Below are 72,089 nucleotides of genomic sequence, written 5' to 3'. Positions count from 1 at the left end.
TTCCTAGTAATGAATCTTTGATGTTACAGACAGAAAAAACATTTTCCTTACATTTGGTACTTCAAATAAACGGAATTAAATGTTGTTTAAAGGAATAAAGCAAAAAGTTTTGGAGTAGTAAATAACAATGTTATTTAAAAATTATTGTTAGTGGACACCATGATTTGTTTTCCTCTTGGAATTATTTCTACTGAAACGATCAAAATTCCATTAACTAACTCATCGCTAGCCGTAGGGTACTGTTTATACACAGCATCTTGATCCATCCGCAGTATAGTTAACTGAGCAGGGTTAATCATTTTCTTCTACTAATCCATTTACCCTAAAAGTTCATCACACTGTCAAGGAATCGAAATACTGTAGCCAAGACAGAAATACGATTTGCTCCTGAAGTTTTTCAAACAAAACCAGTAAACATGAAAGTTCTTGTTGTTTAACTAAAGTAGATAAAAAATTGTGTATTTAACACAGAAATCCTAAATTGAAATATTTTCCACCTTACAACAGTAAAAATAATTTTAATCTCCAATGTAATACCACATTTCCCATTTTTATCGCATTCTTTCTTCTATCTTTCAGTAGAAGTATGAAGTCTCTCATAATGTCCTCGAAATGGGGCAGTAAGCCAACAACGCTTTCCAGAGAAAATTATTTGGCTTGAGATTAGAATTCGTTTCCTTCAGCTTCCAGCCTTTTGCAGCTACTGTAACATTTGACAGTGCGCCTTATGGTTTGCCTAAAACACAAAACTCGAAAGCTTTGACACAGTATTTTCAAAAAAGAAATGTGCTGCAGCAGATATGGACCAAACATTGTGAGGACATAGTTAGAATTATTAACCCGTTGAAGAATCAGCTAGAAGTGATTCTAGTTGATCTCTACCTATTACTCTTATTACAGACTGCAAACATAAATTGTTCAGAATCTATAGTTATCGTTGATGTCACTGAATTTGCGTTACAAAAGTAAACAAAAAATTTTTTGGTTCATACTCCAATTAAACTAGCTGCAACGACAACAGCGCTGATTTTCGTCCTTCATCATCAGAGTTTGTCAGCGAAACTTCAAGCTGAATGGTATCGCCCCAAAATGACTGAAAAGTGCTTGAGCAAACAATGTCATTATACCTAGTGCCAAATATATGCATATTTTATCCAGGACGGCTAAGCACTGGTGCGGCGGGGCTGTTGTGCATTTGCACTCTTCATAGGTCCACTGATTATTATCATAATATTGTAAATTTTGCCTTTTGTTTTACTGTTATGATGTGTTTGACATTATAGCTCACTTATTTACAGTATCATAATATCCTAGCGACTTTGCATCGCACATGTTAGTAAAATGCTAACGTTAGTGAATTTTAATTGAAGTAAACCTAGTCCCAGAGATTCAGCGAAATACGATAACAGGTGAAAAGCATTACAAAACTGTACCCTGTCTCTGCCTTGAGAACTCACTAAACTGGTAAGTCCCCACATCCTGCAGTCAGTGTCTGTTAATATCTATGACTGGCCACAACACCCGAACAGCAGCTGCTGAGGAAGGAATATGTTGCCAGTCACTCACACTGCAAAACTTCACGTGTGAGGAAATAATGAGACAAATGCACTCCTTTAACGCCCAGCCTACATTACCTCATGCAAACAGAATAGTATACAAAAAGAACAAAGGCCCTATCTGTGGTTCCTGAAGGGGGGAATTGCATAATTTGAAGAAGGCAAATGCTTATGCTGTTAATTAAAACAACATTTGAATGAACACATTAATATATTCAAACAAAGCATGAACAAGGAACAACACTGACGGTCTCACAAAAAAAACCTTGAATACTGTGAGAACTGTACTATGAACGTGGAACAATATCAGTTCTTCGGTTGTCAACATAACTTAAAAAAATTTGAAACGGGCACCTATGAAAGCAGCTCACGATCTGTAATAGCTCACGATTTCCTACTGATTAATTACAGTGATCGCTTAGCTGAGTGTTAGCCTGAAAAGGCACATGTACCTGTTAATGTACTGATGGACTCGTAACAGCTAATTGCAATGCTCGGACTGAATCTTGCTCAGAAATGTTGTAACGTGCCAGTGTTGCTATTTATGATCACCATAAACTATCAGCCTAAGACGAGCAGGCATTGCCTCCATCTCTATATTTCTGCAGCATGATGACAGACTCTTATAGCCAGAGTCATGAGCAATCAACCTCTAATCAGGGACTCCAGTACAGATTGCTTCTTCACAGATGTGCATCACGCCAATATCCACGCCGAAATCATCTTTTGTTTAGCACAAACGAGCACTTTGTTCTGTACTTCCCGCCAAGACGACATGAACACCAATCGCTTTTCAGTTACTCTCTGTCCGTATAATGCGGTAATTTCCTCTTCAGCAGACACTCCGCCAAGATACCTTGCCATGTAAAAAGTTCGAGTGGCTTCTCTGACCTCTTGCTCTTCTCTAAAAACTTCCATCTATGTACCATCACCAATCGCTGTTCTTCGCACGCTGCAAGTAGCCTTTCTTCCCAGGTACTGGAAAAGGGGAAAGACTATACCACAGCTAGTTACTGATTTTGTGGCCTCTTGATGTTGTTTCGGAAAGCTAGAGAGTCTTATCTGCTATAAGCACTATTCTGAACATGGAAGAGTGCCTGTCTCCAGTTGATATGTTTTTTCTCCCATGGTATCCCTGGTCTCCTGAACAGAGTGGAAATATGCTATATGACAGGACAAAGGGTTCTGACTGCTAGGTAGTCACAAGGTGATGCAACATCTTCCTTGACAACACGCCTCTTCCTGCCTGTCGCATAGCTCGGTCTCTCTTCCTGCCAGACCTTGCAAGCCCGTCCGGAGTCCATCATGCCTGCGATTTCTAGACTCTCTCAAAATAGCGAAGAACAGACTCATACCAGATTATACGTGAAAACGACTAAGTTATCACTAAGTCAGAACAAATAGTCAATACGGTCATGTTTAGTCTTCGAAGACATTATTCTTAGATCCTGCCTTGTCTTTATTCTATGGTTGAATTCAGTTGCTTTTGAACGAAAAGGGATAATCTAAACGGCTTGCCGTCTTTCATAACATCCAGTTTGTATCAAACCTCATAATACTGATAGGTGGATAAAAAATAGCAAAATTCACCATTAACAGTAATCCGTATACGGTGAGAATATTAAGATTATCTGAACGGCAAAGAATGTCTATAGTTGCCAACAGAGAAAAACAAAGGGTGATGCTACCAATCACGACAACTAAATAAGATTCAAGTGACGAAAGCAAACGAACATATACAATCACACGGGAACCACTCCAACACGTTCTCATCTTAATACTGGCCTGAATGCTGAAAGCAAACCCCTGATAATAAGCAAAAGTACAGAAAACCAACAAGGATTCCACTGGCAGCCGTTCCAAGGATCATTCACCTTTTTAATAATCCCACAATTGCAGGAAAGTTCCTATGAATAATTTTCGTTACTCCGGCCTTCATGAAATCATGTTTGTTGCCCATTCACTACGTGAAAGGATGCAAAATTCAGTGACTGAATGTCCACTCATGCCGGCCGGAGTGGCCGTGCGGTTCTAGGCGCTACAGTCTGGAGCCGAGCGATCGCTACGGTCGCAGGTTTGAATCCTGCCTCGGGCATGGATGTGTCTGATGTTCTTAGGTTAGTTAGGTTTAATTAGTTCTAAGTTGTAGGCTATTGATGACCTCACAAGTTAAGTCACATAGTGCTCAGAGCGATTTGAACCATTTGTCCACACATATCAAAAGGCTACCAACTGACGATACAGATGAGTCCAAGGGTCTGGAGAAAATACAGGTAACTTTCAAAGCAAATTTCTTCTTTTTTAGAAAGGAACTTATCTATGAAAAATATAGAGATACAATAAAAAAGTCCTCATAAACCGGCTCAACAACAGATATTGCTGAAAATTCCCGTAAGGGTGTACATAATTATAAAACGCAAACGCATGGAACGTAACATTAAAATCAATGGGAAACACAAGTATATTTAACGTTCATTAAACTTAAAGCCTTACTCTCTTTCGTGAGAGAACTTATGTTCATATGATATGAAACCCTAAACGTAACGCAAGGCAAAGTGTGCATCAACTAAGCCAAAGCATGGTCTGTGAAAATAATTGTGTATTATTAGCGTAAAAGCGACAACAAAGGAATGTATGTTTTAATTATGACATGGAACTGTCCAAACAGAGAACGTGGAGTAGACATGAGCATTTCAAACTTACTTCAATTATCGTATAAAGTTCAAACATAAACAAATATTAACAACTGCGCTCATTCTACTGGTATTGTTCTATGATATCATATAAATAGAATCTCTTAATTAATCGAGTATGGGGAAAATTTTGAAGTGTATATAGTACATATTAATGAGTATACTCGTACCTAGAGCAACAAAACACAGATATCAAATATCAAGCCACATGCGCGAAAACACATAATGTGAACCTGCTCCGAGGCTAGAAACACCCTACAGCGACAATAGGAATGGTGGAGTATTCATTTAGTTTCACGAGTGTGATGGAGAATTCATTGGTGGGGGCTATGGATCAGTTCGGTGCGCCTCCATCTAGTCGTGGCTCGCGGGGTGTGTGTGAGGCGTCTGGCGGATGAAGTATCGGCAGGAGACAGCGCGTGGACCATCTCCAAATTTGCGCATGGTTCGGAGATGGGTGTCAGGAATGCTAAGTAAGGCATGAGTTGATTCATGGTAAGTGAACTGTGGCTTCATTTTCCCAGAAGGACTGGATAACAGTAAATCGGTAAATCTGAAATTATTCGGGGAACGTAGCAACAAAACGACTATTGACATTGCTGCGAAGAATGTATGAGACTGACGATATACCAACAGACATTCGGAAAAACATCATCCACTCAGTTCGAAAGGAAGTAAGAACTGACAATCAGGTTCACACCTCATGGGTCCAAAGTGATGCAAAATTAATATACAGAAGAATGGAAAAGAAATTTGAGGCTTTGTTAAATGCCAATCACCTTACATTTAAGAAAGCTGAGATAATAGAGACGTAGTTTGATGTTGTCGTTGATAATGGAAGCAAGACTAAAGAAAAATTAGGACACGTTCATAGGATTTGTGAACGTGGTGTAAGAGTCCGGTGATGTAAAGATGTCCAAGATTTTTGAAATACTGACAAAAAAAGGAGTACGCTATAGCGAAAGACAGGTAATATGCAATAGATGAAAGACTGAGAACGAAGTCCTTGGAGAAAAAGGATGAAAGACAGGAATATGGCCTCTAGCCGCTGCTGTTCAATCTATTCGTCGGAGAAGCCATGACAGAAATAAAAGAAAGTTTCAGGAGTGAAACTAAAATCAAGGTGAAAGAAAATAAATGAGAAGATCGACAGATTACATTGTTATCACCAGTGAAAGTGAAACAGAACTGCAGGATCTGTTGAATGGAATAAAGAGTGCAAGGACTACAGAAGATGGATTGAAAGTAAATAGAGAAAAGGCGAAAGCTATGAGAAGTAACAGAACATCAGAAGTGGTGAACAGGACATACACGATATTAAGGAAATGTGCTGCCAAGGCAGCAAAAGAGGCCAAAAGAAATAGAGCAAGAAAGATATAAAAAGCAGACCAGCACTCGAAAAAAGGATATTTGTGTTTCAGGGGGCAGAAACTACTAATGTCACACGCACCCAGATAGGTACTTTGGAACACTAACACGTAAAAGGAGTTAAAAGCTTTTTTTTTTGTCATCGGTCTACTGACTGGTTTGATGCGGCCCGCCACGAATTCCTTTCCTGTGCTAACCTCTTCATCTCAGAGTAGCACTTGCAACCTACGTCCTCAATTATTTGCTTGACGTATTCCAATCTCTGTTTTCCTCTACAGTTTTTGCCCTCTACAGCTCCCTCTAGTACCATGCAAGTCATTCCCCCATGTCTTAGCAGATGTCCTATCATCCTGTCCCTTCTCCTTATCAGTGTTTTCCACATATTCCTTTCCTCTCCGATTCTGCGTAGAACCTCCTCAATCCTTACCTTATCAGTCCACCTAATTTTCAACATTCGTCTATAGCAACACAACTCAAATGCTTCGATTCCATTCTGTTCCGGTTTTCCCACAGTCCATGTTTCACTACCATACAATGTTGTACTCCAGACGTACATCCTCAGAAATTTCTTTCTCAATTTCAGTCCGGTATTTGATATTAGTAGACTTCTCTTGGCCAGAAATGCCTTTTTTGCCATAGCGAGTCTTCTTTTGATGTCCTCCTTGCTCCGTCCGTCATTGGATATTTTACAGCCTAGGTAGCAGAATTCATTAACTTCATTGACTTCGTGACCATCAATCCTGATGTTACGTTTCTCGCTGTTCTCATTTCTACTACTTCTCATTACCTTCGTCTTTTTCCGATTTACTCTCAAACCATACTGTGTACTCATTAGACTGTTCATTCCATTCAGCAGATCATTTAATTCTTCTTCACTTACACTCAGGATAGCAATGTCATCAGCGAATCGTATCATCGATATCCTTTCACCTTGTATTTCAATTCCACTCCTGATCCTTTCTTTTATTTCCATCATAGCTTCCTCGATGTACAGATTGAAGAGTGGGGGCGAAAGGCTACAGCCTTGTCTTACACCCTTCTTAATACGAGCACATCGTTCTTGATCGTCCACTTTTATTATTCCCTCTTGGTTGTTGTACATATAGTATATGGCCCGTCTCTCCCTATAGCTTACCCCTACTTTTTTCAGTATCTTGAACAGCTTGCGCCATTTTATATTGTCAAACGCTTTTTCCAGGTCTACAAATCCTATGAACGTGTCTTAATTTTTCTTTAGCCTTGCTTCCATTATTAGCCGTAACGTCAGAGTTGCCTCTCTCGTGCCTTTACTTTTCCTAAAGCCAAACTGATCGTCACCTAGCACATTCTCAATTTTCTTTTCCATTCTTCTGTATATTACTCTCGTAAGCAGCTTCGATGCATGAGCTGTTAAACTGATTGTACGATAATTCTCGCACTTGTCAGCTCTTTCCATCTTCGGAATTGTGTGAATGATGCTTTTCCGAAAGTCAAATAGTATGTCGCCAGACTCATATATTCTACACACCAACGTGAATAGTCGTTTTGTTGCCACATCCCCTAATGATTCTGATGGAAATGTTATCTATCTCTTCTGCCTTATTTGACCGTAAGTCCTCCAAAGTTCTTTTAAATTCCGATTCTAATACTGGATCCCCTATTTCTTCTAAATCGACTCCTGTTTCTTCTTCTATCACATCAGACAAATATTCACCATCATAGAGGCTTTCAATGTATTATCTCCGCCTATCTGCTCTCTCCTCTGCATTTAACAGTGGAATTCCAGTTGCACTCTTAATGTTACCACCGTTGCTTTTAATGTCACCAAAGGTTGTTTTGACTTTCCTGTATGCTGAGACTGTCCTTCCGACAATCATATCTTTTTCGATGTCTTCACATTTTTCCTGCAGCCATTTCGTCTTAGCTTCCCTGCTCTTCCTATTTATTTAATTCCTCAGCGACTTGTATCTTGTATTTCTGTATTCCTGATTTTCCCGGAACATGTTTGTACTTCCTCCTTTCATCAATGAACTGAAGTATTTCTTCTGTTACCCATGGTTTCTTCGCAGCTACCTTCTTTGTACCTATGTTTTCCTTCCCAACTTCTGTGATGGCCCTTTTTAGAAATGTCGATTCTTCTTCAACTGTACTACCTACTGCGCTATTCCGTATTGCTGTATCTATAGAGTTAGAGAACTTCAAACGTATCTCGTCATTCCTTAGAACCTCCGTATCCCACTTCTTTGCGTATTGATTCTTCCTGACTAATGTCTTGAACTTCAGCCTACTCTTCATCACTACTATATTGTGATCTGAGTCTATATCTGCTCCTGGGTACGCCCTACAATCCAGAATCTGATTTCGGAATCTCTGTCTGACCATGATGTAATCTAATTGAAATCTTCCCGTATCTCCCGGCCTTTTCAAAGTATACCTCCTCCTCTTGTGATTCTTGAACAGGGTATTCGCTGTTACTAGCTGAAACTTGTTACAGAACTCAATTAGTCTTTATCCTCTTTCATTCCTTGTCCCAAGCCCATATTATTCTGTAACGTTTTCTTCTACTCCTTCCCCTACAACTGCATTCCAGTCTCCCATGACTATTTGATTTCCGCCCCCCTTTACATACTGCATTTCCCTTTCAATATTCTCAAACCCTTTCTCTATCTGTTCATTTTCAGCTTGCGACGTCGGCATGTATACCTGAACTATCGTTGTCGGTGTTGGTCTGCTGTCGATTCTGATTAGAACAACCCGGTCACTGAACTGTTCACAGTAACACACCCACTGCCCTACCTTCCTATTCATAACGAATCCTACACCTGTTATACGATTTTCTGCTGCTGTTGATATTACCCGATACTCATCTGACCAGAAATCCTTGTCTTCCTTCCACTTCACTTTACTGACCCCTACTATATCTAGATCGATCCTTTGCATTTCCCTTTTCAGATTTTCTAGTTTCAATACCACGTTCTAGCTTCTGACATACCACGACCCGACTCGTAGAACGTTATCCTTTCTTTGATTATTCAATCTTTTTCTCATGGTAAACTCCCGCTTGGCAGTCTCCTCCCGGAGATCCGAATGGGGGACTATTCGGAATCTTTTGCCAATGGAGAGATCATCATGACACTTTTTCAACTACAGGCCACATGTCCTCTGGATACACGTTACGTGTCTTTAATGCAGTGGTTTCCATTGCCTTCTGTATCCTCATGTCGTTGATCATTGCTGATTCTTCCGCCTTTAGGGGCAATTTCGCACCCCTAGGACAAGAGAGTGCCCTGAAGCTCTATCCGCTCCTCCGCCCTCTTTGACAAGGCCGTTGGCAGAATGAGGCTGACTTCTTATGGCGGAAGTCTTCGGCCGCCAATGCTGATTATTTATCAAAATTTAGGCAGTGGCGGGGATCGAACACGAGACCGAAGTCGTTTTGATTATGAATCAAAGACGCTACCCCTAGACCACTTTTCTTTATTATCAGATTGACTTGGTATATTTCACGAGAATTCAGACAACCATAGTAAAATCATCATTTAATATTAGCTGCAAAAAGAAAATCAACAAATTAGTTGAAACACAAATAAAACATTTCTTCTGAAGGGGAAGACCAACCCGTTATCCCACCCGTATGAGTTTTGGGTGTATATATATACATGCAAAAGAGAAAAAAAAATTACGAAAAAATACAACAAGGGAGGGGACTCAAGCTCAGGGAAGAAACAGGAATCACAGGGGAACTTAACCAACACCTTGACGGTTAAACACAAGAAAAAGCATATTCGCAAAAAGCGTTCGGTATTGTGGTAACCGCTGCCATTTCCAATGCGCAGTTGACAAATAATGGTGAAAAACGCGGGGATCTGGGTCGTTACCGCCTTCAATGACGTAGTGGACATAGTAACCCAAGAGCCAGACAATCGAGTTCGTTTTCGTCTGAGGAAAATAAGAGATGTCCGGATGTAAGAAGAAGTCGTCTGGGAATGCGGTTTCAGGCCCTCTAGTAAGAAAAGCTAATTGACGGCGGACCCAGAGCCAATGATCCCGTCCGCAAGCAACTAGCCTGTGAAGTAAGGTGTCAGTTTGATGACATTCCTCACACTGATCAGTCGGACGAAGGCCAATACGAAAAAGACGATCACCAGTAGGTATCAGACCGTAAATGACCTTATACCACGTTGAAGCAATCTCCATCGGCAAAATGGGAAGACTAAGATGAGACCAGACCATTTTCCATGACGTTGTCGGGGAAGCAAGTTCAACAGAAGAAGGGAAACATGCTGTACCCCAACGGATTTGTAGCATGTTGGTAGTAATATGCGTCATAGAAAGTATATCAGCACCCAGAATACCGACAAGTACAAAGTATTCACGAATGTGCCGCAATTTAGGATTAATCCGTCCAACATCAACAGGAGGGGTCAGACTGGCCGGCCGGAGGCGGGAAAGTAAACGAGAGGTGACTGAATGCGGAGCCCGCGTACAGGTTAAAACATTGCGGCGGGCAAATAAGATGGACGTCTTCACTTTGATATCTGAAAGACCCAATCCTCCAAGCTTCCGAGGCCTGGCCACAACTTCATACCGGACACTGAAGACATGGCGGCGTCACAGAAATCGATTAGACAGCTGTTTCAGCCTGCGGGCCATCATCGCGGGAAGCGGGAAGACCTGCGCAACGTAGTATATTTTACTGAAGACATAGGTGTCTAAAACCCGTGCCTTGTGAAGGAGGTTAAGGGAACGGCGGTCATGTTCAAGGATCGCCCCGTGAACACGACTCGTAACCTCACGCCAATTTAGTGCCGCCATTTTGATCGGATTACGATCCACTATGATCCCCAAGGTCTTATGGCGATCGACAACAGTCGCCCAAGGAATGACGACATGATCAAAGCCTCTCAACGGCAGGAACGTGCATTTGCGATCATTAATGCGAGCACCAGCAAGACCACAAAATGAATCCAAGGTATCCTTAAGCCGCGGTATGTCCTCGGCATGTCGTACTAAAACCATGACGTCATCGGCGTATGCACGGACTGCAAAAATTTCCCCCAATATATACCAGCCACGTAATTGCATGGTGAGATGGCGAAGTAAGGGCTCTAAGGATAGAACAAAAAGTGACATGGATAAGGGGCTTCCCTGGGGTAACCCCCGTCTGATCGATATCCGGGGGGGTAGGGTGACCGTTCACAATCACCGAGACACTGATACCGGTAAAAAGATTAGTTAAGACTTGTCGAGCATCATTATTAAAGCCGACAGCGGTGAGCACTCTCGATAAAAAATCATGGCTGACGCGATCGAACGCTTTTTGGAAATCAAGAAAAAGCAAAGCCCCTGAGATATTAGCGGCAGCCGCCACCGAGATTACATCGCGACATTCGAGAACGGAAGTCAGTATCGTGCGTCCAGGTACACAGCTTTGGTGGGCGGCAATAATGGTATCGAGCAGCTTAGAGAGACGGATATTAATTGCTCGAGCGACAAGTTTATAATCAAAGTTAAGGAGAGTAATAGGACGGAGGGAATCAATTGCAGGTCGACCTGTGGATTTCGGGAGGAGGACCATTCTGCCTTCCTGAAAAGGAGCAGGAAGTGAGACTCCCCGCATCACTTCATTTACCATTGACGTTAAGGTGTCACCAATGAGCGGCCAAAATTGAACATAGAACTCCTTAGGAATACCATCTAATCCAGGCGACTTGCGGGACTGCGATCCTGCAACAACATCATATATGTCATCCTTCTGAAAGGGACGCAGAAAGGCGTCGTTTAATTTAGGAGTGACGACGCGAGGCAGCAAGGAGGTAAAGTCGTCAAGAGAGGTGTCCGCCGGGACATGAGTATCGTACAGATCAGTAAAATAGGTGTAAACGAAGTCAGAAATGTCACGGTGAGAGGTGAACACGCGGCCGTCAGCGGTTGTGAGGGAGGCAAGGCACCCACGTTTCCGGCGCGACCGTAAACGGACTAGATGTAGAGTGACGTCAGTTCCTCTTGTAGAAGGGAACGTGGTTGAGACCTCGTCCGCAGGCCCTCCATTTGAATGCGTTTGAGCTGCAGCAATTTGGCTTTGATGCGCTGTATATCAGTAACCCGTAGGGGAGCATGCGTAGCACTATCGTACAGTTGACGTAAGACAGAATAGTAAAATTCTTGCGTTCGTCGATCTTCTGCCACCTTCGCAGCCCCAAAACGCATGAGAGCCCTACGGATGTGTGGTTTTGCATACAGTGTCCACCATGCCACGATAGACGGGTACCGGTCCATAGTACGAGAACAACGAGTCCAAATGTCCTCCAGGACGATACCAAGGGAGGTATCTTGCAAATACGCGATATTGAGCATCCAAGGAGGACGAAACAATTTTACCGGTTGTCGCTCGTAATTAAACGTAACGGCTGCAGCGCAATGATCAGTAAAACAGGCTGGTATCACATCAACAGCCAGAAGTTGCCCACACAAGGAATCGGAAAGGTAAAAGCGATCGAGGCGACTGCTAGACGTGGGAGTAAAGTAGGTATGTCGCACAAGTGTAGGATAGCGAGAAACCCACACGTCACGCAGGTGCAAGGAGCGCACAAGGTCATCGAGTTCTTTACTGAAATTAAAATTAGGAGACTGATCTACCGGCCGTAGAACACAATTGAAGTCCCCACCTAAAATTATCTTTGTCGGGGATTTACGAAGCAGGTAAATGACTTCTTCTTTATAGAAACTCGAACGTGCGGTATTACAACCCGAACCAGAAGGGGCATAAAGAAGGAGTAAACTGAGATCATAAAACGTGCACCCGATCCCCCTTCCACTGTCGAGTACTTCGAAATTCATCAACGGAATGCCTTCTCTATAAAACAAGGCAGTGCCCGTAGAAAGTTCGGAAGCGACATTAAAAAACGTCGAGAACCCAGGAATGGAAAACTGGTCGAATAGGACTTCCTGTAAAAAAACAACATCTGCCCCAGACTGATAGATAAACTGTCGCAAAGCGGCGAGCCGAAGCTCAGAACATATTCTGTTAATATTCAGAGTAATAAATGTATATGCTTGCATGGAACTTCAACCCAGAAAGAAGAACAAAGATCGGTAGAGAGCCGTCAGCTGACGGAGCAACATACAAGTAATCAGACCAGAAACAAGCGCTGAACCACAGAGAGAAAAACTACGAAACAGAACCCTCTTCTTCCCACTGCTTTTTCTTCGGCCGTGACGCGGCTTTCTGTGGCTGTTTACGGATTCGACTGCGGCTCCGCGGTGCCGACGCTGCAGCGTTCGGCTGCGTGGGAGCATCATGTAGACATTCCGTGTCAGATTGCGGGAGTGAGGCCTCTACATCCCACTCGTCCGCAGACATGGGTTCACGGTGGGACAGTTGGTGAATAACAACGGGATCCACTGGCTCTGGAGAATCAATCAGTTGTTTGATGGGAGGAGGCTGTGACCCAGAGGGGGCGACAGAAATTCCAGAAGGGGGATGCGAAACAGAGTCAATAGGAGAAGTGTCAGAGAGAACCGGAGAAGACACATGGCAACCAGAAGCAGGTTCCGTCACGGGCGTCTCCGAAGAGGCTGCCGCGGCAGCAGGAACAACGTCAGATAAGGTGTCAGGGAGCTTCTGCAAAGGCGTGATAGCACCTGTGGCGTCCTCATCCACGATTTCCGACTGAGAAAGAGAGTCCTTTACCGGAGGCCCATCGGAAGGGCGAGCCAATAAGAAAGATTCATCAGCCGCATCATCCTGTGTTCGCCGACGTTTGTTGTGAGAAATCAGCGAGGGCACATCGGAATTAAGGGCAGCAACATCGCTACTCAAGGACAACGGGGGAAAATCACGGCCGTTGTCGGGCAACGGATCACTGCGTCCCTCAGTAACAGTGAGCGATTCAGTCCGAGATCCTTGCGGGAGAAGATCAGCTGAAGTCAATTTTTTACGCTGTTCGTATGTAGGTTTTAATACCACCACACGCCGCGGACAATTAGTACGGAAATGACCAGTTTCATTACAATAGTAACATGTTCCTTCCTGGCCACTGTACGTGATATGGACCCTATAACCACATACCTGTAGGTGAGAAGGAATAGGTTTTTTGACCACCATTTCCACCGACCGAATACCACTATATACCTGTAAGCGGTGCTGAGCAGACCAGCGTTCCTTTCGATTATGGCGTACGTCCCCATAAGGAAGCAAAACGGACTTCAGAAAACAGTCGTCAACCTCGGGCGGAAAGTTAAATACCCGAACATTCGTATATATCACTTCTGCATTTGCCAAGAGAACCATACTAGTGGAACCATCACGGTGCGTAAAGGGTACTTGAGAACCATGACGAGAAAGTAGCCTATCAACCTGGAGCGGGTCAAGAAACTTAACAAAAAAACACATATAATTCGCTGTCGAAATATGCGGTATGCACCTGATCAGTAGTGACCTTAACTGTATCGACTAACCAGTCATGTATCTCCAAAGAACCGGGCTGGACGTGACGCGTGGATTTGTCAAAGGTAAAGCTGACTGTACCTGTACGCGGAACTTTCGTGGGAACCATGGTGGACATCACGGCGAGAGACGACGCCGCGACAGGAAGGGCCGCACGAACACCAAACAATAGCCGACAACCAGCGATGCGACGCGCACGGAGACCAACACGGCACTAAACTGACAGGAGGAAAACACGCTGCGCTACGGTAGATGCGGAACTAAGAGCACAACCTAGTCGCCCGACGCGCGAAGCGAGAATACCACGGGTGCTATTACACAGTAAACCCAATCGATGGAAGAAAAGAGCACTAATAATAAGGACTTCGTGGTAGAGAAATATCCAAAAAATACGCAAAAGAGACAACGGACGTCCTGGAATAAGCATGAAATGTTTTACGCCATACTGCTACGACGGATAAAAAGGAAAACGCTGTCAACAGCCCTAGCGTCGTTCTCTAAAACGACCGATAGCTCAGACATCAAATATATATTGCAACGTAAGTGGTTAAAAAAAGGCATTCGATGAGGAAATGGCGAGCCGTCAAAGGTTGATGACGATGAGCACCAAATGGTGGGGGTCACAATTTAACAAATGGCGATGGCTGAAACGACAGTGCCCAATACGTAAACTAGCTAAAATGATCTCCTAGCAGCGAGAGGGCCGAGAGGACGTCGGCAAAGGCACTGGGAGAGGTTTCATTCATCGGAGCTTGTTCTGTAAGGGGTAGATCAGTGGCGGTGTCAGAGTGACACCACCTCCTAAGAGAGAGTGACACGGAGATAATCGGAAGGAATAGAAGGACTGGCGGGCCGAAGTAGGACTACAGCCTTGGCAGCAGGGCCAGCGGTCTCGTTTCCAGTCAGATCGACGTGGCAAGGATCTCACGTAAACCTTCAAAAGTGACTAAGTGGAAGCTATCTTGGACCCGCAGCACTAATGTGGAATGTGTACAGCATACAGAGGCTCTGAAGGGCACTGAGATAATTGGAGCAGGTGACACAATTGAAAAGTGTGGGTCACCGGACGCACTGCGTGACCTGATTGAGGACAAGGAGTTCTGCTGTAAATACTGAGCAGTGTTCCGGAAGCGGTTACCAAAAATCGTTGATGCTAGTGACGAATGGACACCCAACACCAAGGTCAATCCGAGAGCCGTCAGTGTACACAAAGCTACTATCGCTAAGAAACTTACAGCGATAGATCGAATAGAGAGTAGATTTCTTAGGAAGGACGAAGTTCATGTTGAACACAGGCCGCCGCATGAAGCCAAGGAGGTGAAGGGCTAACACAGATCAGGAAAGTATCAGACAGCGTAAAGTTATGCTGCCACAGCAATAGCCGAAAACTAACTCCAGGACGTAGCAGAGAAGGGGGACGCACCTGATACTGGTAGTCAAAGGAGTCATCGAAGAAGGATACCGGGTATGGCAAACTAACGGCATGGGTATCCGTTGAGGAGAACATCATGCCGGTATGTCAGTGGTAGTTCATCAGCTTCTGCACAGAGATTTTCAACTGGACTGCTCTGAAAGGCGCCAATGGCCAGACGGATTACACTATGTTGGATTGTATTTAGACGGCGTAAAATGGACTATTGTTTCGACGCATAAGCGAAACACCCACAGTGAAGTTTCGAACGGACAAGGGATCGGTACAAACGTAGGAGGATGGTGCGACCCGCTCCCCAGGAAGTTTCACCTAGGACACTTAGGACATTTTCAGTGCTCCACAACTAAAAGTGATTGAGATATCACTGAAGACGCTGCTCAAGGAGACAAGTTTCTGAAGAACAGCAATATACCACAAAATCATCGACAAAAAGATAGATATGCCCGGCAGGAAAGATACCATAAGAGGTTCAATGGCTATAGCGAAGAACACGACGCTCATGACAGGGCCTTGAGGTCCCTGCTTTACTGGATAAGACAGAATCCACACGTACCTGGAAAACTACGTCTTTTAAAAATTCCTGAATTAAATGGGGAACACGGCCTCGAAAACCCCAAGTGTAGAGTATATGGAGGGTACCAGTCTTGCTACTGTCGTGGGCTTTCTTCAAGTAAAATATCTTGGCCACCGTCTGGTATTTTCACAGAAAACTATTCGTGAGGTAAGTTCACTAAGTAATGAACGTATTCTAAATCCACATTGTGCAGTGGTTAGTAAATTGCGATACTCGACCACCACACCAGGTGGGCATTAATGACACGTTCCATCGCCTTCTAAACACACCTGGTGAGAGAAATGGGGCGGTAGTTTGGCTAGGTATGGGTATGATCATTGCTTCACGCCAACGTCCGGGAAACGTGTCATCTACCCCGATTCCATTATACATAAAGAAGGAGGAAGTGCTTTCTGCTAGAGGAAGGTGCTGCAACATCTGAATGTGAATATTGTCCATCCCTGGGGCGGAAGATTGGGATGAACTGAGAGCCATGATCTAGCTCACTCACAGCAAAGGTAGCATTGTAGCATTCACGATTCTGAGAGGAGAAAGGTATCACCTGAGACTCCTCCATTCGTGTACGATAGAGGAAGACACGGTGATTGTGGGTGGAGCTCAAAATCTCCACAAAATAGGAACCTAAGGTGTTGGAGATAACAATAGCGTCCACAATGGCATTAGCTCCTACGATGAGGCCGGAAACAAGGGAATGGACCTTGGTCCCAGAGAGCCGTCGGAGGTTGGCCGACATGACGGAAGAGGGAGTGGAGCAGTTAACGTGTACATGAAATCGAGCTAGCTTTTTTGCTAATCTGGTGAATGCGACAGCACTGCACATGCGACTGTTTGCAACGAATATAGTTCGCCATCGTAGTATGATGGTCAAAAACGCGGAGAGCACGTTTCCACGATCGAACTGCGTCGCAGCACGCCTCAGTCCAACAAGGGACCGGGACATGGCGCTGTACAGATTAAATGCAAGGTATGGAACGTTCTGCAGTGGTAAGGATAACGTTTGTAAAGTACTCTATCTCTTCATCACGTCTGGGGAAATGTTGTTCGTCAAAAGTCCCAAGGGAGGAGTAAAGCTTCTAGTTGGCTTTAGAATGCTGCCAGCTACGATTACACCAGGTGGGGTAGGAGTCAGCGATCAGATAACACATAGGAAATGGTCGCTCGAGAACTTGTCACATAGAATAGACCACTCGGTGTACAGCACTGAACGAGAGGTCCAAATGGAACTAGGTTCGTGTGGAGTCTAAAAGGGTCATGGGTGCTAAACTGTTAAGGCAGATGAGACTGAGCTGATTGAGTTCAGCAAAGAGGGCACCTACTGGACAGGTTCAGGAAGAGCACCAAAGGGGATGGTGTACATTAAAGTCAACGAGCAGCAAAAAGGGGTGAGGGAGTTGACCAGTAAGCTGGGGAAAGTCTGCCCTGGTGATACTGAATGACACACGGATTTTGACATTACAAGGAGAAAAGATTAAGCGAGGAAAGTTGCAACAGCTTTCAGCCGAATGTTCAGTGACTTTGTTTGACTATGAATATTATCCAGGATGAGAAACATGACCCTCATGAGTTGAAATATGGTCTTTGGAGAGGAGGGTCAAAGCGGACCAGAAGGAAATGTTAGAGATCACAGTGGCCGTGAGGATATTATATTGTTTCCTGAAGGCAGAAAACAAGGGGAAACTACGATTCCAAGAGCAGCCATAATTCCTCCTTGTAGGATCAAATGCCACAAACATTTGTTCGAAGGAGAATCATGATGGGGAAAAGGGAGAAGGGAAAAATAAGGGTAGTTACCTCAGCAGCTCCTGAGTGCCTGCCTTCGAAGACACTGTTAACAGGGCGGAGAGGCTGGAGATTCCTATTCCATGAGACCTACAGAGGTGTCGGCATCTCTCTGGGTGGGACTGCGGATTCCGGGGCAGAAAGGCACATGAAGACCAGGATGTTTGTTGGCTTCACTTGGATCTCCTCATAGAGGTACAGGGGACATTCTGGGAATGAATCTGCATGGTCACCATTGCAATCGATACAGCCGGAAAAAGGAAGTGGGGAAATCATCACTGCGACCACATACCACAAGTTACACATTTCGACATGTTTCGACAGGATATTCGAGTATGGTTGTAGCGTTGATATTGGTAACAGTGCATTTGGTTTGGAATGTACTGTCGTACTGTGATGATTTCATGCCTGCTTTGATGTTTGATGGAAGCACTACTTTATCAAATGCGAAGAAAAGCGTGCCCATAGGCTGTAAGCCTGCATCAACCTTCTTCATTAGCTGATGGACTATATTGACGCCTTAATCAGAGATGTAAGTTTGGATCTCGCCCTCAGTCAGACCATCGAGCAGCCAATCGTAAATAACATCACTTGAAGAATTTAACATTCGATGGGTTTCGACACAAACAAGATAGCCACTGAGGAGCGAAGTTGCAAGCAGTTTTTGGGCTTGAATATCACAATTGCTCTTCAAATGTAAAGTGCAGTTATGTAAACGAGAGCAGGATTTTACAGGGTTTGGAACTGAACTAACAATTTTTTGAATAATACACGGATTAACGGCAGAAAAGGACAGAGCTTCTTCAGTGCATGATACCACGAATAACCAGAATGTAACTGGGAGATTCTTGGAAACTTAAGCCTCATTCCATTTAATGGTTTTACCTTTGTTTGTAATCAAGTCATATGAAACTTTCTGAAAGACATAACCGCCATCTGAATGTACAGAAGGCTTTATTTCACAACCTAGATTTCGGTCTTAGACCATTATCAAGTGTTACGAGTATTATAAATCATAAGACTTGAGTAGAATACAAGCCATCGTCAAAACATGTATCTTCGGGTATATAAACCAATTTGGTTGAAATAAATGTCAGAACATTTGTGTAATATGGTAATTTACTGGCCATTAGCATGACTCAGTTGATATCGATGTGGAAAAAATAGATGAAAAAATCACAGGTTTTAAAATTTGATACATTATGTCTAAGCAGACACTGATATAAACATAGGTGAAACGATTTAGTAGATGTAGTCTTAGATGGTAATGACTCATTGAGAGAAAATCCCCCATGATTGCCAGAGTCGCCGATGGTACGCTCCTTCCAGCTGGAAGCCCCCTCAGAGGAAGACTCACCTGCCTTAGGTGATTGTTCACAACTCATGTCACACCTCTTGAACTCCTTACAGAGTGACTAGTTGGCAATTTGGGAAGGTAACACGTCAGGCAATCACCTCTGAGCGCGCCAGGCCTTCGACTGGGGATACATGCGAATCCTACCTGTTGACCCTGTGCTGGGAATTACTGATTACCCAGTCACCTGTTACGCGTCAGACATGCGGGCTGGCCTTCAGAAGCGCACATGATGGGAGAACGAACAAAGAGAGACCTCGAAAGCCAAATTGGAGGATACATATGCACCATGGAAAGGGAAAAGGTGTTGCAAAGGCCGGGGCCCCATGGTAGCCAAAGGACGGTGAGCCCCCTGAGAGGATTGTGCGGTAGTGAAAGATGGACTGCGGGAAAATCCGAAAAGAAGGGAATCGAAGAACTGGTGGTGTGGTGGTTCAGATGAAAGTCCTAAATTACGTGGAATCTGCGAACAAAGGTATTTAGAGAAGACGATGAAATGAATAAGAGACGGGATTTTGAGGCATCCGTTAAGACCTCAGGGAATAACTTCCTCAGTGCTAGAGGGATCAGCGCAGAGTAAAAACTGTAAAGAAAGGCTAATGTTCCATCCAGTAATAGTCGAGGATGGAAGTGCTGACCTGAGGTGAGAAGTTTGGTTCAGGAGAGGAGTTCCTCGAGAGTAGCATCAAACCACCTCTTGAAAATGGGAAGAAATTGTTAAAATACTCACAAAATCGCAGATAGCGTCATACATTGGTGTCCTCACAGGACATGCTCTGTGGTGTTAATAGTTAAACACAAAGAGCTCCATATTTATTTACGTGTGTGTTCTTCAAAATAACACCAGAACTGTAAACAGCGTCATACATTAGTATGACTGCAGGGCATGCATGGTCGTGTTGGTGTTGGTAGTGGTCATAGATTGCAGAAAATAACACTAGATAGTATCCTGGCAATTGTGTGAACAAAATCCCAAAACAATAAAGGGCAATATACATCCGGTCGCTTGCAGAAAACACCAGTGGGTGAGATACTCTGCTGGAAATTGCGAATATCATCTAAATTTTCTAACTATTCATGGAATTGTTGCTGAAGCAAGGTACAGAGCATGAATGCCAAGTTGTCTCTCAGGATGCTGTGTACACGAAGATTGATGGCAGTAGGAGGGCCGGTGGTAGTGTTCCGATGGTGGAGACCAACATATTTGAGTCATAAAATATTATCATTAGTGTTAGGCTAAAAGCAATTGGACAACTGGCTAAAAAAATACTGTTGTTGTTGTTGTCTTCAGTCCTGAGACTGGCTTGATGCAGCTCTCCATGCTACTCTATCCTGTGCAAGCTGCTTCATCTCCCAGTACCTACTGCAACCTACATCCTTCTGAATCTGCTTAGTGTACTCATCTCTCGGTCTCCCTCTACGATTTTTACCCTCCACGCTGCCCTCCAATGCTAAATTTGTGATCCCTTGATGCCTCAAAACATGTCCTACCAACCGATCCCTTCTTCTAGTCAAGTTGTGCCACAAACTTCTCTTCTCCCCAATCCTATTCAATACCTCCTCATTAGTTACGTGATCTATCCACCTTATCTTCAGTATTCTTCTGTAGCACCACATTTCGAAAGCTTCTATTCTCTTCTTGTCCAAACTAGTTATCGTCCATGTTTCACTTCCATACATGGCTACACTCCAAACAAATACTTTCAGAAACGACTTCCTGATACATAAATCTATATTCGATGTTAACAAATTTCTCTTCTTCAGAAATGCTTTCCTTGCCATTGCCAGTCTACATTTTATATCCTCTCTACTTCGACCATCATCAGTTATTTTACTTCCTAAATAGCAAAACTCCTTTACTACTTTAAGTGTCTCATTTCCTAATCTAATTCCCTCAGCATCACCCGATTTAATTTGACTACATTCCATTATCCTCGTTTTGCTTTTGTTAATGTTCATCTTATATCCTCCTTTCAAGACACTGTCCATTCCGTTCAACTGCTCTTCCAAGTCCTTTGCTGTCTCTGACAGAATTACAATGTCGTCGGCGAACCTCAAAGTTTTTACTTCGTCTCCATGAATTTTAATACCTACTCCAAATTTTTCTTTTGTTTCCTTTACTGCTTGCTCAATATACAGATTGAATAACATCGGGGAGAGGCTACAACCCTGTCTCACTCCTTTCCCAACCACTACTTCCCTTTCATGCCCCTCGACTCTTATAACTGCAATCTGGTTTCTGTACAAATTATAAATAGCCTTTCGCTCCCTGTATTTTACCCCTGCCACCTTTAGAATTTGAAAAAGAGTATTCCAGACAACATTGTCAAAAGCTTTCTCTAAGTCTACAAATGCTAGAAACGTAGGTTTGCCTTTTCTTAATCTTTCTTCTAAGATAAGTCGTAAGGTCAGTATTGCCTCACGTGTTCCAACATTTCGACGGAATCCAAACTGATCCTCCCCGAGGTCTGCATCTACCAGTTTTTCCATTCGTCTGTAAAGAATTCGCGTTAGTATTTTGCAGCCGTGGCTTATTAAACTGATAGTTCGGTAATTTTCACATCTGTCAGCACCTGCTTTCTTTGGGATTGGAATTATTATATTCTTCTTGAAGTCTGAGGGTATTTCGCCAGTCTCATACATCTTGCTCACCAGCTGGTAGAGTTTTGTCATGACTGGCTCTCCCAAGGCCGTCAGTAGTTCTAATGGAATGTTGTCTACTCCGGGGGCCTTGTTTCGACTCAGGTCTTTCAGTGCTCTGTCAAACTCTTCACGCAGTATCGTATCTCCCATTTCGTCTTCATCTACATCCTCTTCTATTTCCATAATATTGTCCTCAAGTACATCGCCCTTGTATAAACCTTCTATATACTCCTTCCACCTTTCTGCCTTCCCTTCTTTGCTTAGAACTGGGCTGCCACCTGAGCTCTTGATATTCATACACGTGGTTCTCTTCTCTCCAAAGGTCTCTTTAATTTTCCTGTAGGCAGTATCTATCTTACCCCTAGTGAGATAAGCTTCTACATCCTTACATTTGTCCTCTAGCCATCCCTGTTTAGCCATTTTGCACTTCCTGTCGATCTCATTTTTGAGACGTTTGTATTCCTTTTTGCCTGCTTCATTTACTGCATTTTTATATTTTCTCCTTTCATCAATTAAATTCAATATTTCTTCTGTTACCCAAGGATTTCTAGCAGCCCTCGTCTTTGTACCTACTTTATCCTCTGCTGCCTTCACTACTACATCCCTCAGAGCTACCCATTCTTCTTCTACTGTATTTCTTTCCCCTATTCCTGTCAATTGTTCCCTTATGCTCTCTCTGAAACTCTGTACAACCTCTGGTTCTTTCAGTTTATCCAGGTCCCATCTCCTTAATTTCCCACATTTTTGCAGTTTCTTCAGTTTTAATCTACAGGTCATAACCAATAGATTGTGGTCAGAGTCCACATCTGCCCCTGGAAATGTCTTACAACTTAAAACCTGGTTCCTAAATCTCTGTCTTACCAATATATAATCTATCTGATACCTTTTAGTATCTCCAGGGTTCTTCCACGTATACAACCTTCTTTCATGATTCTTAAACCAAGTGTTAGCTATGATTAAGTTGTGCTCTGTGCAAAATTCTACTAGGCGGCTTCCTCTTTCATTTCTTAGCCCCAATCCATATTCACCTACTATGTTTCCTTCTCTCCCTTTTCCTACACTCGAATTCCAGTCACCCATTACTATTAAATTTTCGTCTCCCTTCACTATCTGAATAATTTCTTTCATTTCATCGTACATTTCTTCAATTTCTTCATCATCTGCAGAGCTAGTTGGCATATAAACTTGTACTACTGTAGTAGGTGTGGGCTTCGTATCTATCTTGACCACAATAATGCGTTCACTATGCTGTTTGTAGTAGCTTACCCGCATTCCTATTTTCCTATTCATTATTAAACCTACTCCTGCATTACCCCTATTTGATTTTGTGTTTATGACCCTGTAGTCACCTGACCAGAAGTCTTGTTCCTCCTGCCACCGAACTTCACTAATTCCCACTATATCTAACTTTAACCTATCCATTTCCCTTTTTAAATTTTCTAACCTACCTGCCCGATTAAGGGATCTGACATTCCACGCTCCGATCCGTAGAACGCCAGTTTTGTTTCTCCTGATAACGACATCCTCCTGAGTAGTCCTCGCCCGGAGATCCGAATGGGGGACTATTTTACCTCCGGAATATTTTACCCAAGAGGATGCCATCATCATTTAATCATACAGTAAAGGTGCATGTCCTCGGGAAAAATTACGGCTGTAGTTTCCCCTTGCTTTCAGCCGTTCGCAGTACCAGCACAGCAACGCCGTTTTGGTTAATGTTGCAAGGCCAGATCAGTCAATCATCCAGACTGTTGCCCCTGCAACTACTGAAAAGGCTGCTGCCCCTCTTCAGGAACCACACGTTTGTCTGGCCTCTCAACAGATACCCCTCCGTTGTGGTTGCACCTACGGTACGGCCATCTGTATCGCTGAGGCACGCAAGCCTCCCCACCAGCGGCAAGGTCCATGGTTCATGGGGCGTGGAAAAAAAAATACTAGGTATCCATTTTGGATCACACTAGTAAATTATAATAATTACATTGTTAAAATGCATACCTCTCCAATCGTTATTCCGCTCTCATACAGAGAAGACGAGGGCAAGTTGCCGTAGGCTATCCACATGGAAGAGCGAACAACAGTAGTACTTCACTGATTGGCAGCAAGCCTGTTCCACATGAATCACGTTAAGTACTTAAATAAACTACAGGCCCCCTAAAATACATTTAAAATGACAATGAGAACTGAACTCAAATTTGTTGTAAAGAAATCAAATACATAGATGACACCCCCTCCAGGGTCTCACAGTAACAAAAATACTGAATCAATTACTTTTTAATCTGGCGACACGCTCGCCGTGGCACGATAGCAAAAGAATAACAACAAACTACTCAACTTGGGGCTGTAACGGGAGATCCTCAGAATACCCTTTGACCTGCCAACACTTACGCCTCGTGCGATGACGGGAAGGTCACAGAAGCAGAAGGAAAACGCATTCCTACCGAGGCCAGCAAAACAGTGACGCGTCAGCGGCTGGCGACAGAAGTCTGTCAATATATACCAAACAACAAAAAGCAAAACAAGTTTGATTACCATCAATATACAGAGTAATACTTAAACAGACAATACAGGTTCAACTACCAAAACTACAGTACGGGAACGACCCTCTCATAACGTTGCAAGTTAACCTACACAGCAATAAAAAGAAGTCATTTACAATGTCGCTTAAAACAGTAATTACATAATAATTCAAACAAGATTTAAAAGATATAGGTACACCTTTACTGGGACATCTTAGGGGCTAACAAACACATAAACACTGTAGCAGAGATACACACATCAAATGGCAGATGGCCGGTTGAACTACACACCTACAACCCGAAAGGCTTCTCGACACGGAGTAAGAGAGTGTGCAAATACCCGAAAGCACAGACACACAATCCACACGTCCGTACCTTTAGGCGGAGCGCACACAACTTCAGTTACGGGCCAAATGCACTATCTCGCCCCAGGAAGGTCCATGAGATCTACAACAAAGAGAAATTAAAATCGCTAGTCTCAACTACTCAATAATAGCAATCCATGATTTCAAGTACAGATTAAAATTACAAATACTAGCCTGGCACATCCAGACACCTACAGATTAAGACACGCAGTCCCAAAGGGATAAATGAAAGCCATTAACAATTAACAATATTTAAGTACACTACTTAATAAACAGTCTTCATACATAATTTCAAATAACCGTCAAGGAGGCCAATAGCTTCATGACTCCAGGTAGGCAACACGTAATACTACCTCGCTGCTCATGGCTGCTAAGAAGTCGTTCAGTACAAATGGCTCTGAGCACTGTGGGACTTAACATCGATGGTCATCAGTCCCCTATAACTTAGAACTACTTAAACATAACAAACCTAAGGACAGCACACAACACCGAGGTATCACGAGGCAGAGAAAATCCCTGACCCCGCCGGGAATCGAACCCGGGAACCCGGGCGTGGTAAGCGAGAACGCTACCGCACGACCACGTTCAGTACATATCGGCGTATTTAGCACATCGCAAAGGACCGATAGACGTCGTAACCCGGTTGCAAGCGGTGAGAACCGCTTCTTGCCCTCTAAACTAGCCGGTAGCAACGGTCAACGCTGCAGGAAAACAATTGTCCCCATAGCCCAATGGTCTACATCTACATCCATACTCCGCAAGCCACCTGACGGTGTGTGGCGGAGGGTACCTTGATTATCTCTATCGGTTCTCCCTTTCTATTCCAGTCTCGTATTGTTCGTGGAAAGAAGGATTGTCGGTATGATACTGTGTGGGCTCTAATATCTCTGATTTTGTCCTCATGGATTCTTCGCGAGATATACGTTGGAGGGAGCAATATACTGCTTGACTCTTCGGTGAAGGTATGATCTCCAACCTTTAACAAAAGCCTGTACCGAGCTACTGGGCGTCTCTCCTGCAGAGTCTTCCACTGGAGTTAGTCTATCATCTCCGTAACGCTTTCGCGATTACTAAATGATCTTGTAACGAAGCGCGCTGCTCTCCGTTGGATCTTCTCTATCTCTTCTATCAACATTATCTGGTACGGATCCCACACTGCTGAGCAGTATTCAAGCAGTGGGCGAACATGGGTACTGTAACCTACTTCCTTTGTTTCCGGATTGCGTTTCCTTAGGATTCTTCCAATGAATCTCAGTCTGGCACCCACTTTACCAACGATCAACTTTATATGATAATTCCATTTTAAATCACTCCTAATGCGTACTCCCAGATAATTTATGGAATTAACTGCTTCCAGTTGCTGACCTGCTATTTTGTAGCTAAATGATAAGGGATCTATTTTTCTATGTATTCGCAGCACATTACACTTGTCTACATTGAGATTCAATTGCCATTCCCTCCACCATGCGTTAATTCGCTGCAGATCCTCCCGCATTTCAGTACAATTTTCCATTGTACAACCTCTCGATACACCACAGCATCATCTGCAAAAAGACTCGGTGAACTTCCGATGTCATCCACAAGGTCATTTATGTATTGTGAATAGCAACGCTCCTATGACACTCCCCTGAGGCACACCTGAAATCACTCTTACTTCGGAAGACTTCTCTCCATTGACAATGACATTCAGCGTTCTGTTATCTAGAAACTCTTCAATCCAATCACACAATTGGTCTGATAGTCCATATGCTCTTACTTTCTTCATTTAACGACTGTGGGGAACGGTATCGAACGCCTTGCGGAAGTCAAGAAACACGGCATCTACCTGTGAACCCGTGTCTATGGCCCTCTGAGGCCCGTGGACGAATAGCGCGAGCTGGGTTTCACACGACCGTCTTTTTCGAAACCCATGCTGATTCCTACAGAGTAGATTTTTAGTCTCCAGAGAAGTCATTATACTCGAACATAACACGTGTTCCAAAATTCTACAACTCATCGACGTTAGAGATATAGGTCTATAGTTCTGCACGTCTGTTCGACGTCCCTTCTTGAAAACGGGGATGACCTGTGCCCTTTTCTAATCCCTTGGAACGCTACGCACTTCTAGAGACCTACGGTACACCTCTGCAAGAAGCGGGGCAAGGTCCTTCGCGTACTCCGTGTAAAATCGAACTGGTATACCATCAGGTCCAGAGGCCTTTCCTATTTTGAGCGATTTTGTTTTTCCATCCCTCTGTCATCTATTTGGATGTCTACCTTTTTGTCATCTGTGCGACAATCTAGAAAAGGAACTACAGTGCAGACTTCCTCTGTGAAACAGCTGTGGAAGATGACATTTAGTATTTCGGCCTTTAGTCCGTCATCCTCTGTTTCAGTACCATTTTGGTCACAGAGTGTCTGGACATTTTGTTTTGATCCACCTACCGCTTTGACATAGGACCAAAATTTCTTAGGATTTTCTACCAAGTCAGTACATAGAACTTTACTTTCGAATTCATTGAAAGCCTCTCGCATAGCCCTCCTCACACTACATTTCGCTTCGCTTAATTTTTGTTTGTCTGCAAGGTTTTGGCTATGTTTATGTTTGCTGTGAAGTTCCCTTTGCTTCCGCAGCAGTTTTCTAACTCGGTTGTTGTACCACGGTGACTCTTTCCCATCTCTTACGATCTTGCTTGGCACATACTCATCTAACGCATATTGTACGATGGTTTTGTACTTCGTACTTTTGTGTTGAGCCGTCAGGTACTCTATAATCTGTTTTTTGTCACTTTTGCTAAACAGAAAAATCTTACTACCTTTTTTAATATTTCTATTTACGGCTGAAATCATCGATGCAGTAACCGCTTTATGATCGCTGATTCCCTGTTCTGCATTAACTGATTCAAATAGTTCGGGTCTGTTTGTCACCAGAAGGTCTAATATGTTATCGCCACGAGTCGGTTCTCTGTTTAACTGCTCAAGGTAATTTTCAGATAAAGCACTTAAAAAATTTTACTGGATTCTTTCTCCCTGCCACCCGTTATGAACGTTTGAGTCACCCAGTCTATAACCGGCAAATTAAAATCTCCACCCAGAACAATAACATGGTGGGGAAATCTACTAGAAATATTTTGCAAATCATCCTTCAGGTGCTCAGCCACAGCAGCTGCTGAGTCAGAGGGCCTATAGAGACATCCAACTACCATCTCTGAGCCTGCTTTAACCGTGACCTTCACTCAAATTATTTCACTTTTTGATCTACGTCAATTGCCTTCTATACTATTCCACTTTTTATCGCTATAAACACGCCTCCCCCTTCACTGTCCAGCCTGTCTCAACAGGCAAATGTCGGAATAATTGCTTTGGAAGGGCACAGCCGATTTCTATATCGTGCAAATAGTAAATATTCGCCAATCGACGGCTTCTCAATACAACACTAATAGGAACGGTAAGACTAGAATCGTTGGATCAAGCGAATGTGAATCACGTATTCCTTCGAATAAAAAGTCGATATTCTTCTCATTTACAGAGAGTGCCAATGAAATTCAGCAATGCTAGAGACTCCTATGCTGAAACATATCCTCAATGTACTCACCCTACAAGTCGTATTTTTAAATACATGTATGATAAACCGAGAACAACTGGATCTTTTATGCATCAGAAACATATCCGGAAAAGGAAAGTAACTAACGAGGAAACGGAAATTGCTACTCTTGCCACTAGGGTTCGAGGTCCTTGTGTTAGTTCGCGTCAAATCGCAAGGGAATCAGGCATGAGATCGAGTAGCTTTTTCCTGTTCTGCATCGCCATAAATATCATCCTTACCATATTAGTCTCCACCATGAATTAACTGGTACGCATTGTATGCGTCGCATTGAATTCTGCCGATGGTCTCAACTTCAGATTCACGGGGTTGACGCACTTATTAATTTGATTTTATCTACTGACGAGGCTACATTCAAGATCAACAGAAACGTTAATTTTCATAATAAGCGTTATTGGGAAACTTAAAATCCATCTTGGCTCCTGCAAGCTGCACAGCAAAAACCGTATTCGGTGAATGTACGCTGTGGGATTCTGGAGGACAGAATTATAGACCCCTATTTCATCGAAGGAAATCTTAATGGTAGGAAGTACACCACGTTGTTGCAAGAAACATTAGGTTAGTTAGTGCAAGAAATACCTTTAGGAACAAGGAACAGAATGTGGCAGCTGCACGATTGGTGTCCTACACATTTTTCGGTGATGGCTAGAAATGAGTTGCAGATACTATTTCCATATATTTGGATTAGACGAGAAGGAGATGTGTCATGACCGGTTCGTTCACCAGACTTGATGCCTCTGGATTTCTTTCTTGTAGGGATTCGTACAAGACATTGTTTATAAAGACGTTCCATCTACACCTGAAGATATGCGAGAGACAATTGTCACAGCATGTGCTTCGATAAGGGCTAATGTGATAAGGAATACCACTCAATTCATGATAAATCATGCAGCACTGCACTGATACTAATGGTCATCACTTCGAACACCTTCTGTAAATGGACGTTCACACCACATTTTTTACCTTCGTTTATCTTCAAACGCCTTACTGTTACACATCATTGGATTCGTCTTGATAGCCGCTATCAGAAAGTAAGTGCCAAACTATAGCATCACACTTAAAAAAGCAAAGTTGACCGTCATATCTCTGAGGCGACTCCACTTAGCAACAAAAAACCAAAGTCAAACTTTTCAGCTCCTATCATACTTTTGGAGTTCTTCTACGTGACAATAGTTTGTGACTCACCCTGTATACTACGTTTGTAGTCCAGCAGATAAAGTGAGCCAGGATATTCAGGATGCCCTCCTCCAGCTGTAACAGCTGGGGACGGAGGTGTCTTTCTGCTGGGTACCAGGGCACTTGGGTATTGCGGAATGAAACGGCGGATCTAGCAGCCGAGGAGGCGTCTCGTGATCCTCAGTCTTTTCAGTGTGCCATCAACATCTGCATGCTATCACTTCGTTGTTGAGATACAAAATCATGCATCGATAGAAAGACGAGACTGATGACCTCAGGTTTTGAGTCCCATAGTGCTCAGAGCCATTTTGGAAAGACGAGTGGCTGGAAGTGATCGACAATAAGTTCCTTGCAGTAAAGCCCACTACTCGGCTGTGTCATACCGCTATCAGCCACGTCCTGCGACATGTGGTCATGCATTATCCTGCTGAAATGTAGGGTTTTTCAGGGATCGAATGACGGGTAGAGCCACTGGTCGTAACACATCTGAAATATAACGTCCACTGTTCAAAGTGCCGTCAATCCGAACAAGAGGTGACCGAGACTTGTAACCAATGGCACCCCATACCATCATACCGGGTGATACGCCAGTGTGCGATGACGGACACACGTTTCCAATGTGCGATCACCGCGATGTGCCAAACATGAATGCGACCAGAATGTTGCTGTAAACATAACCTGGATTCATCAGAAAAAATTACGTTTTGCCATTCGTACACCCAGGTTCGTCGTTGAGTACACCTTCGCAGGCGCTCCTGTCAGTGACGCAGAGTCAAGGGTAACCGCAGCCATGGTCTACGAGCAGATAGTCCATGCTGCTGCAAACGTCGTCGAACTGTTCGTGCAGATTGTTGTTGTCTTGCAAACGTCCCTATCTGTTGACTCAGGTATCAAGATGTAGCTGCACTGTGCGTTACAGCCATGCGGGTGAAATGCCTGTCATCTCAACTGCTAGTGATACGAGGCCGTTGGGATCCAGCACGGCGTTCCGTATTACCCTCCTGAACCCACCGATTCCACGTTCTGCTAACAGTCATTGGATCTCGACCAACGCGAGCAACAATGTCGCGATACGATAAACTACAATCACGATAGAGTACAATCCGACTTTTATCAAAGTCGGAATCGTGATGGTACGCATTTCTCTTCCTTACACGATGCATCACAACAACGTTTTACCAGGCAACACTGGTCAACTGCTGTTTGTGTATGAGAAATCGGTTAGAAACGTTCCTCATGTCAGTACGTTCTAGGTGTCGCCACCGGCGCCAGCCCTATGTGAATGCTCTGGAAAGCTAATCATTTGCATATCGCAGAATCTTCTACCTGCAGGTTAAATTTCGCGTGTGTAGCAAATAGTCTTCGTGGTGTAGCAATTTTAATGGCCAGTAGTGTAAGAGAATTGTAGCGTTTGAGATATGGTGATACCGAAGGATGTTGAAAATTAGGTAGACTGATAAGGTAAAAAATGAGGATCTCCACGAAATAGGTGAGCAGAGGAGCCAATAGAAAACTAAAACAAGAAGAAAGGGGAGGTCGGTAGGATAAGTGTCAAGACGTCCAGATGTAACTTCTGTGCAACCTAAAGGAGCTGTAGGAATTAAAATTGTAGAGTCAGAGACTAGAAAATTTCCACCAAACTGTTGGTGCCATTGGGTCGAAGTGATATTCTGAGATGAAGAGTCGGCACAAGAGATAAAATCGTGTCAACCCCCCATCAAAGTAATAAGATGCCTAATAACCAAGAAATAAAAAAATGTAGGTCGGAAAATGAAAGGCAGTAGCGTCGCGATCGATAAAGCAAGCTCGGCGCCTGTGCAACGTTGTAGTCCATCTCTAATGATATAGTAGTCATAACTTTCATTTCCATTTTAGACACATTCTAGCAAAATTTAGAAACTGTAGAGATTATTGTGTACTGTAGAGCTTACTAATCGTGAATACTGTTAGCTTCAATGCACACGTTATGGGAGATGCCATTGTTTCTTGCTGCTTTAATTTCCGTCTTTCGTATTGGGATGTGTATCTACCTTTTTCTGTTCAGTACACATTCATTTGACAAAATTCATGGGATACCACCTAATAACCTGTCGGACCTCCTTTTGCCCGGCGTAATGCAACAACTCGACTTGGCATCGACTCAACAAGTCGCCGGACGCCCCTGCAGAAATACTGAACCATGCTGCCTATACAGCCGTCGATAACCGGGAAAGGATTGCCGGCGCATGATACTGTAGACGAACTGACTTCTCGATTATAGCCCTTAAATGTTTAAGGGGGATGGTGATCTGGGTGGTGAAGACACTGGCTCGCATTTTTCGGAATATTCTTCAAACCAATCGCAAACAACTGTAGCCCAGTGACATGGCGATTGACATCAATAAAATTTCCATAGCGTTTTGTGAACATGAAGTCTATAAATGGACGAAATGGTCTACATGTAGCCGAACATAACAATTTGCAGTCAACGATCGGTTCAGTTTGACACGAGGACACAGTCCATCCTATGTAATCACAGCCCACACCAAAACGTAGCCACCATAAGCTGGCATAGTGCCTTGTTAACAACCTGGGTCCATTGCTCCATGGGATCTGCGCCACACTCGCAACCTACCATCAGCTCTTAAGTGAAATGGGAACTCATCTGACGAGGCCACGGCTCTCCACCGTCTAGGGTTCAACAGGTAAGGTCACGAGCCCAGGAGAGGCTCTGCAGGCGATGTCGTGCTGTTAACAAACACAATCGCGTCGGGCGTCTGCTGCTAAGGCCCATTATCTCTAAATTCCTCCGCACTGTCCCAACGGAAAAGCTCATAGTACGTCCCACACTCTTTTCTGCGGCTATTTCAGGCAGTGTTGTTTGTCTTTTAGTGCAGATAACTCTACACAAACGTCGCTGCTCTCGGTCGTTAAGTGAAGAACGTCGGCCACTGCCTTGTCCTTGGTGAGAAGTGAATGTCTGAAATTTGGTACACTCGGCACACTTTTGATTTGTGGATCTCGGAATATTGAAATCCCCAACGATTTTCGAAATGGAATGCCCCACCCAGTTAGCACCAAAAATAATTTCGTGATCAAACTGTGTTAATTCGCGTCGTGCGGCCATATTCATTTATACTCTCCTGAGTATAAACAAACAACTGTCCTTTTGAATGCGATACTAACGCCATATGTATTTGTGCATGTCGCTATCCCATGAATTTTCTCACCTCAGTGTGTGAGCTATTCCGAAATGGTAAAAGTCATTTACGACTTGAATCAGCAAATCAAAACGGAGACCGAATATATCCAACAATTAATGCTCTTTGCTTTTCCCCGCTGGAGTTTTATGTCTTTAATATTTTATTTTACATGGAAGTTGTAATACTCTTGTTTAAATTTAAGAGTAAAAAATTCGGGAATTGTCTTGTAGCCCAACTTTTGACCACTGTGATGGAGGCCTAATTGTTTTGTTATGGGAGATTCTACAACAATATTTGGCTGCTTAATAATATTAAAGCCAAGAAATGTAGGTGTTTTAACTACCAAATTCATTATGACTATGCATTACGTAAAGTAAGGCATTATTTTTAAACAGAGGGGGAGACAGCCATCACCTTCGTCATACATATTTGCTCACTCCTAATCTCAACACTAGTCCTGTGCATCGAGATATCTCATGAGCTATAGTAGTGAGCCACGTAGTTGGTGCTCACTGCAATATAATGGCTGGCTCAGTGACGCGAACCCTGATAATTGGCACTCTGTATTCTGATATTAAGTTTTGATGAAGCATTATAGTATTCGTTACTAATGAGTGTAATTGGCAACGATTTACTGATAATCTACTCGCTGCGATGGCGACGCATTCATCTTCTATTTCGTGTATCAACCTCCTTCCGCTGCACGATCATGACAACTCGCTATTCATTGAGCAAACAATAATACCACTGACTCGCTTACCTTGGCACTCGATAATTTATCTGCATGTAATCTGCATGAGTAAATAATAAATACCTCTGAATATGGTGTCGCACATCCACTACAAAGATCAGGATTCCCTTCCATAATCAAGAACTTGGAATGATGGTGCTAATAAGAGATGCAGTGAAGTATTACGTTAGCTAAATTTTTCAGCGGGCTCTCTGATTTCTTCGATGATGCATAACACTGGGGGCAGTCATAACTGAAGATGAGATGATGGAGCGTTCCCTCTGGGTCCCACTCCTGAAGTAAAGTGCGCAGTGAACTACCGCGCAGGCTCGACACCTACCGCAGTACAACAGAGTTCTCCCACCTCTGTCTCTATAAGGTGAGCCTTGGTCCATTTCATATTTTTCTCATGTTATTTATTTCTATCATTCTGCGTATTAGTATGTGTACATTTTTATTAGTTTGTACGTAATTGATACAGTGATTCAATTTTGGCAGCTTTTTACACAAGACGTTTTGCTAATTGTGAACTCCCGAAATTTTGAGATGTCTTAATTATCAAGATGGAATTACTAAAATATCAGTTTATACATTAAAGAAGGAGTATACTACTATGTATACTATTCTTTCTTCTGGATCCACAGTTGTATGCTTCACATTGGTTGTGTCCGAAAAACTGTGTGAAATTCATTAATGTTCTGTTAAAGAGTGTCCTAAATAAACTGTCGTTGATATCTATGAGGCTGCAAATTGTCTTTCGGGCCACAATCGTGGGAAACAATGATCTCACGACAGGAGCAATGTAGTGTATACACGCCACTCGACAGATTCAACAAACTTGTCGGTATTACACTATTCATTAGCTGAATTACACTGAACATTTTTCGTTATTTATGTGCTTATGATTATAGTAGTTTTAAAATCGTACAATGCGACTGTTAAAGATAGTGCACTACTGTAACATTCATGTAAAAGTTGCTGTGGGTGTATTATTCAGAAAGAGCCGGACATACATATTAATGAGAAGACGTACACTATTTTATATCATATAGTTTAAAATCTTACTACGCTGAACTAACGTTACTAGGAGAACTGCATTCTTGTCGTGTCGTGTCTGTTATACATGGCCATCTGCTATGCTCCACTCACTTAAAACAACTGAGGTAAATTAAAGGACAAGGTACTCAGAAATACTCCTACATGCAGAATGCAACGTAACAGCAAAATGCTAATAGTAACAGGGCCTCCCATCGACAGTACAATTCAGACATACACAGTCAAAAACTCTACTCTGGCACGTACGATGCGATGTTTAAATGAAGCACCAGCAGACATATAAGCAGAGAAGAGACACTTGCATGGGATGTGCACAAACGTGTATTGAAAAGAACTGTTGGTCACGTCTCCGCGGGGGAGATGAACTGCCTTTGCGATTTGTAGCAACATATTGCCTTATAGAAGGTAGGAAGAGTCAGTATGGAGTCGAGACAAAGTTGAGCAATAGGCTGTGCTCAGAATGAAAGGGAGCCTATCCAAGAATCTGACTAAGTGCAAGAGGACATCCAGCGCCTTTGAATGGTGAAGGTGGACTATACTACAGCCCTGCCTGGTCTCCTGCTGGGGCTGACTAAGGAAAGCTGAGTGAAATCATCTCCATACAGTCGCGAGTCTAGGCTGTTGCGGATGCTTATCTTTTCCAGGATGGGCTGCTGCTGGTGGGGAAGTACTGACCAGCAGACCCTTATACATATCCCCTCACACCAAGTCAAACCCTCAGTATCAGATGTTCTCAGATGCCCACCAGCGTCCTTTGTGCACGGCCGATTCGAGGTTTGCGCCGGTTGCAAGCCACAACTGTCTCATCAGCTGCTGACTTTGAGATGGAGGTCCTCGTAGTGACAGATGAAGTATTCATTTAACTACCAAGGACTTCGTCTCCTGAGCTGCGGACCTTTTAGAGACAACTGGACACCTTCCCAACCCTGGGCCTCCTGCTATGAGACCACCTTCTTCTAGTGGCCACCTCCCCAGTGGGACGCATGTTCGGGTCTGGGCTAGAGTTAGTCCAGTCTCCCGTGTTGTTGTACACTGGTTGCTAAGCGCCTCCGTCACAGTCGATCACCAACCAATGCAGGTATATGCCTTCGAGTTCTGTCGAGCTGGATCTTACATTTGAACACTGTCTACCACAGTTTGGGAAGCGAAGAGCCGGAGTTGCTCAGGAGCTGTGTCTGAATTCGGGGTTAGTTTCGGCGATGCCACTATCCGACACTGATGCCACTGCCCAGGGTTGCGCTGTCTCGCGAGCCGACAGTTGGTGACCAAAGCGCTTGGGAGACCGGCAGCCATAAATATCATCGAGCGACAACAGCTTCCTTCTTGTAGCAATGCAGTCACTCAGCTCAGATAAACAAAGGGGTGCTGTAGCCACATATGTTTGACTAACGTCTCACCAAGCATTTCAGGATCCTCTACAACCAAAGTCAGGCGATGTAGCTCCATTATCTCCAGACCTACATACAACCGATTCTTCCGCCACCCTAGGATATTGTTCTAAACCAAAAGTCTTGGGTCAGAAGTATTTTTTGTGAATTTTTTCGTTCTTGGGCACAGCAACCGTAGTGAAACTTGATGTGCAAAGAAAGCTGTAGTTGCGATATGTTGGAAGGGCGTGTGGATGTTTACCGGTTTAAGGAAAAGAGTAGGGAGCACTATTTACGGACAGAACGATGCCAGCAAAATAACATCGTCGGGCAAGATTTGTCTCGTACTCAGTGAGTGCCAGCAACACGCAGTACTTGCAGTATTTCTCTACTTTAGTGGCAAGAGGCAGCTGAGTGTAAAGAATCGAGGTTGTTCGCTATTCGCCGCAGAGATTGTAAACGGAGTTTTGAAAAATGTCGGCGTCACAAACGCGAGCGATGACGACTCAGAAAGAAACTGAATCCTTGGTGAAACACGTATTTGAGCGAAAGCTGCTACTTTGAAAAGGGATGCTTGGGGAACTGGCAATGAAGATGAACTAACTTGGGCAGTAGAAAACATAAAGCTTATTCAGCATAGCAAAGCCACTCCTTCCTTGCAACTAATCTAGTGACTCATTTTCGGGTTAAATGAGTGAGGATGTAGTAGTATTTACAGAACTTAGATCTCTAATACACTCAGAGGCCCATGTGATGGCAGCGATGGGAAGAAACTGATTTCGCAAATTCATTTATTACGAATAGTGGTGTACAACTATAAGCATTGACACAGAAATAACTAGTATCAACCTCATAAATGAAAACGCTCATTATAGTCTCTCCATTGGCAAAAGATTCCAGATTAGTCCGCCGTTCGGATCGAGGGAGGTGACCATGGGAAAAAAAGGACATCATTCTAATAGTCTGCATCTACATCCATATTCCGCAAGTCGCCGTACGGCGCAGGAGGAGGCGGGGGGGGGGGGGAGGGGGGGGAGGTGGATGGAGGGAGAGTACGTTTTACAACCATTAGTCATTAACTTTCCCGTCACACTAGGAATTAGAAAGAAGGAACAACGACTCAATATGCCTCCGTACAAGCCCTAATTTCTCTTATGTTCATGGTCCTTATGCGAAATGTACGTTGGCAGCACTAGGAGCGATCCGCAGTCAGCTTCAAATGCCGGTTTTTAAACTTTCTCAATAGTGTTCTCTCCAGGGATTCCCACTTGAGTTCCCGAAGCAACTACGTAATATTTACGTGTTCAATAAATCTCCTGGTAACAAATGTAGCAGCCAACTAAAAATCACCTCTTTGTCGACCTGGTGAGGATTCCAAACACTCGGCCAGTAATGAGCTATTCGATATGTAGTCTCCTGTGTCGGTGAGCCACACTTTGATGCAGTTCTCCCAATAACCGGATATCGGATATTAGCCTTGCGCACTGCATTTCATATCGCTCTGTTAGGTTACGCTTACATATTTAATTGACCCGGCTGTGTCAAGTAACCCACTACTGAAGCTGAATTAGAAATTTACGGGATTGTTTTTCCTACTCATCCCCATTAACTTCCATTTGTGTACTCCATTCTTATACATTTCAAGCTAGCTGGCCTTGATGACACAAACTAGAACTTTTTTCCTACGTCACTTTGTATCCTCCTACTCGAAGACTACGTCTTCCCAGGTAGGACAGCGTCGTCAGCGAACAGCCACAGACTGCTGGTCACTCCGTCCGTTAAAAGAAATTGTGTACACAGAGAGCAATAGCGGCCCTAAGCAAATCCCTGAGGCACTCCTGAGGATACCCTTGGCTGTGATGAACACTTGCCGTGGAAAACGTACTGGGTCGTATTACATAAGAACCCTCAAGGAACTTTATTATATTCGAAGTGAGAATATGTTCAGTAATTCTGCAGCAGACTGATGTTATTAAAAATATTGGCGTGTAATTTTGCGCGTCAGTTCTTCTTATGTACGGGAGTCACCTGCGATTTTTTCCAGACGCTTGGGCTTTGGGCTGGGAGGGATATTCGAGATAATTGCTAACTAAGTAGGGCCCAATGCCATGCAGTACTCTTTGTTAACTGGAATTGGGATTCCTTCCGGACCTAGTGAGTTATTTGTATTCAACTCTTTCAGTTGCTTTTCTTCGCCAGCGTTGACTACCACTATGAATCTACATAGGAGTCTGGACGATGTTTAAATAACGGCATGTCTGTAATAACCTCCTGCGTTAACGCGAAATCAGCTCTTCTTTTGCTATCTTCTACTGCCACTCAATGATAAACGAGTGACTGGATATAAGCCTTCGCCACATTCGTCGGAACAAAAATATCAGATATTTAAAATTGTTAGGGACCTCTTTCGTCATCAGTCTTATGACTGGTATGATGCGGCCCGCCACAAATTTCTTTTCCTGTGCTAACCTCTTTATCTCAGGGTAGCACTTGCAACCTACATCCTCAATTATTCGCTGGATGTATTCCAGTCCCTGTATTCCTCTACAGTTTTTGCCGTCTACAGCTCCCTCTAGTATTGTGGAAGTCATTCCCTCATGTCCTAACAGATGTCTTAACATCCCGGCCCTTCTCCTGATCAGAGTTTTCCATGTATTCCTTTCCTCTCCGCCTTTGCTTAGAACCGCCTCATTCCTTACCTCATCAGTTCACCTAATTTTCAACATTTGTCTGCAGCACCAACATCTCAAAAGCTTCAGTTCACTTCAGTTCTGTTTTCACACAGTCCATGTTTCACTACCATACAATGCTGTACTTCAGACGTACATTCTCTGAAATTTCGTCCTGAAAATAAGACGTAATTTTGATATTAGTGGGCTTCTCTTGGCCAGGAATGCCTTTTTTACCATTGCTAGTCTACTTTTTATGTCCTCCTTGCTCCTTCCTTGGTTATCTTACTGCCTAGGCATCAGAATTCCTTAACCTCATCTACTTCGTGACCATCATCCCTGATGTTAAGATGCTCGCTGTTCTCATTTCTACTACTTCTCATTGCCTTCGTCTTTCTTCGATTTACTCTCAATCAGTATTCTGTACTCATTGTGCTGCTCATTCTGTTCAGCAGATTATGTTATTCTTCTTTCACTCAGGATAGCAATGTCATAAGCGAACCGTATCATTGATATTCTTTCACCTTAAATTTTATTCCAACTCCTGAAACATTTATTTTATTTTCATCTTTGCTCCTTCGATGCACAAATTGAACAGTAGGGGTGAAAGGCTACATTATTGTCTTACAGTATTTTTAATACGAGCACTTCTTTCTTGGCCGTCGACTCTTATTATTCTCTCTTAGCTGTGTATATACTGCATATGACGTGTATCTCCCTATAGCTTACCCCTACTTTTTTCACAATGTCGAACATCTTGCACCATTTTAAATGTCGAAAGCTTTTTCCTGATCGACAAATCCTATGACCATGACTTGACTTTTCTTTGCTGGCAGCGGTGGCCGAACGGTTCTAGGCGTTTCAGTCCGGAACCACGCCACTGCTACGTTCACAGGTTCGAATCTTTCCTCCGGCATGGATGTGTGTGATATCCTTTGGTTAGTTAGGCTTGAGTCGTTCTAAACTCTAGGGGACTGATGGCATCAGATGCTAACTGCCATAGTGCTCAGAGCCATTTAAAACATTTTTTTATTTTCCTTTAGTCTTGCTTCCATTATTAACGGTAACGTCAGAATTGCCTCTCTCGTGCCGTTACCTTTTCTAAAGCCAAACTGATCGTCATCTAGGGCATTCTCAATTTCTTTTCCATTCTTCTCTATAATATTCTTGTAAGCAACATGGATGCATGAGCAGTTAAGCTGATTGTTCGATAATTCTAGCACATTTTAACTCTTGCCGTCTTTGGAATTGTGTGGGTGATGCTGTTTCGAAAGACAGATGGCATGTCGCCAGACTCATACATTCTACACACCAACGTGAATAATCGTTTTGTTGCCACTTCCCCCAATGAATTTAGAAATTCTCATGGAATGTTATCTGTTCTGCCGTGATAGTTGATCTTAAGTTCTCCTAAGCTCTTTTAAATTCTGATTCTAATATTGGATCCACTTTCTTTTTTTTTTTTTGTCATCAGTCTACAAACTGGTTTGATGCGGCCCGCCACGAATTCCTTTCTTGTTCTAACCACTTCATCTCAGAGTAGCACTTGCAACCTATGTCCTCAATTATTTGCTTGACGTATTCCAATCTCTGGTTTTCCTCTACAGTTCTTGCCCTCTACAGTTCACTCTAGTACCATGGAAGTCATTCCCTCATGTCTTAGCAGATGTCCTAACATCCTGTCCCTTCTCCTTATCAGTTTTTTCCACATATTCCTTTCCTCTCCGATTCTGCGCAGAACCTCCTCATTAATTACCATATCAGTCCACCTAATTTTCAAAATTCGTCTATAGCACTACATCTCAAATGCTTCGATTCTCTTCTGTTCCGATTTTCCCACAGTCCATGTTTCACTACCATACAACGCTGTACTCCAGACGCACATCCTCAGGAATTTCTTCCTCAAATTATGGCCTGTATTTCATATTAGTAGACTCCTCTTGGCCAGAAATGCCTTTTTTGCATTAGCGAGTCTTCTTTTGATGTCTTCCTTGCTCCGTTCGTCATTGGTTATTTTACTGACTAGGTAGCAGAATTCCTTAACTTCATTGACTTCGTGATCATCAATCCTGATGTTAAGTTTTTCGCTGTTCTCATTTCTACTACTTCTCATTACCTTCGTCTTTCTCCGATTTACTCTCAAACCATACTGTGTACTCATTAGACTGTTCATTCCGTTCAGCAGATCATTTAATTCTTCTTCACTTACACTCAGGATAGCAATGTCATCAGCGAATCGTATCATTGATATCCTTTCACCTTGTATTTTAATTCCACTCCTGAACCTTTCTTTTATTTCCATCATAGCTTCCTCGATGTACAGATTGAAGAATAGGGGCGGAAGGCTACAGCCTTGTCTTACACCCTTCTTAATACGAGCACATCGTTCTTGATCGTCCACTCTTATTATTCCCTCTTGATTGTTGTACATACAACGCTGTACTCCAGACGCACATCCTCAGGAATTTCTTCCTCAAATTATGGCCTGTATTTCATATTAGTAGACTCCTCTTGGCCAGAAATGCCTTTTTTGCATTAGCGAGTCTGCTTTTGATGTCTTCCTTGCTCCGTTCGTCATTGGTTATTTTACTGACTAGGTAGCAGAATTCCTTAACTTCATTGACTTCGTGATCATCAATCCTGATGATCACGTCTCTCTCTATAGCTTACCCCTACTTTTTTCAGTATCTCGAACAGCTTGCACCATTTTATATTGTCGAACGCTTTTTCCAGGTCGACAAATCCAATGAACGTGTCTTGATTTTTCTTTAGCCTTGCTTCCATTATTAGCCGTAACGTCAGAATTGCTTCTCTCGTGCTTTTACTTTTCCTAAAGCCAAACTGATCGTCACCTAGCGCATTCCCAATTTTCTTTTCCATTCTTCTGTATATTATTCTTGTAAGCAGCCTCGATGCATGAGCTGTTAAGCTGATTGTGCGGTAATTCTCGCACTTGTCAGCTCTTTCCGTCTTCAGAATTGTGTGGATGATGCTTTTCCGAAAGTCAGATGGTATGTCGCCAGACTCATATATTCTACAAAACAACGTGAATAGTCGTTTTGTTGCCACTTCCTCTAATGATTTTAGAAATTCTGGTGGAATGTTATCTACACCTTCTGCCTTATTTGACCGTAATTCCTCCAAAGCTCTTTTAAATTACGATTCTAATACTGGATCCCCTATCTGTTCTAAATCGATTCCTGTTTCTTCTTCTATCACATCAGACAAATCTTCACCCTCATAGAGGCTGTCAATGTATTCTTTCCACTTATCTGCTCTCTCCTCTGTATTTAATTGTGGAATTCCCGTTGTACTCTTAATGTTTCCACCGTTGCTTTTAATGTCACCAAAGGTTGTTTTGACGTTCCTGTATGCTGAGTGTGTCCTTCCGACAATCGTATCTTTTTCGATGTCTTCACATTTTTCCTGCAGCCATTTCGTCTCAGCTTCCCTGACTTCTAATTTATTTCATTCCTCAGCTACTTGTATTTCTGTATTCCTGATTTCCCGGAACATGTTTGTACTTCCTCCTTTCATCAATCAACTGAAGTATTTCTTCTGTTACCCATGGTTTCTTCGCAGCTACCTTCTTTGTACCTATGTTTTCCTTCCCAACTTCTGTGATGGCCCTTTTTAGACATGTCCATTCCTCTTCAACTGTACTGCCTACTGCGCTATTCCTTATTGCTGTATCTATAGATTTAGAGAACTTCAAACGTATCTGGTCATTCCTTAGAACTTCCGTATCCCACTTCTTTGCGTATTGATTCTTCCTGACTAATGTCTTGAACTTCAGCCTACTCTTCATCACTACTATATTGTGATCTGAGTCTATATCTGCTCCTGGGTGCGCCTTACAGTCCAATATCTGATTTCGGAATCTCTGTCTGACCATGATGTAATCTAATTGAAATCTTCCCGTATCTCCCGGCCTTTTCCAACTATACCTCCTCCTCTTGTAATTCTTGAACAGGGTATTCGCTATTACTGGCTGAAACTTGTTACCGAACTCAATTAGTCTTTCTCCTCTTTCATTCCTTGCCCAAGCCCGTATTCTCCTGCATTCTTTTCTGCTACTCCTTCCCCTACAACTGCATTCTAGTCGCCCATGACTATTAGATTTTCGTTCCACTTTACATACTGCATTACCCTTTCAATATCCACATACACTTTCTCTATCTGTTCATCTTCAGTTTGCGACGTCGGCATGTATCTCTGAACTATCGTTGTCGGTGTTGGACTGCTGTCGATTCTGATTAGAACAACCCGTTCACTGAGCTGTTCACAGTAACACACCCTCTGACCTACCTTCCTATTCATAACGAATCCTACACCTGTTATTCCATTTTCTGCTGCTGTTGATATTACCCGATACTCATCTGACCAGAAATCCTTGTCTTCCTTCCACTTCACTTTATTGACCCCTACTATATCTAGATTGATCCTTTGCATTTCCCTTTTCAGATTTTCTAGTTTCCCTACCACGTTCTAGCTTCTGACATTCCACGACCCGACTCGTAGAACGTTATCCTTTCGTCGATTATTCAATCTTTTCCTCATGGTAAACTCCCCCTTGGCAGTCCCCTCCCGGAGATCCGAATGGGGGACTATACCGGAATCTTTTGCCAATGGAGAGATCATCATGACACTTCTTCAACTACAGGCCACATGTCCTGTGGATACACGTTACGTGTCTTTAATGCAGTGGTTTGCATTGCCTTCTGCATCCTCATGTCGTTGATCATTGCTGATTCTTCCGCCTTTAGGGGCAATTTCCCACCCCTAGGACAAGAGAGTGCCCTGAAGCTCTATCCGCTCCTCCGCCCTCTTTGACAAGGCCGTTGGCAGAATGAGGCTGACTTCTTATGGCGGAAGTCTTCGGACGCCAATGCTGATTATTTATCAAAATTTAGGCAGTGGCGGGAATCGAACCCGAAGACGTTTTGATTATGAATAAAATACGCTGCCCCTAGCCCACGGGTTATAAATCGACTCCTGTTTCTTTTTACATCAGAGAAATATCCCCCCCCCCCCCCCATAGAGGCTTTAAATCCATTCTTTCCACCTATCCGCTCTCTCCTCTGCATTTAACATTGAAATTCCCTGTGCACTCTTAATGTTATCACCCTTGTTTTAATTGTTATCGCAGTTGTTTTGACTTTCCTGTATGCTGAGTCTGCCCTTCCTACAATCATTCCTTTTTCGATGTCTTCACATTTTTCCTGCAGTTATTTCGTCTTAGCTACGCTGCACTTCCTATTTACTTGATTCCACAGTGACTTGTATTTCTGTATTCCCGAGTTTCCCGGAACATTTTTGTATTTCCTCCTTTCATCGAGCAATTGAAGTATTTCTTCTGTAATCATTGTTTCTTCGCAGTCACTATCTTTGTACCTATGTTTTCCTTTTTAGAGGTCCATTCTTCTTCAACTGTACTGCCTACTGAGCTATTTCGTATTGCTGTCTCTATAGCATTAGAGAACTTCCAGCGTATCTCGTCATTCCTTAGTACTTCCGTATCCCACTTCTTTGCGAATTTATTCTTCCTGACTAATGTTTTAAGCTTCAGCCTACTCACAGTACTATATTGTGATCTTAGTCCATGTCGTCTCCTAGGCACACCTCATAATCCAGTATGTGATATCGGAACCTCTGTCTGACCATGATGGAATCTAACTGAAATCTTCTCGTATCACCCGGTTATTTCCAAGCATACCTCCTCCTCTTGTGATTCTTGAACAGAGTATTCGCTATTACTAGCTGACACTTGTTACAGAACTCAGATAGTCATTCTCCTCTCATTCCTTGTCCCAAGCGCATATTCTTTTTCTTGTACTCCTTCCCCTACAACTGCATTCCACTCCCCAATGACTATTAGATTTTCATCCACATTTACATGCTTTATTACCCTTTCAATATCCTCATACACTTTATCTCTCCATCATCAGCTTGCGACGTCGGCATGTATCCCTGAACTATCTTTGTCGGTGTTGGTTTGCTGTCGATTCTGGTAAGAACAACGCTGTCACTGAACTGTTCAGAGTAACACTCACTCTGACCTACCTTCCTATGAATAAAGAATCCTACTCCCCTTATACCAATTTCTGTAGCTGTTGATATTACCCTACCCTTATCTATCCAGAAATCCTTGCCTTCTTTCCACTTTACTTCACTGAAACATACATTATATAGATTTAGCCTTTGCATTTCCCTTTCCAGGTTTTCTAGTTTCCCTAGTACGTTCAAGCTTTTGACACTCCACACCTCGACTCGTAGGACGTTGTCCTTTCATTGACTATTCAATCTTTTTCTCATGGTAAGCTCCCCCTTGTCCGTCTCCTCCCGGAGATCCGAATGGGGAATATTCCGGAATCTTCTTCAATTACAGGCTACATGCCCTGTGGATACACGTTAAGTGTCTTTAATGCAGTAGTTTTCATTGCCTTTTGCATCCTCATGCCGTTGATCACTGCTAATTCTTCCAACTTTAAGGGCAGTTTCCCACCCTTAGGACAATTGAGAGCCCTGAACTTCTGTCCGCTCCTCCGCCCTCTTAGAGAAGGCCGTTGGCCGAATGAGGGTGACCTTGTGCCGGAAGTCTTCGCCCGCCAATGCTGATTATCACTCAATATTTTAGCAGGGCGGGATTCAAACCCAGGACCTTAGACGTTTTGATTATGAATCAAAGAACCTACAACTAGACCACGGGAACTTAGATAACATCAAAATAGAAATTCACAAACTCAGTCTAGATATAGAGGGGATGAGACAAGTGAAATGAAAAGAAGGTGAGTACTGGCCGAACGAAAATAGTATCAACAGCACCAGGACGTGGTAAAATGGGAGTGCGTTCGTTATGAATAGGAATGTAGGAAAAACAGTGAATTACCACAAACAGTTCAGTCACACACGATTTTTTCAGAACCCAACGCCGACAACAACAGTTCAGGTTTACATGTAAAAGTTGCTAGCAGAAGATAAAGAGACAGTGAAGGTATATAAGGTATTGAACAGATATTTCAGTAGTAAAGGGAGATGAAGCCTAATGGGTAGTAAGAAAGAAAGAGGGGAAAGAAGAAGTATTCTGCAGTAAAGCTCAGCTAGTAATAGTGAATACTCTATTTAAGAATTGCATGAGGAGGAGGTGTACTTAGAAAAGTCCGACATGTATGAGAAGATTCCTTCTGGACCGCATCGTATTCAGATAGGAAGTCAGAAATTAGATTCTGGATTGCAAAGTGTAGCCAGGAGCAGATATAGGTTCAGATAACAATTTAGTAATGACGAAGAGTGGGGTGATGTTTAACGTAATCGTCTGGAAGAATCAGTCTGGAAGTAAGTGGGAGCCTGAAATACTAAGGAATCATGAGATGAATTGGAAATTTTCTAATTTCATGGATACTGCAGTAAGGTATACTAAAGTAAGCAACTAAACTGAAGAGGAATGGACATCTCTAAAAGGAGCAAGCACAGATGCTTTGCAGACGAACATTAGTACAAGGAAGTTCACTGTCAAGAAACAGTGAGTAACGGAAGAAATACTTCAAACGGTCGACTATAGCACACCGTAATTGATTGATGCACTTCGTATCGCCCCCTGCCCGCAAAGATCGCCGGTAGCAACTGTCAAGGCTGCAGGAAAAGGCGAGCCCCCATAGCCCCAAGGTCGACGGTTTCAACTCCCTGCAATCGTAAGGAGGCCAAGTACTCAGGCACACCCGTCAAGTTCCTTGTCCCAACACATCACCGTCCCAGACGGAACACATACCCAAGCAGAGATTATATGACGGAAGCCAGAATCGAAGGAACGAGGGCGCAAGTGGAGCCAGTAGAAACGCATGCGCGACATACGAAACCAATGCCGCTAGCAAACGGAGGGCGAGAATACGAAGTGTCGGTGCCACGTGGGGGATATGTGTCCCCAAATATACATTTACATGTTGTGTATTCTGCAGACGATCGATGGATCGTAACGATGATCTAGGAGCCCAGCTCGTAGTTGCGACAGTAGGAGCCGGCGGTTGGGGCAATCGTGCGTCGTATATCACTTGCGATATCGAGTCCTAAGGAATGGAGTGTCTCTGTTTCCTGAAAGCCCCGCACCTATATCCATGGCGCTCAATTTTCGGACGTTAAAGCAGCTACCAGACGCGTTGCCGTAGGTGGTAACCCATGCCACTGACTCCATGAGCTCAGCACGGCTACGAAGAATAATTACAAGACTCCCCATTAGCATTGCAGTTGTATTCATGGCCGCCGAGAGACATACCAGACTGGCGTGGCGCAGGCCACAGAGCAGTGCTAACATTGCGAGAGCATACAACGGTGCATAGAACGCCAGATAAATAAGGGAGGAGTGAGACGGCCGTTGTGGAGAACACGGTACGTAGTTCCACGAAGGAGACACATTGCGATGTCGACGACACTATGAGGGTATCCCATATTGTGGAGCAACCCTTCCAGGTAGTCGTGATCCACCCGATCGAACGCCAGGCTGAGGTCAAGTGCTGCCAAAAGTCCAGGCACACGTCAAGTGTGAGCAAGAGCGAATATATCCTGGTACTGAAAGAAATCAGTGGGCATGTTATTGGCATCTCCGAAAGAAGTTTGGTCAGAGGAAATCACGTACTCAAGGACTATAGATGGGAATGATAAGACAGTCTAGGAAACCGTCTGGGATCTACGCGAGAGGTGACATATAGTTCACACTGGCCCCATTCGGGGACGAAATGTCTGATAAAACTCCAATGGGAGACCGTCAGAGTCAGGCGACTTGTGTATAGACTCGCCTGGATACTACAATGGACTTGTCCTCTGTGACGTTGGCAAGCTGAGTCATCGTTGCATCCCTAGGAAAAAGCAGAGAAGGGAGACCGCCGTAATGTTGGCAGAGTGGTTATTTTTTGTAGAGTAATGCGTAATATAATATGCATGGAGAACAGACCCTATATAGCGTTGGCTATCTACGTGCCTCCAATCTTCAGTGATAAGAACATTAATCAAAGTTTTCCGACGGCCGAGCGTTGCGTTATCACGTGATACGAGTACATGTATGAACGCTCCTCTCCTTAGCCGTCTTTTAAGCGCTCCTTGACCATAACTTCCTCAAGATGATCGCGAGAGAGGGCTGTGATCTGTGCCTTGGCGTATGTGTTTAGTACTGACACTGACTGTGGCTATGCAATAAGTCTGAAAAGCTGCCGTCACCATTAGGACGATCGATTCAAATACCAGGAAATCACAAGGCGCTCCCTATTAGGCCTCATAACTTTGACAGGTAGGGGGCCGACCCTACCAACGGGGATCCATCCATTTGTACACCTCCATAAAGCCCATCATCAGCATCGCCGTCGACGTCTCATCGGCCTGGTTCACTGGAACTATCAGAGGTGCACCCACAGGCAGCGTCAGACACAGAAAGGGAGGCAACCGCATCAGACGCAGGTCGGTCTCGTAGGTGGATGTTGACTGGAAACGTCGCGTCGTCACTTGCCAAGATGTCAGACGACAGCGCATCATTCTGTGCGAGCCTTTCCTCGGCGACTGTTGTTGCGTGTTGTACGGTGAGCAGCTGTGGTCGTAGCCGTAAGTCAGAAAAATGGAGGTCGGTACAGTTCCATGATCAACAACATTGGGTTCGGGATAGACGGCTTGCGTCAACTGAAGGTCATCGGCCGTTGGTACTGTCTCTGGTGCCATTGTGGGAGAGGCAGGAAAAACATCCATCGCATCGTCGTGAGGAGTCAACATCGGTGCCGAATGATTCAGAGTGTGTGCGGCAGGCAGGGCCGCCGGAGACGTATAAGACAAACGTAGTGGGCGCCGCAGGGAGAGCGATGTCTTGGATTGGCGTCTGAACCAGTCTACGTCGGACATGGCCTACTTGGTCACAAACTGAACGAGTGTGCGGCTGGCCATCGTACGTAACGACAACCCTGCAGCCGGCAGTTACCAAGTAGGAATGCACGTTCTTCAATTTTTACCTGACGGACACCACTGAGATCACGGCATGTTTCGAAAGTCTTCCACGTGTCAGGAACGTGACTGACGACCTTGCCGTAAGGTTTGAAGGCGACCACCGCGGTGTCTGACGGCACCTCAAACGGGAGTTCGAGTGCGCGCAACATTCGGATACCAAAACCAGCGTGGCCTACCACGACAGCCCCTACAAGGCCATCAAAGTGTTGGAACTTGAGGTCGTTAGCATAGGCCGCACGAACGTCAGCACACAGCTCTTCGTTAGATAACTTTATGTACACCGTAGTACTTGTTGTTGTTGTTGTGGTCTTCAGTCCTGAGACTGGTTTGATGCAGCTCTCCATGCTACTCTATCCTATGCAAGCTTCTTCATCTCCCAGTACCTACTGCAACCTACATCCTTCTGAATCTGCTTACTGTAGTCATCTCTTGGTCTCCCTCTACGATTTTTACCCTCCAAGCTCCCCTCCAATACTAAACTGGTGATCCCTTGATGCCTCAGAACATGTCCTACCAACCGTACTCTTCTTCTGCTCAAGTTGTGCCACAAACTTCTCCCCAATCCGATTCAATACTTCCTCATTAGTTATGTGATCTACAGATCTAATCTTCAGCATTCTTCTGTAGCACCACATTTCGAAAGCTTCTATTCTCTTCTTGTCCAATCTATTTATCGTCCATGATTCACTTCCATACATGGCTACACTCCATACAAATACTTTCAGAAATGACTTCCTGACACTTAAATCTATACTCGATGTTAACAAACTTCTCTTCCTCAGAAACGCTTTCCTTGCCATTGTCAGTCTACATTTTATATCCTCTCTACTTCGACCATCATCAGTTATTGTGCTCCCAAATAGCAAAACTCGTTTACTATCTTAAGTGTCTCACTTCCTAATCTAATTCCCTCAGCATCACCCGACTTAATTCGATTACATTCCATTATCCTCGTTTTGCTTTTGTTGATGGTCATCTTATATCCTCCTTTCAAGACACTATCCATTCCGTTCAACTGCTCTTCCAAGTCCTTTGCTGTCTCTGACAGAATTACGATGTCATCGGAGAACCTCAAAGTTTTTATTTCTTCTCCATGGACTTTAATACCTACTCCGAATTTTTCTTTTGTTTCCATCACTGCTTGCTCAATATACAGATTGAATAACATCGGGGATAGACTACAGCCCTGTCTCACTCCCTTCCCAACCACTGCTTCCCTTTCATGTCCCTCGACTCTTATAACTGCCATCTGGTTTCTGTAGAAATTGTAAATAGCCTTTCGCTCCCTGTAATTTACCCCTGCCACCTTCAGAATTTGATAGAGAGTACTCCAGTCAACATTGTCAAAGGCTTTCTCTAAGTCTACAAATACTAGAAACGTAGGTTTGCCCTTCCTTAACCTAGCTTCTAAGATAAGTCGTACGGTCAGTATTGCCTCACGTGTTTCAACATTTCTACGGAATCCAAACCGATCTTCCCCGAGGTCGGCTTCTACTAGTTCTTCCATTCGTCTGTAAAGAACTCGCGTTAGTATTTTGCAGCTGTGACTCATTAAACTGATAGTTCGGTAATTTTCACATCTGTCAACACCTGCTTTCTTTGGGATTGGAATTATTATATTCATCTTGAAGTCTGAGGGTATTTCACTTGTCTCATATATCTTGCTCACCAGATGGTAGAGTTTTGTCAGGACTGGCTCTCCCGAGGCCATCAGTAGTTCCAATGGAATGTTGTCTACTCTGGGGGCCTTGTTTCGACTCAGGTCTTTTAGTGCTCTGTCAAACTCTTCACGCAGTATCGTATCTCCCATTTCATCTTCATCTACATCCTCTTCCATTTCCATAATATTGTCCTCAAGTACATCGCCCTTGGATAGACCATCTATATACTCCTTCCACCTTTCTGCTTTACCTTCTTTGGTTAGAACTGGGTTTCCATCTGAGCTCTTAATATTCATACAAGTGCTCCTCTTTTCTCCAAAGGTCTCTTTAATCTTCCTGTAGGCAGTATCTATCTTACCTCTAGTGAGATAAGCCTTTACATCCTTACATTTGTCCTCTAGCCATCCCTGCTAAGCCATTTTGCACTACCTGTCGATGTCATTTTTGAGATGTTTGTATTCCTTTTTGCCTGCTTCATTTACTGCATTTTTGTATTTTCTCCTTTCATCAATTAAATTCAATATTTCTTCTGTTACCCAAGGATTTCTACTAGCCCTCGTCTTTTTACCTACTGGATCCTGCCTTCTTTACTTCATCCCTCAAAGCTACCCATTCTTCTTCCATTGTACGAGGGTCGGTCAAAAAGTAATGCCTCCCATTTTTTTTCTACTTAAAAAAATTAAGTAAAGTGAAAAATTTGAATCTGGCGCCATTCCTCAAACCTTCTTCTGCAATCCACTGCAGTAGTAACTTTCTGTGTCAACAGGTGGCAGCACAGCAGAAGTTTGTAAGATGGCCGACATCGATGTTCGTTTGAGACAGCGTTGTGTGATTGAATTCTTGAATGCAGAAGGTGAAACGCCCATACGCATTCATGAAAGACTGAAGAAGGTGTATGGTGTTGTGACAGTGGATGTCAGCACTGTTAGACGATGGGTTCGTCGTTGTGAGGAAGCTGAAGGGCAAACAGCGTTGACTGACGAAAAGCGGAGCGGCAGGCCGGTGAGTGCAGTGACTCCACACAACATTCAGCAAGTTGATGACATCATTCGTGGTGACCGTCGGGTGACTGCAGATGAAGTGTGTCGCATTATTTCTCTTAGTAAAGGCAGTGTGATCAAGATTATTAAACGATTGGGCTACTCAAAAGTTTGTGCACGGTGGGTTCCAAGAATGTTAACCGATCAGAATAAAGAGGCAAGGAAAACAATAGCCTCCCAACACTTGCAGCGCTTCCGTTTGGAGGGAGATGAGTTTCTGAAAAAAATTGTGACCGGGGACGAAACATGGGTGCATTTTTTTGAACCCGAATCAAAGAGGCAGTCAATGGAGTGGCGTCACACAAGCTCGCCGAGGAAGAAAAAATTCAAAACTGTGCGATCGGCAGGGAAAGTTATGGCAACAGTTTTCTGGGATACAGAGGGTGTGATTCTGGTTGATTTTTTGGAGCAGGGATGCACAATAAATTCTGTTCAATACGTCACAACCCTCAAAAAACTTAAAGCACGTCTTCAGCGAGTTCGCCCCACAAAATCAATGGCAGATGTTCTTCTTTTGCATGACAATGCAAGACCACACACCAGTCGTCACACCTCTGACGAGATTGTCAAAATTGGATGGGAAGTTTTGCCTCATCCCCCATACAGCCCTGACCTCGCACCATCAGATTTAAATCTGTTCGGGCCACTAAAAGAAGCTCATCGTGGGATTCATTTTGAAGATGAGGAGGCCGTCAAAACATCCATGCGTCAATGGCTTAGGAAGCAGAGCTGTGATTTTTACCGTGCTGGGATACATGCCCTTGTTCAAAGATGGACCAAAACTGTAGAGATGGGCGGAGATTACATTGAAAAATGACAAAATGATCCTCAATGTTGTGGTTTTCAACCTATGTAATTGCATTTAAATTTCCTGACAATTAAATGTAGAAAAAAAAATAGGAGGCATTACTTTTTGACTGACCCTCGTATTTCTTTCCCCCATTCCTGTCAATTGCTCCCTTATGCTCTCCTTGAAACTCCGTACAACCTCTGGTTCTTTTAGTTTATCCAAGTCCCATCTCCTTAAATTCCCACCTTTTTGGAGTGTCTTCAGTTTTAATCTACAGGTCAGAACCAACAGATTGTGGTCAGAGTCCACATTTGCCCCTGGAAATGTCTTACAATTTAAAACCTAGTTCCTAAATCTCTGTCGTACCATTATATAATCTATCTGAAACCTGTCAGTATCTCCAGACTTCTTCCATGTATACAGCCTTCTTTTATGATTCTTGAACCAAGTGTTACCTATGATTAAGTTGTGCTCTGTGCAAAATTCTACCAGGCGGCTTCCTCTTTCATTTCTTTGCCCCAGTCCACATTCACCTACTACGTTTCCTTCTCTCCCTTTTCCTACTACCGAATTCCAGTCACCCATGACTATTAAATTTTCGTCACCCTTCACTATCTGAATAATTTCTTTTATTTGATCATACATTTCTTCGTCATCTGCAGAGCTAGTTGGCATTTAAACTTGTACTACTGTAGTAGATGTGGGCTTCGTAACTATCTTGGCCACAATAATGCGATCACTATGTTGTTTGTAGTAGCTTACCCGCATTCCTATTTTCCTATTCATTATTAAACCTACTCCTGCATTTCCCCTATTTGATTTTGTGTTTATAACCCTGTAGTCACCTGACCAGAAGTCTTGTTCCTCGTGCCACCGAACTTCACTAATTGCCACTATATCTAACTTTAACCTATCCATTTCCCTTTTTAAATTTTCTAACCTACCAGCCCGATTAAGGGATCTGACATTCCACGCTCCGACTCGTAGAACGCCAGTTTTGTTTCTCCTGATAACGACATCCTCTTGAGTAGTCCCCGCCCGGAGATCCGAATGGGGGACTATTTTACCTCCGGAATAGTTTACCCAAGAGGACGCCATCATCATTTAATCATACAGTAAAGCTGCATGCCCTCGGAAAAAGTTACAGCTGTAGTTTCCCCTTGCTTTCAGCCGTTCGCAGTACCAGCACAGCGAGGCTGTTTTGGTTATTGTTACAAGGCCAGATCAGTCAATCATCCAGACTGTTGCCCTTGCAACTACTGAAAAGGCTGCTGCCCCTTTTCAGGAACCACACGTTTGTCTGGCCTCTCAACAGATACCCCTCCGTTGTGGTTGCACCTACAGTACGGCTATCTGTATCGCTGAGGCACGCAAGCCTCCCCACCAACGGCAAGGTCCATGGTTCATGGGGGGGGCAGTAGTACTAAGGATCGAAAAAGTAATTCCTCGAACATCTTGCGGTGGGAGACGCATTTCGTCACGTCTAAACTGTTCTACTTCGAAAGCTTTTGGTCTTCATGATCGAAAGGAAACTTTGATTTAATCGCGGCTCGGCGATAGCAAAACGCCGTGATGATCGGTGAATTCGAAAACTAAGACAAGCCGCTACGCGGAATTCGAAAACGTGCTCGCTCGCAAGTAACACAATAGACGAGACGCAAATAAGAATTAAGTATTCGACCTCGGCGTTTCGCTAAGATCGCCAATGGTTTTTATTCCAAATTTGTGCGCGTGTGAAGTTCTAAACGGAAACAGAAGAAACATTGATTACTAATCAAAGATGCTACCCCAAGACCAAACCATCTCGTTGTGAGTTACAAAAACTAAGTAGGCAAACGGAGGAATTAGTAAATTATAAGAACAGAATAATGATAAAAGTTACAGAAATTGCAGTGTAAAATAGTGAATGGGCAGGATTTTGAGTGCTACTTAATGCTGTGTTAGGTGAAGACAGAGACTAATTTAAACTACAGAAGTGTTCGGTTTTGAATTAATAAACAAACAGAAGTCCTTTCAAAAGCTGTAATATTGAGGAAAGATATTATAAAGCAACGGATAAAGGTTGTGTGAAGACTGGAGAGTGACTTTTACATTAGAGTGGTGTGTGTTATTGCCACATTACGGGTATGTGGCAATGGTTGGAGACGTCACAACTGGAGATGTTAGCCTCCAGGGCATTAATGGGCCCTCAGGTAATAGAGGAGTTGACAGAATGTCTCCGGATGTCGGGCTAGCACTATCCCCAGGGTGCAGTCGAGATTGTACGCTAATCTCCGTAAGAACCTTGGATGAAAAAAGATGATGAGATTATGCTGAAATTCTGAGAGCTGAGGGAAGAACCTATAGAAGCATATAAATAAACATCAAAATGAAATTTTGGCTATGAAATTACAGAGTAAAAGTACAGTCGGGTCTTTGAAATCTTTTATAACGAAAAAATTTTAAGAAATCACTGCAGAACTCAACGTGGTACCAGTCAACGACGCTTGTTAAGCGCTATTAATCTATGTCATGTCGTCCGCCATACACATATTCGTTTAGGTGGCAGGTGAAAAAAAAACCGCTAGTTCAAATTAATAATGTAATTAGACACAAACCTCGAAAAGACTCTCAAAAATGCGCAACAAAATGCAATACATTTTTCCAAAAATAGTTAGATATAAGTTTGGACACTAAGATTTCATTCTGTAGAGCTGCGGTACAAGAGAGCTGTTCTCGTAGTAACATTGGAAAATAGACTAACAAATTTTACAAAACTTGTAACTTACACAACCACCTACCACCGTTATTAGAATGGTTCTTTCGTACACATTCTGATGTAAAACCACCTAAAGCTGCCATTTGTTTAATCATCTGTAACTAGTCCCGAAAGTCAACCAACTGAACGAGGGCCTGAAACATGCTCCACGCCATGGATTCAGGCCGGTCGGGGCATCAGTATGCTATGGCGACGTTCTCCCGCTCTTAAGTTAGACCTGAGGTAGTATCGAAGACACCATGTTCACTGTGGACTACGTACTTCGGACCACTTGCATCCTCTCATGTTTGATGATTTTATGACAACGATGCTTCTTTCGGCATGAGAAGTGTCCATTGAAGAGGTCAGAGGTTTGAGACGAATTACAATTAAATCACGTTGAAGACTTATTCACCAGCTGCACCTGATCTGATCTCGATGGAACACATCAGGGAAACTACCTGGCGCCATCCCTGCCCCACTACCAATCGGCGCACAATTTCCTGGAATCGCGTAGCCTTTGATGACCTGCCCAGAGGTTGTCGAATCGATAACACGCAATCGCCGCTGTTTTGCGTTCCCAGGCGGGACAAACAAGCAATTAAGCAGGCGAAGTTAATGTTTTGGCTCACCACTATCTCTCTTCCAATTGCGACTCACTGAACTTCCTACAACTTTTTTAGCTGTAATATGACTATTAAATGACTATATAATTTTATGTTTGTTGTATTTAATAAACGCCTTATCATCTGATTTCCGGATGAACGTTTTGTAGCCCACATTCAATTCGAGAATATTATCACGTCATTAATTTTAAGTATCGCGTTTCTAAAATGTGACGGCAGTAAATTGAAGTACAGACAATACAAAATGTATGTCGCTTGAAAATTGTAATTAAGGTAAGAAAGATATAAGCATGGTGTTTAACACCCCTGTGGTAGGGGGGAAATTGTTGAAACAAGCAATTAACTCGACAGTCTTCTCGAAAGTTAATGAAGATTAGTTCTAGAAGGAAGTCAATAACATAACTTTCGTCATGAGAAGACACGACAATGAGAGTAGCTACTGTTGGCACATCAGAATGTTCCGCAGGTTTCAGCAGAAGTACTGAATGATTTCCCTCTGTAGGCAATACTATTAAACAAATCGTGCGTACGATGAATGAGTGAAAAAAGTAATGAACCTAACATGGTTCAGCGTCTTGTGGAAGGCGAGAACATTACATGAATGATAGCTGGGACGAAGAAAGCTTTCTTCAAAAAGTGAAAGTAACCGGCCCTAAACTGCCCCGGAAATGGGGTATAAACGAATACACAAAAGCTGCATATCGTAATAAACTTCACTTTATACCAACAGCAAAGTCTTATAGTGAGAATGACTGCCTAATCGGAAAGATTTTCCCTATCCTTCACGCTCGCAAACACCTTTCCTTCGTGAACTACGACAGATATGTGTGTAAGTGTATCTGTTAACTATAGGCGAGTGTAATGTGTGTGTATGTGAGTGTGTGCGCGCGCGCGTGTGTAGTATGGCGACATGTTCGTATCGGAGATGAGAGAAGGGAGAGGACGATACCCGGTGCCGAAATATAGCTTACTTCTTACGGAGCATTACGGGGGCAGCCGAGCTCAGCATCCCTATCCTATCGACAGATCATCAACAGTGTCGCATGTCCTCACATCGTGAGACCCTGTGGACAAGCTTGAAGTTTAATTGAGGGTATTGACGCAAACACTGGCGATCAGGGACCCTACACCCTCCTCTGACGTAAAGGGAAAGGGAAAATTGTCACCATCTCGCGGCATACCTGGATGGTTACCTAAGCAAGTGCTGGCCATCCCAGCGGTACTTAACTTCGGTGATCTGACGAAAACCGGTGTACCCAAGTCGGTACGGCCGTTGACAAGTAAAAATATGATTATTTTATTTACTATGCAAGTATTTTGTACGTACCATCTTGGAAAATTTAAGTCCTCATAGCCTTCGATGGCTAGTCATAAATCGGTGATGAGTTCCATTGAGTATTAACATAGCGATCCATCACTGGCCCTTCCCGTGTTCTTACTGCAAATGATTTGTGCTTGTATTAGGTTTACTGTATTATCATGCTTTGCTACGAACAGCGTATCATAGGCTGCTGTGGTTACAACTCATTCCGTATTATGAGTTTCAGAAACTTGTAAAATCGTAACAGCCAATGAATATAAATTAATATGACGTGGCCTGCCGCTTTTATTTGTATTCCATTGTGATTTTTCATTGCGTTACCGTGTCCCGATAGTTCTCAAATACTACCAGCAGAATTGGCAGCATCATTGTCAACCAGATTTCTAATCTGCAAGTAAAATCGGCACGTAACGTTCCAAAGGAGGATTCCAGTTGTCAGAGATTCAGAACGTGGCCGTACACGATATTAATTTACCCGACAGCTGTACTTCGTGTTGCGCGCATTAAACAGAAACGAATGAACGACAGCTACTGTTCCTTCTGAAATAGTGCGCGTACTTGTATGTTGAAAAATATGTATATGAATATTTCGATAACATGCAGGGAACGAAAATTTCCAAAGTGAACTGCCTTATTAATATTTTCAGGTAGGAAGGTATTTCAGGAAATATGATATACTACTTGAAAGAAAGCCCATTTTCACGTTATTCGATGCCTTGCTGGTAGTACAATGACATCAGAGGGATGTTTTTAAATTACAGGCGTCCGAAACTGGTCTCGTTTGGCGCCATAGCCGTGCAGGTGTTGCGCAATCGGACCGTTGCCATCACAGACAGCAAAGGGAACTAATTTCCACATGTATCCATTGCTTTTTCAACTCACATTTCAAATATTTTCGGAGTATTTTTTCTACACTGTAATAGCAACTATCAAATCAGTTTACAGCTTTATCAGCGTTCTCAACTGTAATGAAAAACGTGAAGCGCGGCAATGCTAATTGATTAAATATCCTCACAAATAGAAACTACATGAAAAATATAAAATTAAGAGACTAATCTATCTCTGGCTACGCATATACATCGAAAACTTTATTTCAGTACCATAAGTAATAGAAAAATTTGTCTCACTTTAATTTTGTGCATTAGTACACTTTTGAGACTTGCACGTCCAGCCGCTCTGTAATAGTTTAATGTATTTTTTCATTCAATTATGAGTTACTAGCACTCGGTTTTAATTTGTTTTCATCTTCTTGTGAAATTGTATGAACTACTCCGGAAAATTAACGATCTGATAAACGTAAAAGTATGTTCCAAGCTTCAACGTGGTATGTAAGTAAAACAAATTACTTTTTAAAACAATTGAAATTGGTATGACTTTGAAGAAATACACTTCATATATCACTTATTCCATAGTAAAAGAACGTCTTCTGCTTCCAGGTACAAGACGGTGTAAGACCGATCACCTATGGCTTGACTGTGCACTTGTTAGATAAACAGTTCGAAAAATATATAGCATTTTACTCACCGTAAACTATTGTACCTGAAGAATGAGAAATATATTCAAATAGTTTAATATGTCATACAGCATATTTACAACTGCTGCACAAATCACAACAGCGTGTGTAACAACAACAAAACGTGTGAATAGTTGGGGAAAATTGCTTACAGTGGCTTCTAATAAGCATACTTTCATCTGATTCTCAGATCAGTCACTAGACTGTACAACGGCTGAAAGAACATTGTGTGTTTCTAGGTACACTGTCCTCTAGGTAAAACCCTATCCCCTATTCAAGAGAACAACCAGGAGGCTAGTACCAAGTAAAGAAGAGAATACTGAAAGATGCAGCAGATACAAGCATCGGCTGTGTTAATGAAAACTGGTTCAAGATAGTGTTATGGAAGGGGAAGCAAAAACAGATGAAAATGATTCTGTGAGAAGAATTCGACAGAGGACTGAAACACTAAAGTTGAGTAACGGCATCTGAAGTAGAAAACAAGCACTCAGAACTATTATTAATGCTAGTTTACTGTCATGTGATTCAAGCTGTATAGTGGAAATTGGGCCCTGTATCTGACATACGTAATTTATGCACTCTCCAAAATGAAGAAATAGGAAATAAATATCTATTAAATCACAATTAATTCTGTTTATTCCGTTAAAGAAAGCATCTGACAAGCGGTGATAATATCATACGAGTAAAACTTTGATGAATGGGTTGGGAAAAATTCTTATAATCTTTATTGGAACAATTGTAATCACGAAGTTATACAGTGATGGTTGTGACGTAAGCAGAAAAGACAGATAATATTCAAGGGGGGAATGCATCAACCTATGGTAGAGGCTGTAAGCAAGTTGGTTACTGAATCTCAATGCAAGTCTTCAAAGTGAAGCTTGATGTCACGAATTTCTGTAAAAATGCTTTAGTGTCCCTGTGCGTTGTGTTGTGGTTGGACTCGATCTCACCACAATATGCTGTAGTAGGAGGCTAACGTGGCTGCAGGATCAATCACTGGCGGTGAACCAACGACCATTGCCAAAACCTGCAAAAATGGTTCAAATGGCTCTGAGCACTATGGGACTTAACATCTGAGGTCATCAGTCCCCTAGAACATAGAACTACTTAAACCAAACTTAAATAAGGACTTCACACACACCCATGCCCGAGGCAGGATTCGAACTTGCGACCGTAGCAGTCACGCGGTTCGGGACTGAAGCGCCTAGAACCGCACGGCCACCGCGCCCGGCTCAAACGCTGCAGATCAGCCCGATATCTATTTAAGTCCCTCGACACATCTGTTGTACAATGGACCAGGGTGGTCAAGTCTCTAGCAGTGAAGCGATAATGATCCTTTACGAAGAGGCAAATCTTTACCGATAATTTACTGAACAGAAAGGTCGCATCTCCGCGTTTTCAGTCTTTACTCTATTCGGATTAGCTGAGCTATGGATCTTTCGAGAGCCTACAGGTGAAATGTTCCTTCCTTGGGCTATTCTTTAGGCGATCAACCCGTAACGTGCGCCTTAACATTTAACACTGAAACATGCACCTCACTCCCTTTCCATCTTTCTCTGTCGACAATAAAGTGGGCCCTCATCGTCACAGTCGGCTTTCTCCATCTGGTCTCTAGCTTATTCACATTAACCAATGCTAGTAGTTATTACCTTAAGTAAATATCTGGTTTTCGTGAAGTTAACGTTCAGCGATGATTCACGCCTACGAATCCTCCCAAAACTTCAGAACCCAACTCCATTATTGAGACAGCCTCTCTAGCACCTGGCACCTGCTGAAAACAACAGTTCATTCTACGTTTTGTTGAAAACTGGGCTTTCTTGGGCTTCACTAAAAACGGCGTTTCTTTTCATTTCACTTTAGCGTTGTAAAAACGGTCGCAGTTGGGGCGTTGCTCCACAGACCATATCTATGTTTGCCTATGGTGCCTGAGACATGCGGTGGTGGCACTACAAAATCTGTCGGGTAGTCTGAGAGCCTTTGACCTGTGCACGTCCCCTGTAATCCCTCTCACTAGCCATTCCAAGGGTTTGGGCTTCCATGAATCGAAAGTGCTGTCACCTCGTCCCAATCTTCATTCAACGTCCTGTACGTAGGGCTTGCAAATTTGAGTAAAAGAGTAATGAGCTGTGGTCAGCTCGCGCTAATGTTATTTTTTCTTTTGGGCATTTTTTCACCACCGAGTGGCGTCTTATTCCTCCCTCAGTTACTATCTGAACGAGTTGCTCACTTGTCTCCGTCAGTGGCAGCAGCAGCGTTTATCGATATTAGTACAGCCGTAACGTCTTTGGTGTGGCAGTTATATATCCGTGTCATGGTGTATGTGTGTGTGCGTGTGTGTGTGTGTGTGTGTGTGTGTGTGTGTGTATGTGAGTGTGTGTGTGTGGCAGTTGGGCGGTTGCGGCGAAGCAGCGAGGAAGTCTCTGTGGCTGTGTTATTAGGCCAGGGCCGACGGCTGCGTACACGTGCGGTCGGAGTTGGGTGGCGCTAGCCGCGAGAACTGGCAAGTTCGTCGCCCATCGCACATGCATACTGGAGTTGAGTAATCAGTGAACCTGGCATGAAAGCTCAACCGTTGTGACATCTTTTCGTTGACTGCTGGTTGATGCATCCTGGGCTGTCCCCGCAAGCAGCAAACTGATGGTGTGTTGCAGTTGGAAAAATTTTGCAGCCGTCTCCCCGTATGATGTTTATCCTTTGAAATGATTTATTAGTGAAGTGCACCAGCAGCATCTTCTGCCTTATGGCTGTTAACGTTCCGGTTACCTGCCCTGGTCGTTAGCGTAGTTTTGCGGAAGTGTGTTTTCCTTGATGTGTTAATGCTGTCCAGCACTGCTTGTAGTTCGACACCTTGGTGTTGTTCTCTTTTTCTCTTCGAGTGTTAATTGTGCCTCGACTGTGTTTATACACCTATTATTAAGACATAATTCTGATGGGATCCTCGTCTTCGCTGATACCTTTAGTTGTCATGCTGTTGATTGGGTGGAAGGGAATTCATTTGGCGGTTTGTGGGTTCGTCAGCCGTCCGTAGGTCGTGCTGCAACCCGATTGCTTAGTGTCACGCTTGGCTGTCTGTCTCACCTAAACTGTGATTAGAGTTTTCTCCCCAGGCCGACCCTTGGAACATTTCTGAGCACATCTGTTTGTTGTTTCTGATTGTCATTTTATTTTGTGGCAGGTACTGTGCCAAGCCTTCAGCCGTGTATTAATATTGTCTGTTTTATGTTTAGTATATGACCTTAAAAATTTCATAACAGCTTTAAGATTAGGCCTCCAGCTATGTTTCATTTACAATTCTTGTTGCTCTGTATTTAGGCCTTCATCCGCGTTTGTTTCAGAATCTGTGGCTTTAATATGTAACTCCTTGTCTGTAAGGTTACTCTTTAATTATCTTGAATTCTTGATACGACATACAGCCGTGTTCTGTAAATGTTTATCTTAGGTTGTATTTAATTGTTCTTGAGTAATTGTTTTGGCCTTCAGCCGACAAGATGCTTCAAGTTTTCTTAAGAAGTTTTACTGTTGTGCTGTGTAAAAGCTTATCTTTAAACGTCTCCTTTATGTAAATAAAAATTTTTTATTGGGCTTTCAGCCTAAGAATTAACTTGAATTTTCCATATTATGGCCTTTAACCGGAATTTGTAAATGTCTTTTAAAGAATTTCCTTAGCAGACCAGAAATATTATTTCGACCTTTAGCCTAGAAGATATTGTAATTTTGCTTAAGTAAGGCCTTCAGACGTTACTCTAAATCCTAGTGTTTTAAAAGCAATCATTCAGTCTTATTCCGGAGAATTAATTGGGACCCCACAACCGTGAATTGATATTTGTTGTTTTAAAGAGAAAACTACAATGGTTTGAGTAATAAAGTTGTGTGTGTTCTTGTATAACTAACAGTAATTGACCTTGGCCCCTTTCCACAACCTGATACGCTCTGTCTTGCGACACCAGATTTCAAGTAAATTACACTAGTCTGCTACGATAATGCGCACTATTGTTTCGTGGAGTCGACTAATTTTCTCAACAGATGAGCCTTTGCAATAAGTTTTTGCATACGTTACGGAACTGTTTCCGAAAAATGCGGCCTTCTACCTGGTACAACAGGAAACCCATCCATCACAAAACTGTTCAACGTACTATGTAGGATGTAAGGAACAGGTTAATAAAATTCGTAATTCGAATAACTACAAAGCAGGTGCTGACAGATGTGAGCTTTGCTGCACCGTCACTTATGCTAAAACGAATTATTTACAAGGCAAAACTACTGGTACAACAGGTCTCAGAGAAAATCTGTTTCGGTTTCAGAGAAATGTAGGAACTCGTAACGCAGTGCTAACCTTATACCTTGCATGAGAAGGCAGAATAGGTAAAAGGGATTCCAAAATAAATGAATTTGTATAGTTAACAAAACCCTTTGACTGTGTTTACAGGAATACACTTTTCGAGATTATGAAATTAACAGAGATAAAGTACAGGGAGCAGAGATTAATCTGCTAGTTGTACCAAAAACAGGAGTAAAACGTGGCAGTAATGGAGAAGCGCATGCAACAGATTTATTATGCCTACAGCTAACAGTTAAGGAAATAAATGTGAAACTCGAAAGGAAACTAAAGTCCAGGCAGAAAAAATGAAAACTTCGTTTGCCGTATCCATAATTCTGTCAGAAACGAAGAAAGACTTTTATAAAGTGCTACTGAATTAAAAAGAGGTAACTGAAAAAGGTATATGTATGTTTAATACTTCAAAAGTGATCACCATAACTGATGAGACACTGACCCCATTGTGACAAAAGACAATCAGTTCCTTCATAGAAATAAGTTTACGGTTGCATGCTGAACCACGATTGTAGGGAGATGTGCATATACGCCCGAAGATGGCAAGAGATTGGTTCAAAATCGTTCAAAGGGCTCTGAGCACTAAAGGACAACTTCTGAGGTAATCAGTCCCCTAGAACTTAGAACTACTTAAACCTAACTAACCTTAGGACATCACACACATCCATGCCCAAGGCAGGATTCGAACCTGCGACCGTAGCGGTCTCGCTGTTCCAGACTGAAACTCCTAGAACCGCTCGGCCACTTCGGCCGGCATCAAGAGGTTGGACTGTGTGATGCATAAGGGTTTCCCACAGAAACTTCTGCGTGTACTCCAAACGACCTTGGTAACATGTTGACTGGCCCACATGTTAGTAGTTATCTAGTGGGCATATGAACCCATAACACTATCTTACCTCGAGATCAGTTCTGGAATCAGTTTACACTCTTTGGATGGTTATATCGAAGGTCACACCCCCTCCTCGCAAGCCAGGGAATCACTGGCAGACGTAAGTGCTATATTCAACGTCACTGAGGGTAGCACTGCCCTACCTACACATCCGGGGCAACTGGAGTAGTTATATTCATGGACATGACGTAACGTGATAACAGTCACGTGGTCTTGTGTAATATAAAACTGGCAGGAACCACATCCACTATCAGCCTATGGAAACACATTAAAAATGGAGGGAAGTGCTCCCCACAGCCCTACGTAATACGATTCAAGATCCCTCTCCCACTCATCCACTCTTCACCCTTTATGACTGTGTCAGTTCTGTAGGCCTCTTCAATCGAGGTGTGTGTACCATAGAGAGAGGTTCAAGTTTGTTTTAGGTCAAAATGTTGTTATCGTCAGTTTAGGTCTGTGCTCCATAAGATTTACAGGGTGTGAGGATTTGTTATACATAATAACAAATTAAATTTATTGATATTTCAGTCAAGAGAGTTTCGCCATTCAAGGTCTGTACGCTGTTGTGAGAGAATGAGGGTGTTTTTATTTGTTATGATTAATTTTAATATTCTGTCGACTACACAGGTTTTTTTCTTTTTTTGTGGTAAGTTCTATGGTACCAAACTGCTGAGCTCATCGGTCCCTAGGCTTACACACTACTTAATCTAGCTTAACCTGACCTACGCTAAGGACAACACTCACACCCATGCTCGAGGAAGGAATCGAACCTCTGACAGGAGAAGACGCGCGAACCGTGGCAAGATGCCCATGACCGCACGGCAGTCTGCGTGGCCATTTTTTTCCTGTTTGGATCCATATAAATCCCTAAAATCGCGAACGCAAAGAACTTGCCATACTGGATTAATGTTCCAAAGTATTAAGAATAAAGAAGTGCTCGTAGTTTACTGGACTTTTGCTTCATGGCACCGCCCTTTCATGTCACCGAAAACTGACCGTCGCTCCTGGGACACCACGTACTTGCGTTTCCTGCTTACATTAAAAGGTTTGGGTTGCTATTTCTACTATCCAGCTGTGATAAAGAGCCCCAACCCAGCCAGAATTTCTACAGACTTGCGTCTTTCAAATGTCAACCCACATATTGCCAACGACCAAACCCAACAAAACACAAACTCATAAATGTATTGCTATGGAGTCTGAGTGTTGACGTTTTCTGTTACAAACACACACGTGACTCAGGTAGGTTGGTGTATGGCGGTTTCTCTCAGGAGCTCCCACTGTCTGCAGTAGATTCAAGAGAGTGGTCAGATATCGTCCAGAAATGAATTCATCAGCATTATGCCTGGAATATTGTTCAGAGTGGACCCACTAACCGTTAGTTGCTTCCCCAAAAGAATCCAAATATGCGTCCACATGCTTTAAGCCTGGAATATCATCCGAAGGTGCATTTATTTCACAGTGGGTCCTTGATAATGTTACAAGTGGGATACACTGGCCCTATCTCCAGGTTGGTCTGAAAGTTGATCTACCCACGTATGATTCTTGGTGGTGATAGCAGTTGTACACAATCGTAGAAGACCAGGGGGAGGGAGATGTAGAGTGTGGGGACCCAGTTAGAAACCGGCACTCGCAAGTTTGCATGACTATGTGTGCGTTTATAACAGGATAAATGAACATTCCACCTACGCAGCAATGCATGTGTGTTCGTATGTTTTACCGTTGGTGTTAGCCATATATATCATGTGGGTTGACATTTTGGAGAAGTTTAGTTGGAAGATGCTATGACTGGATTGGTACTGTTGGTTGGTAAAAATAACGAACTACATTTGGCAATGTACGCAGTAACATCATGAAAGAAAATAGTCCTAGGTTGCGCAATGTTCTTTACGAATTGAAGAACGACGTGTTTCTCCCGGAGAGGTAGTGAGTAGGGAGGCTACCTGGAGATATAACGGGATGACGACTTTACAATAAGGCCTGCGTTGTCCTATCCTTGACTACTGTAAAAGCAAAATAAACTACAAAAACCGACAGAATAAAATTCTATAAAGAAATTTAATACAATTCATATTTTAAAAAATCAAAGGTTTTCTGCTAAACAGCATTCATCAAGAAGAATTGATACGCATAAAACGTACTAAAAGGCCAGCTATACGGAAAAAAGTATTAAAAATTAATCAAATAAAATCACCTTAATAAGATGTGAGTAGAGAGCGAAGGGGAAACCGAAAAATGAGTATTAGCTCATGGAAACGACTACAGGCATAGGATCGCAGGAGAGGACCTCGCGCGCAAGCTGTATCTGCACCTGTACACTACAACGTCGCCAAAGGCCAGTCCGTATTCACATAGGGCTCACATGTGAATGATAAGAGCTCACGCAAAATATTGAGCTAGTAGGAATGACAGACGCCATGCGAGACTGCTGTCACGTAAACAGTGTGATAACAACGAACATAAAATTGAAATAGTAATAGATAAAAGAAAAGATAAATAAAAACATAATAGAGCATATGGGAATTTACACAACGCAGGATATGCTAGATCGAAAGCGATGTACAGACATAGAAAACCCTTATGCTCAAAAGCGTTATAAAGGAAGAGCAAAGTAAACTACGTAGATCAATAAAATAATGTATTATAGACCTTCCGTTGGTCGAGATCCTATGACTTGTTAGCATAACAGGGAATCGGTGGGTTCAGGAGGGTAATACGGAACGCCGTGCTGGATCCCAAAGGCCTCGTATCACTAGCAGTCGAGATGTCAGGCATGTTATCTGCTTGGCTGTAACGGATCTTGCAACCACGTCTCGATCCCTGAGTCGATAGATGGGGACGTTTGCAAGACAACAACCATCTGCATGAACAGTTCGACGACACTTGCAGCAGGGTGGACTATCAGCTCGGAGACCATGACTGCGGTTACCCTTGACGCTGCATCATAGACAGGAGCACCTGCGATGGTACACTCAGTGACGAACCTGGCTGCACGAATGGCAAAACGTCATTTTTTCGGATGAATCCAGGTTCTGTTCACAGCATCATGATGGTCGCATCCGTGTTTGGCTACACCGCGGTGAACGCACATTGGAAGCGTGTGTCCGTCATCGCCACACTGGCGTATCACCTGGCGTGATGGTATGGGGTGCCATTGGTTACAAGTCTCGGTCCCCTCTTGTTCGGATTGACGGCACTTTGAACAGTGGACGTTACATTTAAGATGTGTTATGACCCGTGGCTCTACCCTTCATTCGATCCCTGCGAATCCATACATTTCAGCAGGATAATGCACGACCGCATGTTGCAGGTCCTGCACGGATCTTTCTGGATACAGAAAATGTTCGACTGCTGCCCTGGCCAGCACATTCTCCAGATCTCTCGCCAATTGAAAACACCTGTCAATGGTGGCCTAGCAACTGGCTCGTCACAATACGCTAGTCACTACTCTTGATGAACTGTGGTATCGTGTTGACGCTGCATGGGCAGCTGTACCTTTACACGACGTCCAAGCTCGTTTTGACTTAATGCCCAGGAGTATCAAGGCCGTTATTACGGCCAGAGGTGGTTGTTCTGGGTACTGATTCCTCAGGATCTATGCACCCAAATAGAGTGAAAATGTAATCACATGTCAGTTGTAGTTTAATATATTAGTCCAATGAATACCCGTTTATCATCTGCATTTCTTCTTGGTGTAGCAAATTTTAATGGCCAGTAGTGTAGTTTACGTCGTTCATCCCTACAAGTAGAAGATGAGCTACTTTCTATCTGTGATACTACGCATCACTGGAAGTCTCCTTAGATTTTCTATGTGTCTATACATAGCATTCGATCGAGCATATCCTGAATTATATATATTCACACATCGTCTATTATGCTTTTATTTATTTCTTAGGTCATGTATTACTACTTGAATCTTACGCCCGCCGTTATCGCGCAGTATGCCCGACGGCAGTACTGCATGGCACCTGTCATCGCTAATAGCTCAATATTTTTTATGAGCCCTTATCAGTCATATGTATGCACTGTATGATACGGACGGGCCTTTGGGGATGTTGTGTACATCTGTGTTGAACGGACCTCCGGGAACGTTGTAGTGCACCGATGTGCTTACGGTATGTGTACGAGGTCATGTTTTGCGCTGCTATGCGTTTCGTCGCCTCCATGAGGTAATACTCATTTTTCGGTTTCTCCTTCATTTTCTAGTCATGTCTGAACCCAATGATTTTTTTCATTAATCTATAACACTTTTTCCGCATAGGTTCCGTAATCTGTTTATTCGGTATCATACCATCTTGATGGATGCTTTTCCGCAAAAAATCTGGAAATTTCTTAAAGAGTTACATTACGTTTCTCTACATAAATTTACTCGGTCGGTTTTTGAAGCTTATTTTGGTTTTATAATAATCCAGCATAGGACCACGCTGGATATATTGTAATATCATCGTCCTCTAATACTTTCAGATAAAATGATGGTGCCCTATCAAGACAAAACGCATCGTTCTGAAGTTAGTAAAGAACGTTGTGCTACCTACGGCAGTTTTCTAAATAGTAGTAGCAATTGAAGTTTGCTATACCACCACATCAAGATGAAATGGATTAATTTCTATAAGCAATAAAAATATAAATAGTGAAAATCTAGAAAATAGTAAAAAACCTGTAAAAATATTTTAAAAAGGCGAATAAATAGAAAACTTTGCATATTCTGATTCCTATAGGTAAAACAGTGTACTGAACAATGGAAACCCGTGGAAGGAGGATCAATACGTAGGAATTGATAGATTACTACTTACCATTAAGACGACACGATAAGTTGCAGACGGCCAAACTTTCAGGAAACATTCCTGACACACAAAGAAAGAAAATGTGTTATGTGGACATGTGTCCGGAAACGCTTACTTTCCATGTTAGAGCTCATTTTATTACTTCTCTTCAAATCACATTAATCATGGAATGGAAATACACAGCAACAGAACGTACCAGCGTGACTTCAAACACTTTGTTACGGGAAATGTTCAAAATGTACTCCGTTAGCGAGAATACATGCATCCACTAGCCGTCGCACGGAATCCCTGATGCGCTGATGCAGCCCTGGAGAATGGCATATTGTATCACAGCCGTCCACAATACGAGCACGAAGAGTCTCTACATTTGGTACCGGGGTTGCGTAGATAAGAGCTTTCAAATGCCCCCATAAATGAAAGTCAAGAGGATTGAGGTCAGGAGAGCGTGGAGGCCATGGAATTGGTCCGCCTCTACCAATCCATCGGGCAACGAATCTGTTGTTGAGAAGCGTATGAATACCTCGACTGAAATGTGCAGGAGCTCCATCGTGCATGAACCACATGTTGTGTCGTACTTGTAAAGGCACATGTTCTAGCAGCACAGGTAGAGTATCCCGTATGAAATCATGGCGGTGAATCGAGGAAGTACAGTACATACTGACGAAAGTAAAATGAGCTCTAACATGGAAATTGAGCGTTTCCGGACACATGTCCACAGGACATATTTTCTTTATTTGTGTGTGAGGAACGTTTCCTGAAAGTCTGGCCGTACCTTCTTGTAACACCCTGTAGAATGTTGGACCAAGTGCCGCTGATTCGACAAGGCGCACTGAAGATGTTATGTGGTGACCTATTAGCGCTTGCCGTTGTCCTAAGCTCTTAACGTTTTACAATTTCCTTTTGCAGATTTTTATTTCTTGGTAAGAAAAACCACTTTTGTTATAAGGTGGAACTGTACGATGTGAAAAATGTGTGCGATAATGAAATATTGTAAAAGTTTCACGCAGAAGAAGCATGCATTACCATTAAGCGACATATTATAATTAAAGAGTTGGCGAAATATATTTTAAGCTCCATCTGCACATCATCAGATTTCGTAACGCAATCACTTAATATAGGTAACAATTTTACAGAATTATGTTCTTGGTGCACTCTTAGAAAATAATGAATTATCAGACGTTCATAACTGCAGAAATTGCATAACTACCTATTGGGTAATGATGTCCATACTTTTTTTTCGAAGTACTTATTTATGTTCTACTCAAAACGATATCAGTGTCATCGATATATTATGACGACCCTTCATGATAGGGTAACATTACCATTTTCTTCAATGCAGTTGTTAGGGTTGGTCTGTACTGTTTGCTTGGAAGTGACACCTCGCATTATATAGACACTGGATCAGTTGCTTTATAAACATATGACCAAAATTTCCTCCGTTAGTATGCGTTTATTGCGCAGAGGTCCATTACGCATACAAAAAAAGTCATTCTGCTTATCGTAGCTGCATACACTTCTGCATCCGACCACTGGCACTGGGGGGTATCCAAGTCACAGCAAATGCAGAATACAGGGTGATTCAAAAAGAATACCACGACTTTAAAAATGTTTATTTAATGAAAGAAATATAATATAACCTTCTGTTATACATCATTACAAAGAGTATTTGAAAAGGTTTTTTTTTTCACTCAAAAACAAGTTCAGAGATGTTTAATATGGCCCCCTCCAGACACTCGAGCAATATCAACCCGATACTCCTACTCGTTCCACACTCTCTATAGCATATCAGGCGTAACAGTTTGGATAGCTGCTGTTATTTCTCGTTTCAAATCATCAATGGTGGCTGGGAGAGGTGGCCAAAACACCATATCCTTAACATACCCCCATAAGAAAAAATCGCAGGTGGTAAGATCAGGGCTTCTTGGAGGCCAGTGATGAAGTGCTCTGTCACGGGCTGCCTGGCGGCCGATCCATCGCCTCGGGTACTTGACGTTCAGGTAGTTACGGACAAATAAGTGCCTATGTGGTGGCGCTCCATCCTGCTGAAATATGAATTGTTGTGCTTCTTGTTCGAGCTGAGGGAACAGCCAATTCTCTAACATCTCCAGATACTGTAGTCCAGTTACAGTAGCACCTTCAAAGAAAAAGGGACCAAAAACTTTATTGGCTGAAATGGCACAGAAACCGTTCACCTTAGGCGAGTAACGTTCATACTGAGTTGTTACCCGCGGATTCTCAGTGCCCCATATACAGACATTGTGATGGTTGACTTTCCCGTTAGTGTGCAAAGTTGCTTCATCACTAAACACAATCTTTGAAACGAAAGATTCATCTGCTTCCATTTGAGCAAGGATAAAATCACAGAATTCGATTCTTTTAATCTTATCAGCTGCAGACAGTGCTTGAATCAATTTCAGAAGATAAGGTTTCATAACTAACCTTTTTAGTAGGACTCTCCATACAGTTGATTGTGGAATTTGCAGCTCTCTGCTAGCTCTGCGAGTCGATTTTCCTGGGCTGAGAACAAATGCTTGCTGGATGCGTGCTACATATTCATCACTCGTTCTCGGCCGTCCAGAACTTTTCCCTTTGCACAAACACCCATTCTCTGTAAACTGTTATACCAACGTTTAATACACCACCTATCAGGAGGTTTAACACCATACTTCGTTCGAAATGCACGTTGAAAAACTGTCGTCGATTCACTTCTGCCGTACTCAATAACACAAAAAGCTTTCTGTTGAGCGGTCGCCATCTTGACATTAATTGACTCTGACTCTGACGCCTAGGCCCCACTTCCCGACATCGGGGAGCTCGTCCGGTCCCAGGTGAGTGCGGCGCTGCACAGCAAAGACACGCTAGACGTAATCGTCCAATCCATCACGGACTCTGTGACGGCCGCGGTCATGGACAAACTGCAAGAGTCTGTAGGGCGCAACAGCACCGAAATCCAGTCTCTTAGGAAGTCCCTGGCCGCACAAGAGAAAAAAGCCGCCGACCTAGAAGCTAAACTGTCTGCTGCCACCGATGAAATTGAGCAGTATCAGCGAAGGAACAGCTTGCGCTTGTTCGGGGTAGCTGAAAACGATCGCGAAAACACCGACGACCTGGTCATTAGCCTCGTGCGTGAGAAACTTGGCGTGCAGATCGACGTGGCCGATATTGACAGAAGCCACCGTGTTGGGCGCAGGATACCAGGTGCCATGAAACCCAGGCCCATAACAATTAAATTTGTGTCTTACCGGAAAAGAGCTGAAGTTTTTGCTCAGAAAAGAAAACTCGCCAAGAGTGGAGTTACCCTGAGGGAAGATCTGACGCGCGAAAGACTAAAAGTTTTGAACGCTGCGATCACACAGTTTGGCCCTCAAAATGTATGGACCCAGGATGGCTGGATCGTAATCAAGACGGAAGGAGGGAGGAAAACGGTGACAAACATGTTCGAACTGAAACACTGAGCGAAATCTCGCGAGACACATAGTCTCATATTGTAATCTGTCTAACATAAGTTAATTTTTATTCTTTCTTTTCATTTTTTTAGCTTAAATACAGCTCCGTTATTTCTATAAGTACCATAAGCACTCTATTTAAAATCAGTCAATTATTTGACAAAGATATTGTTTCTTTATTTGTCTATCATAAGTGCTCATGTATATTCATATTGTCAGTCAAATGGGAATTAATATTCTCCATTAACAGGAATCTCCTTTCAACCGCCTTTCTATATCTGTTATTTTCATCTTCGCCACTACCACTACTACTACTACTATCTTTTTCGTAACCACTACTGCCACTTTCCATCTTTCTTTTCGCTCCCTTCTTCGATACTTCCAGCGTGTTTTCCACCTTTAGTCCACAGACGCTTGAGTCAGTCACAACCTTGGACACACCTGTAAATATGTCTTGCCCCGCGAAATCCAGCTTTTGTCCCTCTTCCGGCCACCAGGTAAACGGAGCG

This window comes from Schistocerca gregaria, chromosome 5 (assembly GCF_023897955.1).
Source record: "Schistocerca gregaria isolate iqSchGreg1 chromosome 5, iqSchGreg1.2, whole genome shotgun sequence".
NCBI lineage: Eukaryota > Metazoa > Arthropoda > Insecta > Orthoptera > Acrididae > Schistocerca > Schistocerca gregaria.
The sequence above is the reverse complement of the archived record's forward strand: the minus strand, read 5'-3'. Positions refer to the sequence as shown.